Source organism: Oncorhynchus tshawytscha, linkage group LG13, assembly GCF_018296145.1.
Source record: "Oncorhynchus tshawytscha isolate Ot180627B linkage group LG13, Otsh_v2.0, whole genome shotgun sequence".
Classification (NCBI taxonomy): domain Eukaryota; kingdom Metazoa; phylum Chordata; class Actinopteri; order Salmoniformes; family Salmonidae; genus Oncorhynchus; species Oncorhynchus tshawytscha.
Genome location: NC_056441.1, coordinates 62277099 through 62349187, shown reverse-complemented (window position 1 = coordinate 62349187; position 72089 = coordinate 62277099). Strand labels below are relative to the sequence as shown.

General features: G+C 46.4%; 1 pseudogene; it reads left to right on the top strand.

Annotated features, from left to right (window-relative positions):
- Positions 1-19746: 19746 nt before the first annotated feature.
- On the top strand, positions 19747-66422 carry LOC112266120 (annotated as a pseudogene).
- Positions 66423-72089: the final 5667 nt, after the last annotated feature.

Genomic DNA, 72089 nt, shown 5'->3' with positions numbered 1-72089 from the left:
TGTGTGTGCGCGTCAGTATGCATGTGTGCACATCGTGTGTGTGTGTGTGTGTGTGTGTGTGTGTGTGTGTGTGTGTGTGTGTGTGTGTGTGTGTGTGTGGCGCGTCGGTATGCATGTGTGCACATCTTGTGTATGTGTGGCGTATGTAGTGTGTGTGTGTTTTGGGGTGTCAGTGTAAGTATGTGTGTGTGTGTGTGCAATGAGTCAGTGCAAGAGAGGGTCAACACAGGTAGTCTGGGTAGCCATTTGATTAGCTATTTAGCAGTTTAGTTTAGAAGTCTTAAGTCTCCGGGGTAGAAGCTGTTCAGGGTCCTGTTGGTTTCCGTCTTGGTGCATTGCTACCGCTTGCCGTGCGGTAGTCAGAGAGAGCAGTCTGTGGCTTGGGTGGCTGGAGTCTTAGAAATGTCTTTGGGCATTCCTCTGACAACGCCTGGTATAGAGTTCCTGGATGGCAGGGAGCTCAGCCCAAGTGATGTACTGGGTTGTACACACTACCCTCTGTATGCATTGGCTGTTCGGTAGGATGCCAAGCAGTTATACCAAGCGGTAATGCAGCCAGCCAATGGTTCAACTGTAGAACATTTTGAGGATCTGAGGGCTCAAGCCAAATCTTTCAGCCTCCTGAGGGGGAAGAGGCATTGTCATGCCCTCTTCACAAATGTGTTGGTGTGTTTGGACCATGATAGATCCTTAGTGATGAGAACACAGAGGAACTTGCAGCTCTCGACCCGCACCACTACAGCCCCGTTGATGTGAATGGGGGCGTGCTCGGCCCTCCATTTCCTGTAGTCCACCATCAGCTCCTTTGTCTTACTGACGTTGAGGGAGAGGTTGTTATCCTGTCACCACACTTCCAGGTCTCTGACCTACCACCATTGTGTCATCGGCAAACTTAATGATGGTGTTGGAGTCGTGGGTGAACAGGGAGTACTAAGCACGCTTCCCTGAGGGGCTCCCTTGTTAAGGGTCAGTGTGGCGGATGTGTTGTTACCAACCTTTACCACCTGGGGGCAGCCTTTCAGGATGTCCAGGATCCAGTTGCAGAGGGAAGTCCCAGGGACCGTAGCTTAGTGATGCGCTTCAAGGGGACTATAGTGTTGAACCTGAGCTGTAGTCAATGAACAGCATTCTCACATACAATAGGTGTTCCTTTTGTCCAAGTGAGAAAGGGCAATGTGGAGTGCGTCATTTGTGGATCTGTTGCAGCGGTATGCGAATTGGAGTGGGTCCAGGGTGTCTGGGAGGATAGTCTTGAAGTGAGCCATAACCAGACTTTCAATGCATTTCATGGCTACAAATGTGAATGCTATGGGGCGATAGTCATTTAGAGAGGCTACCTTGGTGTTGTTGGGAACAGGGACTATGGTGGTCTGCTTGAAATATGTAGTTATTACAGACTGGGCTGGGGACAGGTTGAAAATGTATGTAATGTACTCACATCAGCTACGGAGAGTGTGATCACACAGACTTCATGTATTTATAATGTTTCGGGTAAGACCCAAGTGCAGACGGTGTTGAAGTAACAATGTTTATTACATCAACAGGGGCAGGCAAATGACATGTCAAGGCATGCAGGTGTCGATAATCCAGAGTGGTAGAGCAAAGGTACAAGACGGCAGGCAGGCTCAGGGGCAGGTCAGGCAGAGGTCGGGAATCCAGAGTAGGGGCAACGGTACAGGAGAGCAGGTAGGCTCAGGGTCAGAGGCAAGCAGAGTTGTCAGGCAGGCTCAGAGTCAGGACAGGCAAGGGTCCAAACCAAGAGGACGAGAAAAAGAGAGACTGGGGAAAAGCAGGAGCTGAGAAAAACACTGGTTGACTTGACAATCAAGACAGAGAACACAGGTATAAATACACAGGGGATAATGGGGAAGATGGGCAGCATTGGTGGCTTTGCCTGTTTGTGACAGCATTGACGCTTTGCCTGTTTGATGGTTCGTCCCGCTCCTTGATAGCGGCAGCTCTAGCCTTTAGCTCAGTGTGGTTGTTGCCTGTAACCCATGGCTTCTGGTTGGGATATGTACGTATGGTCACTGTGGGGACGACGTTGTAAATTCACCTATTAATGAAGTCGGTATCTGATGTGGTGAACTCTTCAATGCCATCGGATGAATCCTGGAACATATTCCAGTCTGTGCTACAAAACAGTCCTGTAGCTTAGCATTTGCTTCATCAGCCCACTTCCGAATTGAGTGTGTCACTGGTACTTCCTGTTTGAGTTTTTGCTTTTAAGCAAGAATCAAGAGGATATAGTATGGTCAGATTTGCCAAATTGAGGACACATTTTTCCCTCCTCAGGACCCCTTCTTCCCCTTAAATGACTTGCTGCTTTAATCACTCCCAGATGGGGAAGCCACATGAAACACACACTGGCCGTTACAGAGAGAGGAGGATGACAGGAGAGAGAAGAGATAAGAGGAGAGAGCGAGAGGAGAAAGGAAGAGAGGAGAGAAAGATAAACCTTACCCTCCATCCCCTCTTTGCAGTCTGCCTCCACAGTCATTATACCCTGTCTTCCATAATAACTCTCCCCCTACATAGGCTGGGTTTACATAGACAGCCCAATTATTATATTTTCCCACTAATTGGTCTTTTGACCAGTCAAATCAGATATTTTTCAGAGCCGATCTGAATAGTCAACAGAAAAAATATCAGAATTGGGCTGCCTGTCCTAACGCAGCCATTGTGGACTAGACCTAGTCAAAAGTAGTGCACTATGTAGGGAATAGGGTCCAGCCCAGCCTCGGCAGGTTTATGTCAACACTATACAGTGGAAAATAAAAAGAGCAAGTTCATGAAACCACTGTTATTCTAGTAACCAATGCCTCAAGGTATCGCTACAGATAACTCAGACAACTCCATGGAATAAGACTGCAGAATCCATAGATACTCATGATACATTAGGGTCTTGGGTTTTTCCTAACCCTGGCTGAGTCCCAAATTGCACCCTATTCCCTTTATAGTGCACTTCTTTAGACCAGTACCCATTTGGGAGGTAGACCTTAAGATCCAACAACACTAACTCATCCAACCTTTAGTGATGTCAACACTGCATTTAGTAGTCTGGTCAGGCTGAGATAAAGTGTTATTGATCTATCATTGAAAGCTCACACAGCTCTGTCAGTCAGCCAGTCAGTCAGTCAGTCAGAGCCAGTCTGTCAGTATTGATAAATAGCGATCGCCTGGTTGTGTGCCCAGACCAGCAAGGACAGTTGGAAATAATTTAAATATTGAGAGGACAGAGCCTGATGATGATAATGTTTTGGCATGGCGGCAGTATGACAGTATACTTCTTGGAGGACACAGAGAGAGAGGTCAGTGCATGGGGGCTGAGTAAAGATGCTAACATATATATGATGTTTTACAGAGATGCCATAATACAGACAGATTCATTTTAATAGACATCTGGACAGACCAGAGCACTTCACAAAGCTGGGAGTGCGTCCCGAATGGACCCCTATTTCGTAGTGCACTACTTTTAGCCAGGGCCCATCTCCCTATTTCCTATATAGTGCACTACTTTTAGCCAGGGCCCATCCCCATGTTCCCTATATAGTGCACTACTTTTGGCCAGGGCCCTTATCCCTATGGTGCATGACCCCTGACCCTGGCTCTGTTCCCTATATAGTGCACTACTTTTAGCCAGGGCCCATCCCTCTATTCCCTATATAGTGTACAACTTTTGACCAGGGCCCATAGGGACTTATGAACCGTTAATTAGTAATCCACAGAACAACTCCCATCAGCCATTAGTTCTGTAATTATCAGGAATAAGTGAACAAGCCAGAGGTCCCAAAGGGGGAATCATTGCCCCTATTAGAAAAAACACTTAGATTAGACTATGTGATTTAAATATGAGGCATGGTGGGTGTGTGTGCAAGGCTCATTTTAGGGTATGTTATCTGATAAAGTGCAGTGGGAGAAATGTTTACTCAAAACACTATGTTGTTTCATCACATCTCCTGCCTATGTACTAGTCCTACTCGGTGGACAACTACAGTGGTCACGTCTCACTGAGACTTCCTTCCACCAGACTGATAGAGGGCCCGACCTGGGCCTCCGAGCCCCGGGTGATGCTCTGTTCCTGTGTGGGCACAGGGGGGCCATCCAGACCTTCAGTCAGAATGCAGAGCCAAAAAGAGTGGAAACCGCAGTCTGGCTTTCAAATCCTGCTTTTCTCTCTCTCTCTCTCTCTCTCTCTCTCTCTCTCTCTCTCTCTCTCTCTCTCTCTCTGTGTCTCTCTCTTTCACTCTCTCTCGTTCTCTCTCTCCCTTGCTCTCTCGCTCTTTCTCTCTCGCGCCCTCTCTCTCTCTCTCTGTCTGTCTGTCTCTGTCTGTCTGTCTGTCTGTCTCTCTCTCTGGGGAGCAGGAGTGAACAGCTGGGAACTCGTTTGAGCATCTTATCGTCAGTCTTTAATCCTCCTCCTCCTCAATACACAGATGCCCAGGGCTGCATTCAGACATGTACAGTAGTTAGATACATACAAACAATACAGTACTAACAATCCTGACCAGAAATGTGCATGATGTGGTTAGATGTATTGCAGTACCGTATACAGCAGTGGGATGGAGCCCAGGAGGTAGTTTTTCCAGTGTGGTGTTTATATTTCCATCAACAGTGTGTGGCCTGCCTCTCCTCATCCCTCTCTTCCTCCCAATCGTTCTCCCTCTTCCTCTGTGTTCATCTCTCTTACCACCAAGCTGGTGTGTGTGTGTGTGTGTGTGTGTGTGTGTGTGTGTGTGTGTGTGTGTGTGTGTGTGTGTGTGTGTGTGTGGGGGGGGGGGGCTGTTGAGGCCTCAGCTGTTGGGGAGGTGTATCATGGTGGGGAGCTGTGATTCTGCTGTGGGTTGTTGGACTGAGTACCTGCTGCTTTGGAGTGAAGGCTCAGTGAAAGAGGTTGAGAACTGGGGGAGGTTTCCCTCTCTCTTCTCCTCCTACACCCCTCCTCCCTTCATCCTCTCCCTCTCTCCTTGTCAGAAGTGATGCCAGGACAATACAGCTGGGAAAGCTCATAGGGTTTCACTGTCCACCATCCCCCTCTCTCTCTCTCTCTCTCTCTCTCTCTCTCACTCTGTTTCTCTCTCTCTGCTTCTCTCTCTCACCCTCTCTCTTTCTGTTTCTCCCTCCCTCTCTCTCTTTGTGTTTGTGCTTTCCTGTTTCTCTGTATGCTAACTGTCTCAATATCAATCCATCCATATATCACTAATGAATCTGTCTCGTTAACAACACATGGGATATTGACCATTTGTGGTGAGAAGAAACTAGTCTGGAGGGTCATTCTCAGAACAATATTGTGTGCTGTCATCCTAATGTGTATTGCATAATGCATGTGTCGTGTCTTTGTCTATGCTGGATTAAGTGATATGACATGCTATTCTATAAAATAATTTCTCCGTAATCAATATTACCTGATTGAGCTAATCATGTAAATGATATTAACTAGAGAGTCGGGCACCACAAAATAATATTTATAGAGCTGTTATCTTCCGAATAAACTCTTAAAGACCTAGTAATATTTTAAATCAATAGCAGTCAATATTAATCGTCATCTTAATTCAGTCTCATCTGAAGGTTGTAAATTCTTGGTTATCTGCACGAACCCTGGCTAACAAGTTGAATCAGCAATACAAAATTGGGTTTAATTATTTATTTACTAAATACCTATCTAATTACACATATTTAAATCATAACTTGATTACAAATGACGTCATAAAGGAAAACATCCCTAGCGGGCGGAACAGATATGACAGCTGGTTACACAAAAGAAAAGGGGCTGGGTTTGAGTGAAAGAGCGGGAAGACTGAGGAACAAAGGGAAGAAGCTGTTCTATCGTAAATACAGTATCTTATGCATTCTAAATTACCGCCCATTTGGAAAAGGAAAATGCAATAAATATTTACTCTGAGCTCCGCTTCGGTAGGTTGGTGGGATATGGAAGGCCATGTTGCCCAACCGAGTCCTTTGTCCTTTGAAGAATGTCGCTGCTGGTAAATTGAATACTTTGTAGTAACGTCGTTGTGTGGTAGACGGAATACTCTGTTCCTTCCTAACCCTCGTTTGCAGCGGCTGTTGCTAACTCAACAGCTAGGAGGTATCACTTCTGTAGTGAATAAGAGTTCAAAGTTCATACCATTCGCAACCAAAACTCAGGCTGATGTTGGCTTCATTCTGTAGTTATTATCTGAACCATTCTGACATCAGACCGTCGTCCTCACGTCCTCGTAACAGGAGGTTACATTGTCGTCAAGGCTTTATATAGGAAGGGAGAGGAGGGCGTGTTTGAAAAGTTTTATAGCCCATGTCCCTTCACAGGGGCGGGCCACTGATTGAGCAGAGCCCTACCTTATGAAAACCCAATTTTCACATTTTAGAAGCTAAAATCACATTTCATCCCGTCACAAATAATTTCATATTCAAACATTTAAATTGAACAACAATTCCATGTGAATCTGATAACTCTGATGTGTAGACTTTCCACTGTAGAGTTTATGTCATCTTATCGTTGATGAGAATGTCTCAGATGACAACCGAACTGACATCATATTCATTAAGTACCACCGCATATGTTCAATTGGTCGGATTACCAGAATATAGTTCATTTCCCCCCACCTTCTGATGTTCCCAGAATCTCTATGTTAACCAAAGGTTTTGCAAATGTAACATCAGTAGGGTAGAGGGAGGAAGAGGTATTTGACTGTCATAAACCTACCCCCAGGCCAACGTCATGACACAGGGATGGGCGACACGCGACCCCCCCCTTTTGAAGGCCGTTGAATCCATCCCCCCCAAAAATAGTTGTGTAAAAAAAAAATGTAGGAACTCAGTCAGGCTCTCAACTTACTATTGCAAGTTAGAATAGTACCATACAAAAGGTGCAATTTGTGAATTTTTCTCTTATGTCAGTCACTGATAGTCAGTCAATTAGCCCATTTCAGAAAAAATATGATTTTTTTGTTTAGCGGCCAGCTATCTAAGCTTGTTATTATGGTTGAATTACCGGCAAGGGGAACCCCTGCTGATTTTGTTACTCAGTTACTCGTATATCATATTAAAAACTGCAAAGAATTCTGTCCACCCTATGGCAAAATGTGGGTGTAGGATGGATGTGGCCCCTCTTGTCCATCCCTCGTATAATGCATTGTAGAATAATGGCTATCTGATGTGTATAGACTGCAATGTTTTAGACGCATGTGCACGCAACCACGCAGTCACAGATCCTGTACCTTGCCCTAACATAAAGTCCACTGTATCCCACTGGGCACACAGTGGTTGAATCAACATTGTTTCCACGTCATTTCAATGAGTAGATGTTGAATTGATGTCTCTTTATGTCCGTAACTCAGGGATAGATGTCGGTTCCTGTCGAACATTTACACTCAGGGTGCCACCCTATTCCAAATGTTGTGCACTCTCTCTCTCTGTCTCTCTGTCTCTCTGTCTCTCTCTCTCTCTGTCTCTCTGTCTCTCTCAAGAAGAAGAAAATATTACTCATGTAGCTTGTGGCAAAACCACCCAATCAGGGCCTCTGCTGCCAAACCAAACAGACCAATGATGGAGTAGGTGTGCAGCGGCATACCAACTGGCCAATTAACACACACATCAGCCAGAGGCTGCACCCACACAAACATACTAGCTAAAATATATTACCCAACGGGAGTCCAACATCAGTGGAGAGAGAGTGTGTGTTGCCTCTACTCCCAGACCTCTGCTCCAGACCTCTCCTCCAGATCTCTGTTTCAGCTCTGTTCACACTGGGGTCTGTTTCAGGACTATGTAATGGTAGTAGCAGGGTTATACGAGGTCACGCATACTGTACTAACAGTTTGTAGAACAAACATTATGTTAATTCTTAGTGAAGAACATTCATAGTTTACAACAGTCATAGTGTAGAGAGGGAAAACATAAGGGTGGTCGGTTCCAAGCTCTCGTTTAGTCAGTCAGTCTTCCCACCAGTAGTCAGTGTTCTGTTCTGTAGGGAAATGTATTTCTATAAATAGTTCCCACCCAGAGCTGGGACGTGTTCTCCTCAAGGCCAACATGGCTTCTTCTGGCTCCTTCTACAGGGACCAACCACAAAGTGAGAACCAGGGTGGGCCAGGACAGGACAGAACAGAACACAGACAGAGGATGCGTCCCAAACGGCAACCTATTTATAGTGCACTACACTATGTAGGGAATAGGGTGCCATTTGGGAAGCAGACAGAGCATCCAAACCCTTCAGGCACATTAGACTATAAGTGTAGAGCAGAAATTAACCATCTCCTCTTCTCTCTCCCATGACTCTCCAGCCAGAGAGAGATTGTGCGACAGCGTTGGCTGGAAAGTAGACTCCATACAGCAGGAATCTGATGGGTGAACTGAACCCAAACCGCACAGTGCCCCAGTTATCCTTGGATCCTCCTTCAGTATGTTTTACTGAGTCCCCAGTCCAAAAGTGAATGTCTCCCCAAACTCATTCTCTTCTCACTCTCTTTCCTTCTTTCCTTCTCCCTCTGGCCTGTGTCTCCTCACTCCGCAGCCTCTCTCTCAACCTGTCCCTTTTCTCCTCTCCTTCCTCGCTCTCTCTCTCTCCCACTCACTTTCCACCTCGCCCTCTCCAACCTCAGTCCTCCTATCTCCGCCTCGCTTCATAAGACATCTCCACCAGGCTCTACTGTACTCTCACACTGAGTAGAAAGAGAACTCTGCTGGCTTCCAACCATCATCTAACAACTCTCCTGCCTTTGAACTTCTATTCCAATAAAAAGGGAATGGTTGCACAACACAGCAGCACCACAGTGGGCAGAGCAGAGACCCAGCAGAAGAGGAGAGAAGCCTGAACAATATAAAACAGACTCAGAGGATCACAGTACCAGGCTATGAGGATACATAGGGCCCTGGTCAAATGTAGTTTACTATGTAGGGAATAGGGTACCATTTGGGATGCAGACAGAGTACAGCAGAGGTCACTGTAGAGTGGGTCAGAAGATGGTGATATCCGATACCTGTTAATTTTACAATTGTCTTCTAGCCTGGTTACCAGGTCTGTATGTAATTATCTTCTATCCTGGTTACCAGGTCAGTATGTAGTTCCCTTCTAGCCTGGTTACCAGGTCTGTGTAATGAGGTCTGTGTGTAGCTTGTGTAGAGGAGTCAGGCGCAGGACAACAGATATGAGTAAATAAATGTAATTTACTCAAAAATGGACAAATACAATACAATAAAGTGAGCCCACATAACGGATCGTATTACATACAAACAAGTACTCACAAATAAACATGGAGGAACAAAGGGTTAAATAATGAACACGTAATTGGGGGATTGAAATCAGGTGTGTAAGACAAAGGCAGAACAAATGGAAAATGAAAAGTGGATCGGCGATGGCTAGAAGGCCAGTGATGTCGACCGCCGAACGCCGCCCGAACAAGGAGAGGGACCAACTTCGGCGGAAGTCGTGACAGTCTGTATGTAATTCTTTATCCAACACCTGTGACTGACTCATTGTCAACGAAATTCAAGAACAAAAACAGTTGGATGAAGCACACAAATACCTAGCTGTTGTTTACAAGCGTTTGAACAAGACAGCAGCTGATTGGCTAATGTCTACAGTTTGTATTGGGTGAGAGTTCACTCACCCAGTGTAGAAGAGGTTAGAGTTCAGAGTTCAGCTTCACAGACACCTGGTTGTGTCCCAAATGTCATACCTGTACCCTATTCAGTACATTGTTTTGGATCAGCCCACTATATAGGGGCCCTGAGCCTTATTCCATTAGCTGGAGGAGACTGTAACTGTACTCTATGATGGAAACCATGGATTCAAGATGGAAATGTATAACACAAAACATATACAACCCTGCCAAGACTTGAACTGAGCTGCACTGTTGGTTAACGTAAGTACAGTATGTGTTCACCGCTGTGACTGTGGGTGTATCCCAAATGACACCCTATTCCCTATGTAATGCACTACTTTTGACCAGAGCCCTATGGGGGAATAAGGAATAGTGTGCCATTTGGGACGCACACTGTATAAAGGGAAGGAACGGTCTGGCTGTGGTTATAATTATACCAACACAACAGCAGATACCAGATTGACATTACGACATGGTGAGTGGACATCAATCTTCATCACATGGTTTTTATTAGTCTTAACACATTGTGAGTGATTTATACCTTCCCCTCATCTCTCTCTCTCCCCCCATCTCTGTTTCTCTATCTCTCTCACTATGTATGATATACAGCAGCTCCTTCCATCAGGACTTTACGAAGACTTTTTAATGAACGCCAGAGAGGTTATTTTATTGGGTTGATCCTCCTCGTCACTGCTGGTTGTCTGTCTGTCTGTGGTTTGGCTAATTATTCTGGCTGCGTCCCAAATGGACCCCTATTCCAATATTCCCTATAGTACACTACTGTGTCATTTAGGACAAAGACATTCTGTCTCCGTCCGAATGAGGCTGCATTATAAACCAAGCCTGTCCGGCTGTGTGGAGATGTGATATAATGTCTTCTGAAATGGCATCCTTTTTTCCTATGTAGTGTACTACTAATGACCAGGGCTCATAGGGCACTTTGTATGGAATGGGGTGCCATTTGGGACACACATCTCTAGACAGGCAGACCTAGTCCTCAGCCTCAGCTCCAGGGCTCCAGCCCCATGTCACTGATATGCTGTTATTAACCTAGAATGAGAGAAGAATAGAGATTCCTGGTCCCTGTAGAGTTGAGATCATTCTGATTGCTCTCCTCAGGCGTAGCATTGTGAACGTTTAGGGTTCTATATCAATTCCATTGTACCTTCATTATAGTACAAAAAACCCAACTCCTCTGCATTTGGAGCTAAATATATGGTTACGTTGAGGGGGTTGAGTTTAGAGCAGGGTTATTATAGTCTAACAGGATATCCACTGGATATGTTTGTCAATGTGTGTTTCCCTGAAATCAAGCGTGGAGAGATTGTAGATAACAGTTGAATCAGTACATCTGTCTCTATCATGTATAACAGACATCAGGCTGGTGAGAGCATGCTGAACTGGAGGTGAACCTGTCCACATGCCTCCTATTACTCCTGATATCTGTCTTCACAACATACTACAGCCTCAAAGCTCGCAATCCCTGGACTTTACCTCTCTCTCTCTCTCTCTCTCTCTCTCTCTCTCTCTCTCTCTCTCTCTCTCTCTCTCTCTCTCTCTCTCTCTCTCTCTCTCTCTCTCTCTCTCTGTGTGTGCGTGCGTGTAAGCTCGCACACACCTCTCTCTGGTCACCTCTCTGGTCACCCTATCCATCTCTCTGGTCCTCCTATCCATCTCTCTGGTCCTCCTATCCATGTCTCTGGTCCTCCTATCCATGTCTCTGGTCCTCCTATCCATCTCTCTGGTCCTCCTATCCATGTCTCTGGTCCTCCTATCCATCTCTCTGGTCCTCCTATCCATGTCTCTGGTCCTCCTATCCATCTCTCTGGTCATCCTATCCATCTCTCTGGTCCTCCTATCTATCTCGCTGGTTCTCCTATCCATCTCTCTGATCCTCCTATCTATCTCTCTGGTCCTCCTATCCATCTCTCTGGCCACCCTATCCATCTCTCTGGTCACCCTATCCATCTCTCTGGTCACCCTATCCATCTCTCTGGTCCTCCTATCCATCTCTCTGGTCCTCCTATCCATCTCTCTGGTCCTCCTATCCATCTCTCTGGTCCTCCTATCCATCTCTCTGGTCCTCCTATCCATCTCTCTGGTCCTCCTATCCATCTCTCTGGTCCTCCTATCCATCACTCTGGTCATCCTATCCATCTCTCTGGTCCTCCTATCTATCTCTCTGGTCCTCCTATCCATCTCTCTGGTCACCCTATCCATCTCTCTGGTCCTCCTATCCATCTCTCTGGTCACCCTATCCATCTCTCTGGTCATCCTATCCATCTCTCTGGTCCTCCTATCCTTCTGTCTACTTGAAGATATATTCTTCTCCTTGCTCAGCCTTTCATGTTATTCTTGGGGCCATGAGTTCTTCTCAACCACATGTCCTACCCAGGAATAACCCCAGGTCCTAGTAATACTGCTCCACCACTCTACTGTTCATCCCGTCTTTGCAGCCACAGGCTAACACTTCTCACTTCACTATTTGGGTTAGGAGACCTACACTGTTTCTGTGTCTGTCACACTTTTTAATGCTATGCTACAGGAGAGTATTTTCCCTCCCGCTTCAGTATTGCTGTTGTACTGTAATTGTGTTCATATGAGAGTAGCGAACTCTATAGCCTCTACCTCTGAATTCATAGTTCCATTCTTTCCCCTCAACTGTAAATCCCAGGTGCATTCTACCAGTTCATTTGTCAGCCTTCATATCATAAATATTTTATGTGAGTATTGTACAGGTGCCATTTTTTATGATGGTGGTATGGGCTAGGAAAATAAACATTCCTCCATGCCAGGTTGTGGCTGAAATGGAAAGTGACATTTGGGTCTCCTCATATAGCTCTCTCTCACTTTCGCATGCACACACACACACACACACACACACACACACACACACACACACACGCACACGCACGCACGCACGCACACACACACACACACAAATCAAGCCGTCTCCTACTGCCACGACTAGCTCTCAGTGTTTAACCTGTCCAGGTCCTGTCATGCTAATGTGTTGAGAACAAGAGCAGCAGTGCAGTAGTTATAAATACAGTGCCTCTTGCCAGATAATTTCATGTTGAAGTACAGCTACAGGTCCAGAGGGCTGCTGTGTTTTAACAGAGATACTCTTCTCTCCTCAACAAGCTCCCGGTCTCTGTGTCCTCCCGTGGTTTACTATCCATCTCTTTGGTGTGTCTCTCTCTCTGCCAACATCACAGGCTCTCTCACTAGCTCTCTCAATGTCCTTTGGCTGTCGTTAGGCCAAACACACACACACACACACGTGCGCATGCACAAATACACACGCACACGCACACACACTGCTCAGCACCGAGTCCCCCGACCACTATGTGCTACAGGATACATATAGAACAGAGATCCTGTTTCAGCTGAGAATCATCATCACTTCTAATGAATGGTTTCCATCCTCGTACACTCACAGGAGTTAGGGCCAGGACAGGACAGGAGTTAGGGCCAGGACAGGACAGGAGTTAGGGCCAGGACAGGACAAGAGTTAGGGCCAGGACAGGACAGGAGCCAGGACCAGGCCAAGACAGGAGCCAGGACCAGAACAGGACAGGAATTAGGGCCAGGACGGGACAAGAGTTAGGGCCAGGACAGGACAGGAGCCAGGACCAGGACAGGACAGGAGTTAGGGCCAGGTCAGGACAGGAGTTAGGGCCAGGACAGGACAGGAGTTAGGGCCAGGACAGGACAAGAGTTAGGGCCAGGACAGGACAAGAGTTAGGGCCAGGACAGGACAGGAGCCAGGACCAGGACAGGAGTTAGGGCCGGAACAGGAGCCAGGAACAGAACAGGACAGGAGTTAGGGCCAGGACAGGACAAGAGTTAGGGCCAGGACAGGACAAGAGTTAGGGCCAGGACAGGAAAGGAGCCAGGACCAGGACAGGACAGGAGCCAGGGCCGGAACAGGAGCCAGGAGTGTGTGCTTTTGATAAGCATGACTGGCTGTATTTTCCTTGGCCCAGTCCCTCATAGCTCTCTCCTAGCTGCCCTCTTAGACATAGAGCAGCCATACTGCACTACAAGTACACATTGGAGACTCTATTTCATTTCATCAACTTCTCCTTTCCTTCCCAGAGAGATCCCCCTTTTTTTGTAGAGATGGAAGGAAAGAGAGAACTCTAATCAACTTGTGAGGCTTAACCCCATCTGTAATCTCTTTCTAGCTGCGATCCCAAGCCAACACTTGCAAACGATTACCCTGCTAGTACCCAGGAGGCTCTCTGATTGGCTTGTTTGGTTAGTGTAATCCAGGGAGCTGCTACAGTCTCCTTTCCTCAGCTGGCTGGTGGCTGGCTGGGTGGGTGGGGAGTTGGGCTGAACTGAGTGGAGGCTGTCTTATGAACCCACCAGCTCTCTCTGTACTGTAGATGTGAGATGTATTAAAACCAGACGTTGAGGGGTAGAACGTTAGAGTTATAATGTGGTGAGGCAGGGAAGCAGTGAGGCGTGCTGTGGGGGATACCCTCCTGCTTCCCAGACCCCCCTCCCCCTGTCACTGGGCTGTTCAGACAGTCGCCACTCCACTCCTGGACCAGCCTGGCTGTCTCTACTGCTGGCATCTCTCCCGGCTAAACGCAGGCAGGGCTGGAGAAGTCATCCTCTCCTCATCTCCCTCCCTCCCTCACCCAGTGTCTCGCTCTACCAGAGGCAGTTTGGCTTGTGCTCTAACTCAGATAAACAACACAGATGAGAAGTAAAGACTCACTCCAACAGCACCTGGTGTCCTATACTATCCTGACCTGTCCTGTCCTGTTACTGTACTGTCCTGTTACTGTACTGTCCTGTTACTGTACTGTCCTGTTACTGTCCTGTACTGTCCTGTTACTGTACTGTCCTGTCCTGTTACTGTACTGTCCTGTAACTGTACTGTCCTGTACTGATACTGTACTGTACTGCTCTAACTCAGATAAACAACACAGATGAGAAGTAAAGACTCACTCCAACAGCACCTGGTGTCCTATACTATCCTGACCTGTCCTGTCCTGTTACTGTACTGTCCTGTTACTGTACTGTCCTGTTACTGTCCTGTACTGTTACTGTACTGTCCTGTTACTGTCCTGTTACTGTCCTGTACTGTTACTGTACTGTCCTGTACTGTTACTGTACTGTCCTGTAACTGTACTGTCCTGTACTGTTACTGTACTGTCCTGTTACTGTCCTGTACTGTTACTGTACTGTCCTGTTACTGTCCTGTCCTGTTACTGTCCTGTACTGTTACTGTCCTGTTACTGTACTGTCCTGTTACTGTACTTTACTGTCACTGTCCTGTTACTGTACTGTTACTGTCCTGTACTGGTACTGTTCTGTTACTGTCCTGTACTGTTACTGTCCTGTACTGTACTGTTACTGTACTGTTACTGTACTGTTACTGTCCTGTACTGTTACTGTCCTGTCCTCTACTGTTACTGTCCTGTACTGGTACTGTTCTGTTACTGTCCTGTACTCTTACTGTACTGTCCTGTTACTGTCCTGTCCTGTACTGGTACTGTCCTGTCCTGTACTGTTACTGTCCTGTACTGTTACTGTCCTGTACTGTTACTGTCCCGTACTGTTACTGTTACTGTCCTGTACTGTTACTGTCCTGTTACTGTCCTGTTACTGTCCTGTACTGTCCTGTCCTGTACTGTTACTGTACTGTTACTGTTACTGTCCTGTTACTGTCCTGTACTGTTACTGTTACTGTCCTGTTACTGTCCTGTTACTGTATTGTACTGTTACTGTCCTGTTACTGTCCTGTCCTGTACTGTTACTGTACTGTTACTGTTACTGTCCTGTTACTGTCCTGTACTGTTACTGTTACTGTCCTGTTACTGTCCTGTTACTGTATTGTACTGTTACTGTCCTGTTACTGTCCTGTCCTGTACTGTTACTGTACTGTTACTGTTACTGTCCTGTTACTGTACTGTACTGTTACTCTCCTGTACTGTTACTGTCCTGTTACTGTACTGTTACTGTCCTGTACTGTTATTGTCCTGTCCTTTACTGTTACTGTCCTGTACCATTACTGTCCTGTACTGTTACTGTCCTGTACTGTTACTGTACTGTTACTGTCCTGTACCATTACTGTACTGTTACTGTCCTGTACTGTTACTGTCCTGTACCATTACTGTCCTGTACTGTTACTGTCCTGTACTGTCACTGTCCTGTACCGTTACTGTACTGTCCTGTACTGTCCTGTACTGTTACTGTACTGTACTGTTACTGTCTTGTACTGGTACTGTTCTGTTACTGTCCTGTACTGTTACTGTCCTGTACTGATACTGTACTGTTACTGTCCTGTATTGTTACTGTCCTGTACTGTTACTGTCCTGTACTGTCCTGTACTTGTACTGGTACTGTCCTGTACTGTTACTGTCCTGTACTGTTACTGTCCTGTTACTGTCCTGTTACTGTACTGTTACTGTCCTGTACTGTCCTGTACTGTTACTGTCCTGTACTGTTACTCTACTGTTACTGTACTGTTACTGTCCTGTTACTGTCCTGTACTGTTACTGTCCTGTTACTGTCCTGTACTGTTACTGTTACTGTCCTGTTACTGTATTGTACTGTTACTGTCCTGTTACTGTCCTGTCCTGTACTGTTACTGTACTGTTACTGTTACTGTCCTGTTACTGTACTGTACTGTTACTCTCCTGTACTGTTACTGTCCTGTTACTGTACTGTTACTGTCCTGTCCTGTTATGTACTGTTACTGTCCTGTCCTGTACTGTTACTGTTACTGTCCTGTACCATTACTGTCCTGTACTGTTACTGTCCTGTACTGTTACTGTACTGTTACTGTCCTGTCCTGTTATGTACTGTTACTGTCCTGTCCTGTACTGTTACTGTCCTACTGTTACCTGTACTGTTACTGTCCTGTACTGTTACTGTTACTGTCCTGTACTGTTACTGTCCTGTTACTGTACTGTTACTGTCCTGTTACTGTTACTGTCCTGTACTGTTACTGTACTGTTACTGTCCTGTTACTGTCCTGTACTGTTACTGTTACTGTCCTGTTACTGTCCTGTTACTGTCCTGTACTGTTACTGTTACTGTCCTGTTACTGTCCTGTTACTGTATTGTACTGTTACTGTCCTGTTACTGTCCTGTCCTGTACTGTTACTGTACTGTTACTGTTACTGTCCTGTTACTGTACTGTACTGTTACTCTCCTCTGTACTGTTACTGTCCTGTCCTGTTATGTACTGTTACTGTCCTGTCCTGTCCTGTACTGTTACTGTTACTGTCCTGTACCATTACTGTCCTGTACTGTTACTGTCCTGTACTGTCCTGTACTGTTACTGTACTGTTACTGTCCTGTACCATTACTGTCCTGTACTGTTACTGTCCTGTCCTGTCCTGTTACTGTCCTGTCCTGTTACTGTCCTGTACTGTTACTGTCCTGTTACTGTCCTGTACTGTCCTGTCACTGTCCTGTCCTGTACTGTTACTGTCCTGTTCTGTCCTGTTACTGTCCTGTCCTGTACTGTACTGTTACTGTTACTGTCCTGTAACTGTCCTGTACTGTTACTGTACTGTTACTGTACTGCTACTGTTACTGTCCTGTACTGTTACTGTCCTGTCCTGTACTATTACTGTACTGTCCTGTACTGTACTGTCCTGATACTGTACTGAACTGTTACTGTACTGTACTGTTACTGTACTGTTACTGTCCTGTACTGTTACTGTCCTGTACTGTCACTGTCCTTTACTGTTACTGTCCTGTACTCTTACTCTTACTCTCCTCTCCTGTACTGTAACTGACCTGTACTGTTACTGTCAAATCAAATCAAATTTTATTTGTCACATACACATGGTTAGCAGATGTTAATGCGAGTGTAGCGAAATGCTTGTGCTTCTAGTTCCGACAATGCAGTAATAACCAACAAGTAATCTAACTAACAATTCCAAAACTACTGTCTTATACACAGTGTAAGGGGATAAAGAATATGTACATAAGGATATATGAATGAGTGATGGTACAGAGCAGCATAGGCAAGATACAGTAGATGGTATTGAGTACAGTATATACATATGAGATGAGTATGTAAACAAAGTGGCATAGTTAAAGTGGCTAGTGATACATGTATTACATAAGGATGCAGTCGATGATATAGAGTACAGTATATACATATGCATATGAGATGAATAATGTAGGGTAAGTAACATTATATAAGGTAGCATTGTTTAAAGTGGCTAGTGATATATTTACATCATTTCCCATCAATTCCCATTATTAAAGTGGCTGGAGTTGAGTCAGTGTCAGTGTCAGTGTGTTGGCAGCAGCCACTCAATGTTAGTGGTGGCTGTTTAACAGTCTGATGGCCTTGAGATAGAAGCTGTTTTTCAGTCTCTCGGTCCCAGCTTTGATGCACCTGTACTGACCTCGCCTTCTGGATGATAGCGGGGTGAACAGGCAGTGGCTCGGGTGGTTGATGTCCTTGATGATCTTTATGGCCTTCCTGTAACATCGGGTGGTGTAGGTGTCCTGGAGGGCAGGTAGTTTGCCCCCGGTGATGCGTTGTGCAGACCTCACTACCCTCTGGAGAGCCTTACGGTTGAGGGCGGAGCAGTTGCCGTACCAGGCGGTGATACAGCCCGCCAGGATGCTCTCGATTGTGCATCTGTAGAAGTTTGTGAGTGCTTTTGGTGACAAGCCGAATTTCTTCAGCCTCCTGAGGTTGAAGAGGCGCTGCTGCGCCTTCTTCACGATGCTGTCTGTGTGAGTGGACCAATTCAGTTTGTCTGTGATGTGTATGCCGAGGAACTTAAAACTTGCTACCCTCTCCACTACTGTTCCATCGATGTGGATACGGGGTGTTCCCTCTGCTGTTTCCTGAAGTCCACAATCATCTCCTTAGTTTTGTTGACGTTGAGTGTGAGGTTATTTTCCTGACACCACACTCCGAGGGCCCTCACCTCCTCCCTGTAGGCCGTCTCGTCGTTGTTGGTAATCAAGCCTACCACTGTTGTGTTGTCCGCAAACTTGATGATTGAGTTGGAGGCGTGCGTGGCCACGCAGTCGTGGGTGAACAGGGAGTACAGGAGAGGGCTCAGAACGCACCCTTGTGGGGCCCCAGTGTTGAGGATCAGCGGGGAGGAGATGTTGTTGCCTACCCTCACCACCTGGGGGCGGCCCGTCAGGAAGTCCAGTACCCAGTTGCACAGGGCGGGGTCGAGACCCAGGGTCTCGAGCTTGATGACGAGCTTGGAGGGTACTATGGTGTTGAATGCCGAGCTGTAGTCGATGAACATTCTCACATAGGTATTCCTCTCCTGTACTGTTACTCTCCTGTACTCTTACTCTCCTGTACTGTAACTGACCTGTACTGTTACTGTCCTGTCCTGTACTGTTACTGTACTGTGCTTTACTGTGTTTGTTCTCTGTTCATTCTAGTGGTACTATCCAAAAGGATCCTACAGGGTATATACTCAAATACATTGGTCTAGAAAAGGTCATTTTCCGAGGACAAATTGTGTGCTTTCTTCAGCTGTCCAAAAGTAGTTTATGGTAGTGGAATAATTGCATTTTTTAAAGTCAACATCCAGTGTCCTCCAAGAGTTGCAGAATATTTCCTTATCTGTCTAGTTCCTAGCTGAATACGTCCTTATCTGTCTAGTTCCTAGCTGAATACGTCCTTATCTGTCTAGTTCCTAGCTGAATACGTCCTTATCTGTCTAGTTCCTAGCTGAATACGTCCTTATCTGTCTAGTTCCTAGCTGAATATTTCCTTATCTGTCTAGTTCCTAGCTGAATATTTCCTTATCTGTCTAGTTCCTAGCTGAATATTTCCTTATCTGTCTAGTTCCTAGCTGAATACTTCCTTATCTGTATAGTTGCTAGCTGAATATTTCCTTATCTGTCTAGTTGCTAGCTGAATACTTCCTTATCTGTCTAGTTGCTAGCTGAATACTTCCTTATCTGTCTAGTTGCTAGCTGAATACTTCCTTATCTGTCTAGTTGCTAGCTGAATATTTCCTTATCTGTCTAGTTGCTAGCTGAATACTTCCTTATCTGTCTAGTTGCTAGCTGAATATTTCCTTATCTGTCTAGTTGCTAGCTGAATATTTCCTTATCTGTCTTGTTGCTAGCTGAATATTTCCTTATCTGTCTAGCTCCTACTGTGGGTGTATTCTTGTGTCTATCTCTGTAGGTGTAACAGTGAAAGTTCCCCTTAAGACAAACTGTCTAACCCATGAATCCTTTTCTTTTATCTCCCCTTTTCCAGGTGACAGCGACAGACGCGGACGGCGGCTCCTTCGGCTCCATCAGTTACTCTCTGGGGTCAGGCATCAACAGTGCTGTTCCCTCCCAGTTCTCTGTAGGGAAGGAGACAGGACAGATCTGTACCAACGTGGCTCTGGACAGGGATCAGGGACCAACCAGCTATGACTTTACCGTCACCGCCGTGGACGGGGTGAGTCACCTACTGTATCTCTTCATCCTCATCCAATGGCTACATCCCCAAATGGCACCGTATTCCCTACATAGTCAATTCCCATTGACCAGCGCCCTATGGAATAGAGTGCCATTTGGCACATAATCTCTCCCTGTGAGTACATTAAACCCCTGACCGTGATCTCTTAAAGCAGTGCTTTTCACAGTGTTTATCACAACAGGGCTAAAAGAAGAAAAACTCCAGCACCCTGGTATAATTGATGCTTCCAACAATTGACTGGGTCTTTTTAACCGATATTTCACAGCAGGGTTCACAGCAGACATATAGCTAGCAGTACCCTGGCTATTAGACGCAGCTATAGAGCCAGAGCCAGGATAGCTTGTAGAGAGGGGAGCAGCTCCCCAGTCAGGCAGAGCAGAACACAGCAGAGCAGAACGTTTTTCAGTAGTGTAGACAAATAAAAGAGTCTGAATGACTCTCCCTGACAGGACTGTGCTGTGAATGACTCTCCCTGGCAGGGCTGTGCTGTGAATGACTCTCCCTGGCAGGGCTGTGCTGTGAATGACTCTCCCTGACAGGGCTGTGCTGTGAATGACTCTCCCTGGCAGGGCTGTGCTGTGAATGACTCTCCCTGGCAGGGCTGTGCTGTGAATGACTCTCCCTGGCAGGGCTGTGCTGTGAATGACTCTCCCTGGCAGGGCTGTGCTGTGAATGACTCTCCCTGACAGGGCTGTGAATGACTCTCCCTGACAGGACTATGCTGTGAATGACTCTCCTGACAGGGCTGTGAATGACTCTCCCTGACAGGGCTGTGAATGACTCTCCCTGACAGGGCTGTGAATGACTCTCCCTGGCAGGGCTGTGCTGTGAATGACTCTCCCTGACAGGACTGTGAATGACTCTCCCTGACTGTGAATGACTCTCCTGACAGGGCTGTGAATGACTCTCCCTGACAGGGCTGTGAATGACTCTCCCTGACAGGGCTGTGCTGTGAATGACTCTCCCTGGCAGGGCTGTGCTGTGAATGACTCTCCCTGGCAGGGCTGTGCTGTGAATGACTCTCCCTGACAGGGCTGTGCTGTGAATGACTCTCCCTGGCAGGGTGCTGTGAATGACTCTCCCTGGCAGGGCTGTGCTGTGAATGAGTCTCCTGTGAATGACTGACAGGGCTGTGCTGTGAAGGACTTGAATGACTTTCCCTGACAGGGCTGTGCTGTGAATGACTCTCCCTGACAGGGCTGTGCTGTGAATGACTCTCCCTGACAGGGCTGTGAATGACTCTCCCTGACAGGGCTGTGCTGTGAATGACTCTCCCTGACAGGGCTGTGAATGACTCTCCTGACAGGGCTGTGCTGTGAATGACTCTCCCTGACAGGGCTGTGAATGACTCTCCCTGACAGGACTGTGCTGTGAATGACTCTCCCTGGCAGGGCTGTGCTGTGAATGACTCTCCCTGACAGGACTGTGCTGTGAATGAGTCTCCCTGGCAGGACTGTGCTGTGAATGAGTCTCCCTGGCAGGACTGTGCTGTGAATGAGTCTCCCTGGCAGGACTGTGCTGTGAATGAGTCTCCCTGGCAGGACTGTGCTGTGAATGAGTCTCCCTGGCAGGACTGTGCTGTGAATGAGTCTCCCTGGCAGGACTGTGCTGTGAATGAGTCTCCCTGGCAGGACTGTGCTGTGAATGAGTCTCCCTGGCAGGACTATGCTGTGAATGAGTATCCCTGACAGGACTGTGAATGAGTTTCCCTGACAGGACTGTGAATGAGTATCCCTGACAGGACTGTGAATGAGTATCCCTGACAGGACTGTGAATGAGTTTCCCTGACAGGACTGTGAATGAGTATCCCTGACAGGACTGTGAATGAGTTTCCCTGACAGGACTGTGAATGAGTTTCCCTGACAGGACTATGCTGTGAATGAGTCTCACTGACAGGACTATGCTGTGAATGAGTTTCCCTGACAGGACTGTGAATGAGTATCCCTGACAGGACTGTGAATGAGTTTCCCTGGCAGGACTATGCTGTGAATGACTCTCCCTGACAGGACTGTGCTGTGAATGAGTTTCCCTGGCAGGACTATGCTGTGAATGACTCTCCCTGACAGGACTATGCTGTGAATGAGTCTCACTGACAGGACTATGCTGTGAATGAGTCTCCCTGACAGGACTATGCTGTGAATGACTCTCCCTGACAGGACTATGCTGTGAATGAGTCTCCCTGACAGGACTATGCTGTGAAGGAGTCTCCCTGACAGGACTGTGAATGAGTCTCACTGACAGGACTATGCTGTGAATGAGTCTCCCTGACAGGACTATGCTGTGAATGAGTCTCCCTGACAGGACTATGCTGTGAATGACCCTCCCTGACAGGACTGTGCTGTGAATGAGTTTCCCTGACAGGACTGTGAATGAGTTTCCCTGACAGGACTGTGAATGAGTCTCCCTGGCAGGACTATGCTGTGAATGAGTCTCCCTGACAGGACTATGCTGTGAATGAGTATCCCTGACAGGACTGTGAATGAGTTTCCCTGACAGGACTGTGAATGAGTTTCCCTGACAGGACTGTGAATGAGTTTCCCTGACAGGACTATGCTGTGAATGACTCTCCCTGACAGGACTGTGCTGTGAATGAGTATCCCTGACAGGACTGTGAATGAGTTTCCCTGACAGGACTATGCTGTGAATGAGTCTCCCTGACAGGACTATGCTGTGAATGAGTCTCCCTGACAGGACTATGCTGTGAATGAGTCTCCCTGACAGGACTATGCTGTGAATGAGTCTCCATGACAGGACTATGCTGTGAATGAGTCTCCCTGACAGGACTATGCTGTGAATGAGTTTCCCTGACAGGACTATGCTGTGAATGACTCTCCCTGACAGGACTATGCTGTGAATGAGTCTCCCTGACAGGACTATGCTGTGAATGAGTCTCCCTGACAGGACTATGCTGTGAATGAGTCTCCCTGACAGGACTATGCTGTGAATGAGTCTCCCTGACAGGACTATGCTGTGAATGAGTCTCCCTGACAGGACTATGCTGTGAATGAGTCTCCCTGACAGGACTATGCTGTGAATCAGTTTCCCTGACAGGACTATGCTGTGAATGAGTCTCCCTGACAGGACTATGCTGTGAATGAGTCTCCCTGACAGGACTATGCTGTGAATGAGTCTCCCTGACAGGACTATGCTGTGAATGAGTCTCCCTGACAGGACTATGCAGTGAATGAGTCTCCCTGACAGGACTATGCTGTGAATGAGTTTCCCTGACAGGACTATGCTGTGAATGAGTCTCCCTGACAGGACTGTGCTGTGAATGAGTCTCCCTGACAGGACTATGCTGTGAATGAGTTTCCCTGACAGGACTATGCTGTGAATGAGTCTCCCTGACAGGACTATGCTGTGAATGAGTCTCCCTGACAGGACTATGCTGTTAATGAGTTTCCCTGACAGGACTGTGAATGAGTCTCCCTGACAGGACTATGCTGTGAATGAGTCTCCCTGACAGGACTGTGCTGTGAATGAGTCTCCCTGACAGGACTATGCTGTGAATGAGTCTCACTGACAGGACTATGCTGTGAATGAGTCTCCCTGACAGGACTATGCTGTGAATGAGTCTCCCTGACAGGACTATGCTGTGAATGAGTCTCACTGACAGGACTATGCTGTGAATGAGTCTCCCTGACAGGACTATGCTGTGAATGAGTCTCCCTGACAGGACTATGCTGTGAATGAGTCTCCCTGACAGGACTATGCTGTGAATGAGTCTCCCTGACAGGACTATGCTGTGAAGGAGTCTCCCTGACAGGACTATGCTGTAGCGCCACACGCCAAATCCTACTTGAAGGTAAAAGGGTAGAAATGAAAGGAAATCACTGCAGTCATGGTAAAATAATTGAGAGTGAGAGAGAGAGAGAGAGAGAGAGAAAAAAAAAAGCCTCCAACGTCAGGCAGACAGACATACAGTTAGGCAGGCAAGCAGATGGACAGATAGACAGACAGGCATGCAAGGAGACAGGCAGGCAGCAGTAATATTTAATAAGTTGAACCACTGCTCCCTCCTCCCTCTCACTAGTCCGGCCAAATGAAAAGCCTGCTCTGTATTCTGTTCAGAACAAGCCACCAGGGAAACAGAGCTCTATGCTCTGTGGCGGCGGTAGCGAGCCCTCTCACCCCACACAGATCCTGACAGATTGCTGTTTCCCTGGGGGAGCTATCAATCCGTATCCCTCCACCAACCTGCCAGGACTAGATTCTAGAGTCAGACGTTTTTAACAGGGTTCCTGCTGATTTTAACCTGTTCTATTAATGTGGTCTAACTCTTTTTTTCATTTTATTTTACCACTTTGTCCTGCTGATATACAACAGCATGTGAAGTCTAGTAGAACAGAGGGCTTTTTGTCCTTAGAAGTGGTGCAAACCCAACACCTAACTCACTTCAGCTGGGCTTTGATATAAAGGGGGAAAGGTGCTCAGCTTAACTGAGGCACATTGAAATCAAAAACATTTCTACCCCAGGACACTGTGGTGACCTTTCCAGAAAATTCACCAACATCAACAAACCAACACAGAATGGAACTGACACATCTAACACATTCCAATGAGCGTTGTCTTTTAGATTCATTGATAGATTTTCCTTTCTGTTTCCCTGCAGGGCGGTCTGAATTCCATGGCCTATGTCAGGGTTGACCTGCTGGACATCAACGACAACAGACCAGTCTTCTACCCTGTGAGCTATGCTGTCAGCCTCAGCTCCCAGAGTGCACCTGGCACCTCTGTCGTCAAGGTTACGGCCCTTGACCCCGACACTGGGGAGAACGGGAGGGTCATGTACCGAACCGTCCCCGGGGGCAACTCTCCCTTCTTCACCCTCAACAAAGACACAGGTTGGCGCTTTTACTGTAATACATCTTTAACTATGACCAAAAATAAACAGGTTGGAGTTTTACAGTAATACAGATTTAACTATGACCAAAAATAAACAGGTTGGCGTATTACTGTAATACAGATTTAACTATGACCAAAAATAAACAGGTTGGCGTATTACTGTAATACAGATTTAACTATGACCAAAAATAAACAGGTTGGCGTATTACTGTAATACAGATTTAACTATGACCAAAAATAAACAGGTTGGAGTTTTACTGTAATACAGATTTAACTATGACCAAAAATAAACAGGTTGGCGTATTACTGTAATACAGATTTAACTATGACCAAAAATAAACAGGTTGGCGTATTACTGTAATACAGATTTAACTATGACCAAAAATAAACAGGTTGGCGTATTACTGTAATACAGATTTAACTATGACCAAAAATAAACAGGTTGGAGTTTTACTGTAATACAGATTTAACTATGACCAAAAATAAACAGGTTGGCGTATTACTGTAATACAGATTTCACTATGACCAAAAATAAACAGGTTGGAGTTTTACAGTAATACAGATTTAACTATGACCAAAAATAAACAGGTTGGCGTATTACTGTAATACAGATTTAACTATGACCAAAAATAAACAGGTTGGCGTTTTACTGTAATACAGATTTAACTATGACCAAAAATAAACAGGTTGGCGTATTACTGTAATACAGATTTAACTATGACCAAAAATAAACAGGTTGGCGTTGTACTGTAATACAGATTTAACTATGACCAAAAATAAACAGGTTGGCGTATTACTGTAATACAGATTTAACTATGACCAAAAATAAACAGGTTGGCGTATTACTGTAATACAGATTTAACTATGACCAAAAATAAACAGGTTGGCGTATTACTGTAATACATCTTTAACTATGACCAAAAATAAACAGGTTGGCGTATTACTGTAATACAGATTTAACTATGACCAAAAATAAACAGGTTGGAGTTTTACTGTAATACATCTTTAACTATGACCAAAAATAAACAGGTTGGCGTATTACTGTAATACATCTTTAACTATGACCAAAAATAAACAGGTTGGAGTTTTACTGTAATACATCTTTAACTATGACCAAAAATAAACAGGTTGGAGTTTTACTGTAATACATCTTTAACTATGACCAAAAATAAACAGGTTTGTGCTTTTTTTTGTATTTTAGTTTTTTTTTCTTTACCCTTTTTCTCCTCAATTTCGTGGTAGTTTGGTGGTTACAGTAGTTACAGTCTTGTCTCATCGTTGCAACTCCCGTATGGACTCAGGAGAGGCAAAGGTCGAGAGCCGTGCATCCTCAGAAACACAACCCAACCAAGTCGCACTGCTTCTTGACACAATGCCCACTTAACCCGGTAGCCAGCCGCACCAATGTGTCGAAGGAAACACCGTGCACCTGGCGACCATGTCAGCGTGCACTGCGCCTGGCCCGCCACAGGAGTACGGCGACCGGGATGTCAGCAACCGGGACAGGACTAGATTCTAGAGTCAGCGTTTTTAACAGGGTTCCTGCTGATTTTAACCTGCTCTATTAATGTGGTGCTGTGTGTACAGTATGTGTGTGTCCGTCCTCATGTCTCTGTGTGTGTATTTGGAGCTGTGTCTGACCTTGACCACTGTGTTTTGTGTCCTTTCTCCACCAGGTGTGATCTCCCTGTCCCGGTCGCTGCACGGCAAGGCCAACACGGTGATCCCCATGGTGGTTTCAGCCCAGGACGGAGGGGGTCTGGCAGCACTGGTCAACGCCCGGGTCAACATCAGTGTGGTGGCAGGCCTGGTGGCGCCCCCTGTGTTCGAACACAGCCAGTACAGCTTCACTGTGTCTGAAGACGTACTGCGCGGGACTGAGGTTGGCATCGTACAGGCCATCAGTAAGAACGGTGGGTGTGACTTGGAATTCGAACTTATGATTGGTTAAGGACTGCTAACATCTGTTTAAAAGCATGCGTGTGTGTGGGGGTGTGTGTGTGTGTGCGGAGGGGGGTGGGTGGGTGGTGTGTGTGTGTTGGGGGGTAATGTGTGTGTGGGCAGTATGTGCTGAAAGGACTCACTGGGGTGTTCTGTGCTCCCTCTTTGCTACATGTACCAATTGTTCAAATAGGCAGTGAGCCACTGTACACACCTAGTTTAGAAATCACATTAATCACAAATTCCATCCCAGCACATTGTTTTTATAGTCATTACTTTGGATATTTAGGGCTCTGTCATAGTGTAAAAGACTTGACAAATGACTGAGGGGGAGTATATTGTAACTGAAGTGGTCTCTGCCTGGTCTGGTCCTGGTCTCCTCGTCTGGAGTGGCTCTGGATCTTGTCAACTCACTTCAAAAGATACAAATAAACTCCCACACACACAATTGCATCTGTATTCACTGTCACGAACCGGCTCAGAGTTTGTAACAAAAACAGAGACAACGTGGAGATTAGTTAATAAATATATTTATTAACTTAAGTAAATTAAATACAATTAACAATGGTGTGTGTAGTCAGTAGTGTAAGGGAGTGGTTGCGTGCATAAATGTGATAATGTGGGGTGTTGAAAGGTGCTGCCGACCCTCCCGGCTCCGCCCCCCAACATCCTATTAAGGAAAACAAGAGTAAGGAGAAAGAATTCGGCAGACAGAGTGGGAGGGTCGTCACCCACCCACCCCCCACCCTCCGTAAAACTGGGGACCAACAAGGACCCCGGAACACCATACCAGTCACACAAACAAATTGACCCAGCCTCTGCATCCCAAATTGACCCAGCCTCAAGGGGGTGCGTGTTCACACTTCCACTTGCCCCAGCCAACCTTGTCCTCCCCAGACCTCAGCAACATTTGTAGTGTTCAGTGATCTTCAACAGCTGTTCTTTAGTACATAATTCTAACAGTTCCTCTGATGGAAAGCGAATGAACTCATCTATATTAGATGTCATAGTCAGAAGTCAATAATAAAAAAAAAAAGAATATCGCTCTTCCCCTCTGCTGAACACACCAGGACAGACCACAAGAGAAATGACAATCACACTGGGCACCACAGGAGAGAGATGAGATATATATAGAGCTTCCCCCAAAACCTATAGTAACTCAACCCTAGTCTTTGTGCGGATTTGCGGTGGGTAATTACACACTGTAGCCTGCTGGCATGGAAACGTACCACCTAGCACGCTGGCAAATTCCCCCAAGCCATGGATGTGCCCCCGAGACAACTGCTCAGTCCAGACACCACACAAAAATAACAAACAAAATAACCATGCCCATTGTATTCTATAGTGAAACACGTTGCTAAGCCTAACAGGAGAAAAAGAAAGGCTATAGCTCCAGGTAGCAAGTGTCACTACCCTACCCAAATCTCCCACTGTGGTACACAGCCGATTGTACTCACCTCCTCAGACCGATGTCCCAACAGCGAGTAGAGCAAGAGTCTCCAGCCTGGGCAGAACCTGGAAACTAACCAATATACTCTCTCCAACGCAGCACACAACCAACTATCCACCGCAGTGGCAAGTTTACCAACCAAACAAAGGCAACCAACACTGGGCACCAAACATTACAACTCAAACAAGCTGTAACAAAAGATGCAAACAAAGCCCCTACAGATTTTAACATTAACTCCACGTTTTCTCCCAAACACTGACCTTCAAGATCCTGGACGAGCCCCCCTTGTCATGAACCGGCTCAGAGTTCGTAACAAAAACGGAGACAACGTGGAGATAAGGAATAACAAAATATATGTATTAACTTAAGTAAACTAAATACAATTAACAACGGTGTGTGTAGTCAGTAGTGTAAGGGAGTGGTTACGTGCATAAATGTGATAATGAGGGGTGTTGAAAGGTGCCAACGCAAATAAACAAAACAGCGAAAAACAAAATCTATCAGTGTGTCTGCATGGATAGAGTCTCCCCAATGAATGGGGAAGAGGTGTATTCATCCCGGGACACACCCGAGCCCAGGTGTGTCCCATTTCGCTGACGACCCTCCCGGCTCCGCCCCCCCAACATCCTATTTAAGGAAAACATGAGCAAAGAGAAAGAATTCGGCAGACAGAGTGGGAGGGTCGTCACATCACACACATACACTAACTCACGCACACACCCACACAGATATGCACTCATACACATACATTCATGCTACTATACACACACATCACAACTGCTACTACCAGACTCTTGTTATGATTGCTAAATACTGCACAAATTCAACACTTGCCCCCCAATCCCCCTTTCTGCAATACACGTGTAAATATTGGACTACAAATTGTGCCTTCCCGCATTATACTTTTATTATCTTTTTTTTAACCCCTTTTTCTCCCCAATTTCGTGGTATTCAATTGGTAGTTACAGTCTTGTCTCATCACTGCAACTCCCCAATGGACTCGGGAGAGGCGAAGGTTGAGTGCCGTGCGTCCTCCGAAACACAACCCAGCCAAGCCGCACTGCTTCTTGACACAATGCCCACTTGACCCGTAAGCCAGCCGCACCAATGTGTCGGAGGAAACACTGTACACCTGGCGACCGTGTCAGCTTGCACAGCGCCCGGCCCGCCACAGGTGTCACTAGTATGTGATGGGACAAGGACATCCCTGCCGGCCAAACCCTCCCCTAACCCAGACAACGCTGGGGCAATTGTGCACCGCCCCATGGGTCTCCCGGTCGCGCCCGGCTGCGACAGAGCCTGGACTTGAACCCAGAATCTCTGGTGGCACAGCTAGCACTGCGATGCAGTGCCTTAGAACACAGCAGCACTCAGGGGGCGTTGTAGCATTGTTGAGAAGGAACCTGCAAGTAAGCATTTCGTTGGACAGTGTATACCATGTGTATCCTGTACATAAAGGATAATAATAATACATTAAACTTGAAACTTCCCCTGTCTGTTCCCAGGCGTCCTCAATAAGGACATCCTGTACAGCATCTCCTCTGGAGACCCTGCTGGCTACTTCACCGTGGACCCAGAGAGCGGAGCCCTGCGGACCAGCCTTCCTCTGGACCACGAGGCCCAGCCTTCTCTAACCCTGGAGCTCCAGGCTCGTAGCGGCAGGCCCCCTGCCTTCGGTCAGACCCACGTCCACATCACAATCCAGGACATCAACGACAACACTCCTGTCTTCCTGCCCTCCTCTTCTGAGTCTCTCCTCCTCCCGGAGCACACAAAGATGGGGACAATGGTCTACCGCGTCCAGGCCCAAGACCGGGACTCCGGTATCAATGGCCAGGTGACCTTTGACATTTCCTCCACCGCAACCTCAAGCGGAGGTCAAAGAACCTTTTCCATGGAGCGCAGTACAGGGGAGATCCGGCTGGTCGGCGAGCTGTCGTACGATGTAACGCCGCGCTATGACCTGACGGTGACAGCTAAAGATGGTGGCGCTCCCCACCTGAGCTCTACCATGATGCTTGTGGTGCATGTCCAGGCAGAGAACGACCACGGTCCCGTGTTCGACACCCTGACCTATCGCGTGGAGCTGAGGGAGAACACCCCGCTCAGCACATGCTTCCTACAGGTATGTTCAGTAGATTGTTCAACTAACTGTCAACAACATTTCAACTAACTACTCCTAACTGTAACCTCACAAAGCTGTTATGTATCAACAGAGTTGCAGTCGATAGGTTGTTGATAGTTTGAGTATCTGTAGATCGTCTACCGGGGACTATCCAAATAATGTGCAAACCTTTATTGTCACCAAGAGGAAAACTGTCTTGGAAACAATTCTGCTGTATATAAGAAAATTATATTGAGGGCAGGTTTCCCAGACCCAGACTACAGTAATAATTTCCTGGAATAGAAACAATTACAATTTCCATTGAAATTGTTTTGTTGTCCAAAATAGGCTTCATCTGTATCCGCGAAACTGTACCAATATCAAATCAAATGTATTTATATAGCCCTTCATACATCAGCAGATATCTCAAAGTGCTGTACAGAAACCCAGCCTAAAACCCCAAACAGCAAGCAATGCAGGTGTAGAAGCATGGTGGCTCGGAAAAACTCCCTAGAAAAGCCAAAACCTAGGAAGAAACCTAGAGAAGAACCAGGCTATGAGGGGTGGCCAGTCCTCTTCTCACTATGCCGGGTGGAGATTATAACAGAACATGGCCGAGATGTTCAAATGTTCATAATGGTATGGTCATGGTCAAATAATAATAATAGTAGTTGTCGAGGGTGCAACAAGTCAGTACCTCAGGAGTTTTTAAAATTTATTTTACCTTTATTTAACTAGGGAAGTCAGTTAAGAACAAATTATTATTTTCAATGACGGCCTAGGAACAGTGGGTTAACTGCCTGTTCAGGGGCAGAAAAACAGATTTGTACCGTGTCAGCTCGGGGGTTTGAACAACACTCTAACCACTAGGCTACCCTGCCGCCCCAAAGGAGTAAATATCAGTTAGGCTTTTCACAGCCGATCATTGAGAGTATCTCTACCGCTCCTGCTGTCTTTAGAGAGTTGATAACAGCAGGTCTGGGACAGGTAGCACGTCCAGTGAACAAGTCAGGGTTCCATAGCCGCAGGCAGATAAGTTGAAACTGGAGCAGCAGCACAGCCAGGTGGACTGGGGACAGCAAGGAGTCATCATTCCAGGTAGTCCTGAGACATGGTCCTAGGGCTCAGCTCCTCTGAGAGAGAGAAAGAAAGAAAGAGAAAGAGAGAATTAGAAGGAGCATACTTAAATTCACACAGGACACTGGATAAGACAGGAGAAATACTCCAGATATACCAAACTGACCCTAGCCCCCCAACACATAAACTACTGCAGCATAAATATTGGATGCTGAGACAGGAGGGGTCAGGAGAAACTGTGACCCCATCCAACGTTGCCCCCGGACAGGGCCAAACAGGCAGGATATAACCCCACCCACTTTGCCAAAGCACAGCCCCCACACCACTAGAGGGATATCTTCAACCACCAACTTACCATCCTGAGACAAGGCCGAGTATAGCCCACAAAGATCTCCGCCACGGCACAACCCAAGGGGGGGGGGGCGCCAACCCAGACAGGAAGACCACGTCAGTGACTCAACCCACTCAAGTGACGCACCCCTCCTAGGGACGGCATGGAAGAGCACCAGTAAGCCAGTGACTCAGCCCCTGTCATAGGGTTAGAGGCAGAGAATCCCAGTGGAGAGAGGGGAACCGGCCAGGCAGAGACAATCAAGGGCGGTTCGTTGCTCCAGAGCCTTTCCGTTCACCTTCCCACTCCTGGGCCAGACGACACTCAATCATATGACCTACTGAAGAGATGAGTCTTCAGTAAAGACTTAAAGGTTGAGACCGAGTCTGCGTCTCTCACATGGGTAGGCAGACCATTCCATAAAAATGGAGCTCTATAGGAGAAAGCCAAGGACAATTAGGAGGCCTGCATCTTGTGACCGTAGCATACGTCTAGGTATGTATGGCAGGACTAAATCAGAAAGATAGGTAGGAGCAAGCCCATGTAATGCTTTGTAGGTTAGCAGTAAAACCTTGAAATCAGCCCTTGCTGACAGGAAGCCAGTGTAGGGAGTGTATGATCACATTTTTGGGTTCTAGTCAGGATTCTAGCAGCCATATTTAGCACTAACTGAAGTTTATTTAGTGCTTTATGTGGCTAGCCAGAAAGTAGAGAATTGCAGTAGTCTAACCTAGAAGGAACAAAAGCATGAATGAATTTTTCTGCATCATTTTTGGACAGAAAGTTTCTGATTTTTGCAATGTTACGTAGATGGAAAAAAGCTGTCCTTGAAACAGTCTTGATATGTTCGTAAAAGATGGGTCCAAAATGCCATCAAGATTTGAGACTGTACAACCATCAAGATTACTTGTCAGATTCAGCAGAAGATCTCTTTGTTTCTTGGGACCTAGAACAAGCATCTCTGTTTTGTCCAAGTTTAAAAGTATAAAGTTTGCAGCCATCCACTTCCTTATGTCTGAAACACAGGCTTTTAGCGAGGGCAATTTTGGGGCATCACTATGTTTCATTGAAATGTACAGCTGTGTGTCATCCGCATAGCAGTGAGTTAACATTATGTTTTCGAATGACATCCCCAAGAGGTAAAATATATATTGAAAATAATAGTGGTCCTAAAACGGAACCTTGAGGAACACCGAAATTTACAGTTGATTTGTCAGAGGACAAACCGTTCACAGAGACAAACTGATATCTTTCCGACAGATAAGATCTAAACCAATATCTGCTACACTTCATGTATACTGTTTTTCATCTACAGGTTGAAAGGGGAACATTGTGTTGGACATATTTTGCTGTATATAACAATAGACAATATTTCTGATTAAGGACTTAATTCATCCATCTACAGGTGCGAGCTCTGAGCCGGGACACCGCGGGTTCAGGGTCCTCCTCTCCACTGGCATTCCACCTGAGACCTGACGGAGACGCAGCAGGGTTTGGCATCGCAGTAGACAGCGGCTGGCTGTTTGTGAAGAGTGCCCTGGACAGAGAGGTGAAGGACATGTGACAGGAAGATATATAAACCTTTCCAGACCCGCACAATGAATGCTCCTTTAAAACTTCTAAGGGGTGAGATCCCGCTAACAGGATCGTGCAGGGCGCCAAATTCATAACAACAGAAATCCCATAATTAGAAATTCCTCAAACATGGAAGTATTTCACACCATTTTAAAGATACACTTCTTGTTAATCCCACCACAGTGTCCGATTTCAAAAAGAGCTTTACGGCGAAAGCACCACAAACGATTATGTTAGGTCAGAGCCAAGTCACAGAAAAACACAGCCATTTTTTCCAGGCAAAGAGAAGAGTCACAAAAATCAGAAAGAGAGATAAAATTAATCATTAACCTTTGATGATCTTCATCAGATGACACTCATAGGACTTAATGTTACATAATACATGTATGTTTTGTTTGATAAAGTTCATATTTACATAAAAAATTCTCAGTATACATTGGCGGGTTATGTTCAGTAGTTCCAAAAACATCCGGTGATTTTGCAGAGAGCCACATCAATTTACAGAAATTCTCATAATAAATGTTGATCAAAATACAAGTGTTATGCATGGAACTTTAGATACACTTCTCCTTAATGCAACCGCTGTGTCAGATTTCAAAAAAGATTTACGTTAAAGCAAACCATGCAATAGCTAAGTACGGCGCTCAGAGACCAAACAAGCCAAAAAAGATATCCGCCATACTGTGCAGTCAACAGAAGTCAGAAATAACATTATAAATATTGACTTACCTTTGATGATCTTCATCAGAATGCACTCCCAGGAATCCCAGTTCCACAATAAATGTTTTGTTCGATAATGTCCATCATTTATGTCCAAATAGCTACTTTTGTTAGCTCGTTTTGTAAACAATTCCAAACTCACGAAGCGTGTTCACTAGGAGCAGACAAAATGTCAAAAAGTTCCGTTACAGTCCGTAGAAACATGTCAAACGATGCATAGAATCAATCTTTAGGATGTTTTTAACATAAATCTTCAATAATGTTCCAACCGGAGAATTCCTTTGTCTGTAGAAAATCAATGGAACAGAGCTCCCTCTCACGTGAACGAGCGTCACAAGCTTGTGGCACTCTGCCAGACCACTGACTCAAAGAGCCCTTATGAGCCCCTCCTTTACAGTAGAAGCCTCATACAAGTTTCTAAAGACTGTTGACATCTAGTGGAAGCCTTAGGAAGTGCAACATTACCAATGTCACACTGTATCTTCAATAGGGAATGAGTTGAAAAACGACCAACCTCAGATTTCCCACTTCCTGGTTGGATTTTCTCTCAGGTTTTTGCCTGCCATATGAGTTATGTTATGCTCAGAGACATCATTCAAACAGTTTTAGAAACTTCAGAGTGTTTTCCATCCAAATATACTATTAATATGCATATATTAGCAACTGGGACTGAGTAGCAGGCAGTTTACTCTGGGCACCTCTGGTCACCTTATTCCTCCAAGCTACTCAATACTGCCCCCAGCCATATTAAGCCACTTTGATTGACATCGATCATGTAGATCTCATTCATGTTGACATTAGACCTCTTTAGAGACCTGAAAACATCTGACTAACTTTCATTTATAATGTAATGTCCCTTTAATGTGCGTCCATGACCTTTGCCCAGGTGAAGGACATGTACATGTTGATGGTTCTGGCCACGTCGGGCCACGGGCAGCTGAAGAAGACTGGCAGTGCCACAGTGAGGGTGTCGGTGACCGATGAGAACGACAACTCACCTCGTTTAACACAGGAGAGGGCTTTCCTGGCCGTGAGAGAGAACCTTCCGGCGGGTTCAGGGTTCGGACGGGTGTTGGCTACGGACCGCGACACGGGCCTCAACGGCAGGCTCAGTTACAGACTTCTACACCCAGACAGACACTTCCAGATCAACTCACACACAGGTAGTTCAAAGACTGCTAATGAATGGAATAAAAAAATATACACTGAGTGTGCAAAACATTAAGAACACCTTCCTAATATTGAGTTACACACCCCCCTCCCCCTTTTGCCCTCAGAACAGCCTCAATTCATCGGGGCATGGACTCTACAAGGTGTCAAAAGTGTTCCACAGGGATGCTGGCCCATGTTGACTCCAATGCTTCCCACTGTTGTGTCAAGTTGGGTGGATGTCCTTTGGGTGGTGGACTATTCTTGATGCACACGGGAAACTGTTGAGCATGAAAAACCCAGCAGCACTGCAGTTCTTGATAAAAACCAGTGCGTCTGGCACCTACAACCATACCCCATTCATGGGCACTTTCTTTTCCCCATTCACCCTCTGAATGGCACACATACACAATCCATGTTTCAATAATGTCAAGGCTTAACAATCCTTCTTTAACCTGCCTCCCCTTCATCTACACTGATTGAAGTGGATTTAACAAGTGACATCAATAAGGGATCATAGCCTGGATTCACTTGGTCAGTCTATGTCATGGAAAGAGCAGGTGCTCCTAATGTTTTGTACACTCAGTGTTTAACAACTTTATATTTACCCCAGGCACTTCAGATGTGGCATTCAGAATAGACACACAACACTACAGTTTACATGACCATTCATTCTCACTCCTTCTCCTACTGCAGACCCCTGGCCTGTCCCTGGCCTGTCTGTTCTCTGTGATAGTAAATCAGGTTATCTGCAGTGTTGAGGGTTCCTGCTGGGCCCTAATTGGCCTGCTGTGACTGTGGGACTGTGTGTAGTTGCTCGCCAGGGGCTGACCATTCTAACCTCCACTGCAGCTGTTCAGGTTCCTGCCATGCCTTTGTGTGTGTATGTGTGCGTGTGTGTATGTTTGTGGGTGCGTGTGTTTTTGTGTGATCAAAGACTACCGTCTCTCCCTTTAATTTCTCACCATTACTCCTCCCTCCTATCTCTCCCTCTCCCTCTCTCCCTCAGGTGAGATCAGTACCCGTGTAGGTCTGGACAGGGAGCAGCAGAGTAGTTACCAGGTGTTGTTGGTGGTCCAGGATGGAGGTACTCCCCCGCGCAGCGCTACAGGGACAGCCTTCATCACCATCCTGGATGAGAACGACAACACCCCCTCCTTCAGACACAGCCAGCCTGGCAGAGGACTGACCATGCAGGTGATACTGAGGCTGCCTCTCAAATGCCTCTCTATTCTATATATTATATATGACTTTTGACAAGGGTCCTTAGAGGATGGGATCTTACATGATATGTTAGTGGTTGAGAAGGAAACAAAGTCACCGTTTTACCTTGTGATGTCCTTCTGTAGGTGATGGAGGGCCAGGCATCAGGTCTACTGCTGGGGAAAGTGCAGACCAAGGATCCTGATGAGGGAGAGAACGGCACTGTGTACTACTCCATGTCAGGTGAGAGAGGGATGGAAGGAGGGAGAGAGAGGGAGGAATTGTGTGTGAGTTAATGATTGAAGATTACATTTAATGCTATTTTCTGCCGTTGAGTGATTATGTGAGGAATGCATTGTTTTCTTCTGGCATTGTTTCCAAAAAGACTCTGTAACAATTTATAGCTGCACTTCTTTCTCACTCTTTCTCTCTCTTTTTCTCCCTCCCTCCCTCCTCTACAGGTCCCAGAGCAGAGCGTTTCTCTCTGAACCCGACTACAGGTGAACTGCGTTCCTCCTCTCCTCTGAGTCGCTCTGACAGAGCTGAGTACAGCTTCACTGTGACCGCCACTGACCGAGGCCAGCCATCTCACAGCGCTACCTGTACACTACACATACAGGTAAGACCCCTACCTCCTAACCCCTAGCCCCTACCTCCTTCCCTCTTACAGCGCTACTTGTAAACTACACATACAGATGAGATCCCTACCTCAGATTGCTATCTCCTATGTCATACACCCTATCTCCTATGTCATACACCCTATCTCCTATGTCATATACCCTATACCCTATGTCATATACCCTATGTCATATACCCTATCTCCTATCCCCTACCACCTTCCTTCTCACTGATCTAGCTGTATCCTAATAATAAAGGTCAGAAAACTACTAGATCAACACCTATCAAATATCCCACATTAAACTAAAGTACAGAGAAAAGTACTAAGTCAAACTTGCTCTTGATGTCTCCTCACAACAATGTTGTTCCAAATAGGCATGTCAGAGTTCTGACAACCGTCCCTCCCTCCTTTTCTGCCCTCCTTTCTCCTCCTCTTTGACTTTTCAAAAGGGGAATTTCTCTATGAGTAAAAGATGGAAAACTAGGTATGAATCAAGTGCTCCCATCTGGCCCATGATGATCACCAGCTGTGATTGCTCTGATCAAGGCCATACTGAATGACTTCAACACTTTTAATACAGTAGTACAACACCACCTGGGATGTGCACCCACATAAAATACACCATTCAAGTTAATTTAATTAATATTTAATGTACAACTAAATAGTGACCGGCCAGGCCAGCACAATGGAAGGAACTCTGTAGCTGTAAATCCAATGTGCTTCCCAAATGACACCCTATTCCCTGTATGGTGCACTTCTTTTGACCAGTGCCCTGTGTAGGGAATGGGTGCCATTTGGAACGCAGACCCAGAATCTTTAAGGTTCCAGGAAAATAGAAAGGTCTTGTAATGGCTGCAGTAAAATAGCTTCTCTGGGTTACTTTTTTCCCCCAAAGATTCCTTCCCTCATTTCTCCTGTTCTTCTGACGTAAGAATGTGAGTAATAATTAGTGTGTAATAGGATTAAACAGGGTTGTGTTGTTCTTGTCTGTTGACGCGTTTCTATCACGTCATCATTTCAGACCCTCACACCGTCCAAGACAAGTACAGCAGTAGGGAAAGGATATGATCTCACTAATTCTAACGCTTGGTGACGCTCAATTTGCCGCCTAATGTGGAGTTAATTCACACTTTGTCATATTATGTTTCATAAAGAGCATGGGCTGTTTAGTGACTGCCAACATAGTGGTGCTGTATAGTGTAACTGGTTTATCGAGGTATTGTAGGCTGTAATGAATTAAGCATCAACAAGGATTTGTTGAGAAGAAAAATGGATAAGTGCACAAAACAATTTTATTTTCCTCTCTCTCTCTCTCTCTCTCTCTCTCTCTCTCTCTCTCTCTCTCTCTCTCTCTCTCTCTCTCTCTCTCTCTCTCTCTCTCTCTCTCTCTCTCTCTCTCTCTCTCTCTCTCTCTCTCTCTCTCTCTCTCTCTCTCTCTCTCTCTCTCTCTCTCTCTCTCTCTCTCTCTCTCTCTCTCTCTCTCTCTCTCTCTCTCTCTCTCTCTCAGATATTTAAACCCTGTGACTCTATCCCCTGCTTAGAGCTGAACTGAAAAACAGGATTATTAGAACAATATGTCATATGTGTAACTTCTGGTGCCTGTTTCCATACAAAGGGAGTGATGCGTCAAAGCCGCGGTCTTTCATGTTCTTCTGATTGGTCATCAAGGGAGGTGTAAAAACTCTGTACTGTAGATGACCAAGCCCTGCCTGCTGCAGCGAGATCTGAACGATCACTCAAATATCTTTTTCTGATTATTGTTACTTGTATCCTTTATTATTTTTCCTGGCAGTGGCATGCCTATCTGTTTAAATGTGATTAGCGCTAGCAGTTTATTTTTAGAAAAACCTCTTAAAACATTCAGTTTCTTTTATTCCTAATGAGGAAATAGTGGGTTAGTTGAAATCTGTTTCTGGTTCACAGCGTCCCGTTTAATATTTGGATTCTTTAGCGTTGTATTTGAAAATGTAGCACCAACTGCCACTAGGCATGTATAATGGTCATTATTAGGCACATACAGTGCATTCGGAAAGTATTCAGACCCCTTGAATTTTTCCACTTTGTTACGTTACAGCCTTATTCTAAAATAGATTCAATTATTTTTTTACCTCATCAATTTACACATAATGACAAAGCAAAACAGGTTTTTAGAAATGTTTGCAAAAATTAAATAAAAATACCTTATTTATATAAGAATTCAGACCCTTTGCTATGAGACTCGAAATTGAGCTCAGAGCTCAGCTGCATCCTGATTCCATTGATCATCCTTGAGATGTTTCTACAACTTGATTGGAGTCCACCTGTGGTAAATTCAATTGATTGGACATGATTTGGAAAGGCACACACCTGTCTCTATGAGCTCCCCCAGTTGACAGTGCATGTCAGAGTATAAACCAAGCCATGAGGTCGAAGGAGTTGTCCGTAGAGCTCCGAGACAGGATTGTGTCGAGGCACAGATCTCAAATCAAATCAAATCAAATCAAATTTTATTTGTCACATACACATGGTTAGCAGATGTTAATGCGAGTGTAGCGAAATGCTTGTGCTTCTAGTTCCGACAATGCAGTAATAACGAGCAAGTAATCTAACTAACAATTCCAAAAAAACTACTGTCATACACAGTGTAAGGGGATAAAGAATATGTACATAAGGATATATGAATGAGTGATGGTACAGAGCAGCATAGGCAAGATACAGTAGATGATATCGAGTACAGTATATACATATGAGATAAGTATGTAAACCAAGTGGCATAGTTAAAGTGGCTAGTGATACATGTATTACATAAGGATGCAGTCGATGATATAGAGTACAGTATCAACGTATGCATATGAGATGAACAATGTAGGGTACGTAACATTATATAAGGTAGCATTGTTTAAAGTGGCTAGTGATATATTTACATCATTTCCCATCGATTCCCATGATTAAAGTGGCTGGAGTAGAGTCAGTGTCATTGACAGTGTGTTGGCAGTAGCCACTCAATGTTAGTGGTGGCTGTTTAACAGTCTGATGGCCTTGAGATAGAAGCTGTTTTTCAGTCTCTCGGTCCCAGCTTTGATGCACCTGTACTGACCTCGCCTTCTGGATGGCAGCGGGGAGAACAGGCAGTGGCTCGGGTGGTTGATGTCCTTGATGATCTTTATGGCCTTCCTGTAGCATCGGGTGGTGTAGGTGTCCTGGAGGGCAGGTAGTTTGCCCCCGGTGATGCGTTGTGCAGACCTCACTACCCTCTGGAGAGCCTTACGGTTGAGGGCGGTGCAGTTGCCATACCAGGCGGTGATACAGCCCGCCAGGATGCTCTCGATTGTGCATCTGTAGAAGTTTGTGAGTGCTTTTGGTGACAAGCCGAATTTCTTCAGCCTCCTGAGGTTGAAGAGGCGCTGCTGCGCCTTCCTCACGATGCTGTCTGTGTGAGTGGACCAATTCAGTTTGTCTGGGGAAGGATCTGGGGAAGGATACCAAAAAAATTCTGCAGCATTGAAGGTCCCCAAGAACACAGTGGCCTCAATAATTCTTAAATGGAAGAAGTTTGGAACCAAGACTCAAGACTCTTCCTAGAGTTGGCCTCCTGGGCCAAACTGAACAATCGTGGGAGAAGGGCCTTAGTCAGGGAGTTGACCAAGAACCCGATGTTCACTCTGACAGTGCTTCAGAGTTCCTCTGTGGAGATGGGAGAACCTTCCAGAAGGACAACCATCTCTGAAGCAGTCCACCAATCAGGCCTTTATGGTAGAGTAGCCAGACTGAAGCCAGACGGAAGCCACTCTTCAGTAAAAGGCACATGACAGCCCGCTTGGAGTTTGCCAAAAGAGAGAAACATGAGAAACAAGATTCTCTGCTGTGATGAAACCCAAGGTTTAACTCTTTGGCCTGAATGCCAGCACGTCTGGAGGAAACCTGGCACCATCCCTACGGTGAAGCATGGTGGTGGCAGCATCATGCAGTGGGGATGTTTTTCAACAGGAAGGACTTGGAGACTTGTCAGGATAAAGGGAAAGATGAATGGAGCAAAGTACATAGAGATCCTTGATGAAAACCTGCTCCAGAGCGCTTAGGAGTGCAGACTCAGGCGTAGGTTCACATTCCAACAGGACAATGACCCTAAACACACAGCCAAGACAACGCAGGAGTGGCATTAGTCTCTGAATGTCCTTGAGTGGCCCAGCCAGAGCCCTGATTTGAACCCATCCAAATATCTCTGGGAAGACCTGAAAATAGCTATGCAGCGATGCTCCCCATCCAACCTGACAGAGCTTGAGAGGATCTGCAGAGAAGAATGGGAGAAACTCCGGTGTGCCAAGCTTGTAGCATCATACCCAAGAAGAATCAAGGCTGTAATCTCTGCCAAAGGTGCTTCAACAAAGTGCTGAGTAAAGGGTCTGAATACTTATGTAAAGGTGATATTTCAGTTTGATTTTATTTCTAAATCTGTAAAAAAAAATCTAAAAACCTGTTTTTTCTTTGCCATTATGGGTTATTGTGTGTAGATTGATGAGGGGGAATTTAAAAAAATGTAGATGAAGGCTGTAACGTAACAAAATGTGGAAAAAGTGAAGGGGTCTGAATACTTTCCGAATGCCCTGTAGCATGAGTCTGCTGACTGTTGATATTCAGCTATCTTGCTAAATGGATTATCATTAACTGTCAGGATATTCATAGTTGCTAATAATGTCCCTCAATAGTCAGTAGATTGTTTGGAGAAACATTGATTAGCTAGCTACTAATTTCATCCTCCAGCCGGCTCTCACAATTGAGCCTGGTGATGACGTTAGCTAGCTACAAACTTTTAACACCAATATATTGATGATATACAGTTTGCTAACCATATCCCTATCTGTCTGACCGTAGGTCCTGAGTGGTATTGAGGATATATGCTTACCAAATTCCAATCTCCCTGTCCACAGGTCCAGAGTGCGAGCAGAGCTCCTTCCAAAGCCAACTCCCTCTCCATGTCCTTTAACTCCGTCGAGGAGGCCAAACCAGGCTCTATGATTGGCTCTGTGAGGTCACATGATGGCTTTGAGCTCCCTGAGGCCGGTCAGGTGACCTACACGGTGGTGGGCGGGTCAGACCGAGATGGAACATTCATGGTGGACCGTCAGACAGGTGACGTGTACCTGGCGAGGGAGCTGGATTATGAGCGCTCCGCCCGCTACACACTACAGATAGAGGTGGATGACTTCTCCATGACGTTACCCAGCAGCCACCTGGTGCAGCTAGACATCGAGGTGGAGGACAGCAACGACCATGCACCCCGCTTCCCGGAGGACCCCGTTACCGTGGTGATACCTGAGAACATGGAGCCTGGGGCGTCCATCTACACCTTCCAGGCCTCGGATCAGGACGGATCAGGGCCCAATAGCCTGCTGACCTACTCCATCCTGCACCAGGTAGGGTTAGGAGTAGTGATGCACTGATATGACATTTTTGGCTGATACCGGTATCCAATATTTTCATTGCCCCCAAAAAATGTATACTGATATTTAACATTTTAGTGGCCTTTTAAGCATTCTAGTATAGTTACATAGTTAATAGACACACATGGACGCAGCTGTCTAAGGCATCTCATCTCAGTGCAAGAGGCGTTACTACAGTCCCTGGTTTGAATCCAGGCAATTGTCGTCATCCAGGTTTGGCCGGGGTAGGCCGTCATTGTAAATAAGAATTTGTTCTTAACTGACTTGCATAGTTAAATAAAGGTTACACACACACCACCCTGACCAAAAAGTTATTTTGTTGGCATTCTCATTATCAGTAAAACATAATCAAAATCTATTTATTTCACTTACTTGCTGTGTTGGTTCGTTCATTTGTTCAGTCTCAACCAGGATTTCATCATACATGTCAAGCAGTGAAGTTTCAGCTCTGTCTGTCCGTAGCCTCTCTTCCTCGGTGCGCACTGGTACTGTGTCTGTTTCCATCTTGTCCAGCTCCGTATGTAACATTTCATGTAAACCCTGTTTTTTGTCTACATCGAAGTAGCGGTTATTGTACCTAGCATCGAGCATGGTGGCGACACAGTAAAGAGAGAATACCACCGAATAGCTTGTTCACAGCCTGTGTCGGCAGTTTTGTTGAGCAGGCGTTTCATTGCCATGACAGAGGGTATCACATCTGCTGTAGGCGCAGTTGATGAGCTTTTTGTTCGATGAGTCACTTGTTCGATTGGAGCTAGCTAGTGTGTTCATGTTTCCAAGTTTCAAACATGTTCTCAAATGCCATTGAAATGGCAGCAGTGGTATGACAACCAGTATATTCATGAGCATGAAATAAATAAATAAATCCTCGACGACCCACTGTGCTGACAGACTCAGCATGCTCATGGGGCTGACATCGCTGGTCCAAATGTCAGTCGTGAATCTAATAGCAGTGACGCCCATAGCAAGTAGCTCATGGATGTGCGTTTCAAAAATACTGTGTAACTCCGGTAGGGCAACATCTGAAAAATAGCGCACTTGGTAACGTTTGTATGTACCGCTGCTCAACCAGTCAGCGAATGCCAACATCAACCACGACAGAGAATTATTGGTTGTCAAGGTGAATAAATTAGATTATCTTGGTGTTAATGGATTTTGCCTTTGAGTTTCTCGCTGACATTTTCTTACTCTTTCAAATGACTGCTGGACTTGTTGAGTGCTTGATCCACTCAGCAGACATTGTGGGCTAGGTTAGGAATTCTGTGTTGCACATATAGCACAACATTTTACGTGGCGTCATTACGTCATGTCCCTAAGTTATATAGGTATGCACGTCAGCTTTGACATCGCTTTTGCACATCGGGCCGATGTTGATATTGGCATTTTTAGCTAATATTGTCTGATTCCGATATCTTCACCAATATATTGTGCATCCCTAGTTAGGGGGTTAGTGTTAGGAGGTTAGGGTTAAGACCCACAGGTTAGAGAAGCAAATCAGTAACAGGAACGTTGCTGTTTCAAATTCCAGACCGGTCGTGAAAGTTGGAGATGAAATCACTGGCAAATAGACCATCTCCTGCCATTGTGCCCTTGAGCAAGGCACCTAACCCCATAAACTAGCTGTTTAGGGAGTAGAGCAGAAGAATGATTTATCTCTGCAAATGGATTAATAAAGTTATGTTCTCTTCTCCTCTGTTTCAGTACCCTGGACTAATAAAGTTATATTTATTCTAGTCTGTTTCAGTACCCTGGACTAATACAGTTATATTATATTATATTCTAGTCTGTTTCAGTACCCTGGACTAAAAACATTATATTTAATTCTACTACGTTCCAGTACCCTGACCTCACTGACCTCCTGGTGCTTGACCCTTCCACTGGCGTCCTGACCCTGGCACAGGAACTGGACCATGAGGTCACTTCCTCCCTTATCCTGGTCGTCCAGGCAACAGACTCCGCCCTGAATGCCAGCCAACGGCGCTGGGGCTCGGTGACGGTGAGGGTGTTTGTGACAGATGAGAATGACAACGCTCCAGTGTTCAGCTCGCCATCCGCGGTTAGCGTCATGGAGGACCAGCCTGTGGGTTTCGTGGTTCTCTACGTTGTGGCGCGAGATGCCGACCAGGGGGAGAACGGACGGGTCAGCTACTTCATCGAGACTGGCAACGCTGGAGGGACATTCAGCCTCAACCCTAATACTGGTGGGTCATTTAAACAACTCCTAGTATAATGAAAGTGGTTTGGAACCTCAAAGAAAAGGTAACCTAGTCTGAGACCTGAAGACTTTTGTTAGCTCCCCAAGCTAATGCCTAAGTTTTAGCTCAGCTGGATAACACAGCCTTGTGGCACACAGACAACCGGGTTAAAACCTGGTCGGTATCACTGGCATACATTATTGTTTTCTCACCAGAACAATCATGTAGTTACCATCTGTGTTGTAAACACATGGTGTGATGTCAGAAGGCCATTGGTACCACATTCCCAGCTTCCATGTGGTTGGGTCTGTGAGAGAGTCTCATAAGTTTCAACCTATAATCAGGCCCCAGCAAATTTAAAACAGTATAAACAGGGATGTGTGAAGAGATGTCGTGTGAGAGACGAATTACAGTTAATGAAGTTATCCCGGTACGTTGGTTAGGCCTGTCTACCTGAGCGCTAAGCTCTACCACCAACAACACTGCTGTAACAAATAACACCGCTGTAAGTAACGATCCAGCTATCTGGCCTGAGTTTAACAACTTTTTCCACAGCAGAAGGCCACAGCGAGGAGAGGCTGGCAGTAAACACACACTGCTAGACACGCAACGGACAGGGCTGCCGTGCTGTGCTGAGATTACACACACACAAACACCAGGCCTGCCGTGCTGTGCTGAGATTACACACATACACAAACACACACACACCAGGCCTGCCGTGCTGTGCTGAGATTACACACACACACCGGGGCTGCCGTGCTGTGCTGAGATTACACACACACACCGGGGCTGCCGTGCTGTGCTGAGATTACACACACACACCAGGGCTGCAAACTGTGCTGAGATTACACACACCAGGCCTGCCGTGCTGTGCTGAGATGTGCTGAGATTACACACACACACACACAAACACACACACACACCAGGCCTGCCGTGCTGTGCTGAGATTACACACACACACAAACACACACACACCAGGCCTGCCGTGCTGTGCTGAGATTACACACACACACAAACACCAGGCCTGCCGTGCTGTGCTGAGATTAGGGCTTCCCTCTCCTTCTCATTACCTGGCCCTGGGAGCAAAGGAGGAGAGAGGGCACAGCACTGACTCATTTCAGATTCATGCTTTAATGAGCCGCAACAGTCAAAGAGAGAGTGAGGTGGGAGAAGGAGGGAGGAGGGGGGTGTTGGTTCTGTTGTTGGGTTTGTTGTATTCTCTCTGGATCGTCGTACGCTCTGAGATAACTAGCCCCTGAGCCTTTAGTATGGTCAGAGTTAGTGGCTGGAATAGTTTCAGCCGCTGTGACACCTCAGTGATCCCATCCTAAACCTGGTCACTAACAGCACATGGGTAGGAGGAGGGGAGAGAGAGAGAGAGGGAGAGAGAGAAAAAAGAGAGAAAGAGAGAAACATGGAAAACCTATTTTGGATGTTTCCAATTGGTCTGTTTGGCTTACGTATATGCATGGTTGTATTAGAGTAGAACAGTCACAGTTCTGAAGATGGGGTGAACTAAGGTAAAAATGGTTTCCTTGCTCTCCTTGTTTTATCTCATGTTAGACACTCTATTAGTTCCTTCTATTAATCAAATGAGTCTAGGGAACAGAGTCGTCTTACACAAGTTGATAAAAAAGAACAATGAAAAAAATCATCCCACATAGAAAACTCAACACACATAGTTTGATTTAATATTTCCATTGAGCCCAGAGGAGGGGGAAAGAACCCCTAATAGAGTTAGGAGACACCCATCCTCCACCCAGAAGGATCCAAGGTTACCATGATCTGTAGTAGGCTTCTCCTACACAGCTCCCTGTAGTGCTGGTGTAATGGGAACATAACCAAAACAGAATGTGTAGCGATGGGACCGTTTCTCCTGTCATCGTAGACCCTGGCCTGGGCCGCTTGACAGGACAGGAGCAGACCAGGTGCTCAGAGGATTAACTCATGATATTAACTGTCATTATACTGTCATTATACTGTCATTATACTGTTTAACTACCTGCATGGCTGGAACCAGTTCAAGATGGGCACCACACACACACCCATGCCTGCACGCACGCACACACACATATACACACATATATATACACACACACACACACACACACACACACACACACCCACACACAACACACACACACACACACACACACACACACACACACACACACACACACACACACACACACACACACACACACACACACACACACACACACACACACACACATATATACTGAAACCATATTAAGATGGCCACGCTCTCTCTGTGACACACCTGATAGATCTTGACAGCTTCCTGTTTTTATCCCCTCGGTCGACCATGAGGCTCCTTGGTTCCTGATTGGTGGGGGAGGGGTGGAGCCGGGGTCAACGTGTCTCACACACCACAGGAAAGCCCAGAAGACCAAACGGCAAATAGTGTGTGCGTGTCGGTGTTATCAAAGTCTCAAAAGAGGGACTGAGTCACACACACATGCAGTTGTAATCGCTCCTTTAATGGTTCCCAGCAGTCTGCACGTTTTTTTGTTGTTGGTGTTTTGCTTCTGTCTAGGCTTTCATGGGGATAGGTCCACACACACACAGATGACTGGGTGGACTGGGTGGACAGGGTGGGTGGACAGGGTGGGTGGGTGTGTGTTGGTAAGTAAAGCCCTTGGCAAGGAGCAACGCTCGGCCTCCGACGGAGAGGGAGGAATGACTGGTGAAAGATGAAGCTAGCAGAGAAGTGAAGCTGGGGCGGCAGGGTAGCCTAGTGGTTAGAGCGTTGGACTAGTAACCGAAAGGTTGCTGGTTTGAATCCCCGAGCTGACAAGGTACAAATCTGTTGTTCTGCCCCTGAACAGGCAGTTAACCCACTGTTCCCAGGCTGTTATTGAAAATAAGAATTTGTTCTTAACTGACTTGCCTAGTAAAATAAAGGAAAAATAAATAAAATAGCAGGGAAAGCTGAACCTAGCAGAGTTGTGAAGCTTGCAGTGAAATTTTAAGCTCACAGTGAAAGTTAAGGTAGCGGAGTGTTGAAGCTAGCAGTAAAAGTTGAAGCTAGCAGAGAAGTGAAGCTAGCAGAGTTGTGCTGGACAGAGAGCATGGGGACCTTTAAAAGGGTAGGGAGAGGGACTGGCTGAGTCTGTGTCCCAAATAGCACCCTGCATCCCAGCTAAGTTCACTACTTTTGACCAGGGCTCATAAGGCCCTCTCCACTCCTTAGTCTCTCTTCATCCTGTAATCTGTATCATCTCCTCTCCTCCACCCCCAGGCTCCCTCTCTAAACTCTCTCCTCTCCTCCACCCCCAGGCTCCCTCTCTAACCCCTCTCCTCTCCTCCACCCCCAGGCTCCCTCTCTAAACTCTCTCCTCTCCTCCACCCCAGGCTCCCTCTCTAACCCCTCTCCTCCACCCCCAGGCTCTCTCTCTAACCCCTCTCCTCTCCTCCAGGTTCTCTGTCTATCCTGAAGGCCATCGACCGGGAGGATCAGGACCTGTTGAACCTGACCATCGTAGCCCAGGACCACGGGGTACCAGCACTCTCATCCAGCCAGCTGCTGTCTGTCCAGGTCATCGACGTGAACGACCAGGTGCCCTGGTTCCAGGAGAACCAGTACCAAGCCCAGATTACAGAGAACCAGCCTGCAGGAACCACTGTTCTGGTAGTGTCGGCCTCCGACCTGGACCAAGGTGAGAGTGGCTTGAGCTCAGTAGACTAACACAGGAGATCCCGTCGTTACATACATATAGTATACAGCACTGACAAGCACATATAGACACATATAGACAGACTACATATTTGCTGTACTGTTTCTTTAAAATAATAGAACTCAGTGTCAGCTAGCAGAGCCTCTTGTTCTAAGTGTTGATCCTCCATGTGTTCAATGCATGTTCACATCATCAGCACCGTCAGTAACAGTTGGTTTTAATTGAAGACCGTGCTGGGGGACGGTGAGTCTGTGTGTGTGTCTGTTTGTGTGTGTGTGTGTGTGTGTATGTTCACATTCCCCTGGAGTTAGTCAAGAGCACATAAACCAGAAGGATTTTAAAGTTTCTCTCCAGGGTGATTAGTGGGGTAAGGTGATGGTGCCAGAGTCTTTCTCTGTTAGCACGCTATCACACACACACAACACAACACACACACACAATCTACCAGCCTCCGCCCGGCCCGTGCAGCCCAGCCACCCGCTTACACAGCAAAACCAACTACGAACAAATAAAAAGAGGAATGCTGCTGTGTTTGCTCTTTTATGTGAGAAAAATACTTTTTTTTTCTTTTCGCAAACACTTATTTGCGAATGTTTTCAGTGCCCTGGGGTAGAGAGGGTTCAAAGTATAATATGACTGAATGGAATAGGACCCAGCACCCTCTGAAAAGTGTAGATTACGCTGTACTGCAGCGCCAGCTGTGCCACCAGAGACTCTGGGTTCGCACCCAGGATCTGCCGCGACCGGGAGGTCCGTGGGGCGACGCACAACTGGCCCAGCGTTGTCCGGGTTAGGGAGGGCTTGGCCGGTATGGATATCCTTGACTCATCACGCACCAGCGACTCCTGTGGCGGGTCGGGCGCAGTGCATGCTAACCAAGGTTGCCAGGTGCACAGTGTTTCCTCCGACACATTGGTGCGGCGGGCTTCCGGGTTGGATGCGCACTGTGTTAAGAAGCAGTGCGGCTTGGTTGGGTTGTGTATCGGAGGACGAATGACTTTCAACCTTCGTCTCTCCCGAGCCCGTACGGGAGTTATAGCGATGAGACAAGACATTAGCTACTAAACAATTGGATACCACGAAATTGGGGAGAAAAAGGGATAAAATTTAAATTAAATAAAAAAGTGTTGATTTGACTTGCACAACCGGCTCCAATCCTTCTCCCTGCCACATCCCCTTGGCCCTAACCCTTTTACGTTCGCAAACGGTATCTGTAAGATGGAAGCTCCACCCTACTACTGTGTTAATACCTATCCAGACCCTTCAGTTGAATGGTAAGGGCCAAGGGGATGGTGTAGGCTGCTGACAGATAGTATTAGGGTTAGACTTCATATACTCCTTCTCTCTCTCTCCAGGTACCAACGGCCAGGTGACATATGGAGGCATCTCTGACGAGGGTTTTAGCATCCACCCAGCTACAGGTGTTATAACCACCACTAAAGCCCTGGACAGAGAGGCACAGGAACAATACACCCTGACAGGTAACTGGCTCTGACCATAACATCTAACCCTGACCCTTAACCCGTAACCCCTCAGTCTAACTCCTAGCCCTAACCCTGATCCTTAATCCTAATCCTAACCGTTAAAGCCCTGGACAGAGAGGTCTAAAAACTGTACACTCTGACAGGTATCTGTCCCTTTATATGAGTAACCCACACTCTTAGAAAAAGAGGTTCCGGGGCCTCCCGGCTGGCGCAGTGGTTAAGGGCGCTGTACTGCAGCGCCAGCTGTGCCATCAGAGTCCCTGGGTTCGCGCCCAGGCTCTGTCATAACCGGCCGCGACTGGGAGGTCTGTGGGGCGAAGCACAATTGGCCTAGCGTCATCCGGGTTAGGGAGGGCCTGGCCAGTAGGGATGTCCTTGTCTCATCGCGCAGCAGCGACTCCTGTGGCGGGCCGGGCGCAGTGCGCGCCAACCAAGGTTGCCAGGTGCACGGTGTTTCCTCCGACACATTGGTGCGGAGAAGCAGTGGTTGGGTTGTGTATCGGAACCCTTTTTGGTTCCAGGAGAGGTACGATAGCCCTGCCACACTGCTTTACAATAGAGGTACGATAGCCCTGCCACACTGCTTTACAATAGATGTACGATAGCCCTGCCACACTGCTTTACAATAGAGGTACGATAGCCCTGCCACACTGCTTTACAATAGAGGTACGATAGCCCTGCCACACTGCTTTACAATAGAGGTACGATAGCCCGGCCACACTGCTTTACAATAGAGGTACGATAGCCCTGCCACACTGCTTTACAATAGAGATAAATGAACAAGCCAACATTCCAAACTGGCCATGTTTTTATAGTTCTGTTTTTATGGGATACATCAGTGGTGCAATGGTAATGTTGGTGTTATTTTCTCTCCAGCTCTCTCTGTTTGTCTACAATCTCCCTAAGAAACACAATATGATTTAGTTAATAAAAACATAACAAACTCTTTTAGACTGCTGAAGCCTTGTTTAATTCCTAATCTTCCCTTTTGTCCAGTGTATGCCCGAGACGGTGGCGTGCCTCCTAACTTTGCCCGGGCGGCAGTGAAGATCCAGGTGTTGGATGAGAATGACAACGCCCCAACATTCAGTAGACTGTACTACAGTCTGGAGGTGCCTGAGAACATGGAGGCTGTTGAGCTTTTCACCCTCAGAGCTATTGACCTGGACACTGGGGACAGCGGAGAGATGACCTACAAGATCACAAGTAAGAGCCAACTACTTGTACATCAGAGGAATCCAATTGAATTAATAACTGACTGATTGATCTATTGATCCATTGATCACAATGTTGTGAGATTGACCTTTCATATTGTGTATCCCTTTTGCCCCTCTTCCTCTTTCCTCCTCTGTTTTTCCCTTTGACTTCTAGCGGGCGACCCATCAGGTGACTTCCGTGTGGACAGGAAGTCAGGTGTTCTCTCCACCTCCAGACCGCTGGACAGGGAACATAGGGCCAGGTACAGTCTGACAGTGACAGCCCTTGACGGGGGCTCTCCGGCCCTGAGCAGCACGGCCACAGTAGAGGTCACTCTCCTGGACGTCAACGACCACAGCCCCCAGTTCACCAGCCCCAGCTACACCACTGACCTCTCTGAGGATGTTCCTATTGGCTCCCTGGTGCTGGAGGTCTCTGCTACTGACCTGGACCAAGGGTCTAACAGCCAGGTACACAGACTGAACTCATAGGTAGCGTCCCAAATGGCACCCTAGTCCCTACATGGTGTACCACCTTTGACTAGAGACCTATGTCTCCTGAGCCCCCTGAACATTTGCCAAATGTAGCATAACACTTTTGCCATTTTGTCAACAAATGGAAGCCATCTTTCTAGACATTCAAAGGGTTAATGAAGGCCTCACTAAGCCTTAAAAGTGATGTTACTTTTTGTAATCTAATCTACTGTAATCTGTTCTAATGCCAGGTGCTGTACTTCCTGTCGCGTGGCTCCCAGGGCATGTTCATCATCGACCAGCACACGGGACATGTCATCACCGCCGCGCCGCTCGACCGGGAACGAACCACGTTGTACACTTTCGATGTCTGCGCCATAGACTCATCCCCCGCCAGCCCTCGCAACTCCACCGCCACGGTCACCGTGCATGTACAGGACGTGAATGACAACGCTCCATTCTTCATCCAGGACCCCCTCGTCATCAACATCTCAGCCTCCAGGTAGGTAGCCAGGAGCTTAGCGGCAGGAAGTTTGCTGATTCAAATCCCATGTCCGACAGGGAAGAATCTGGGTTGGACTGGGCTGGCATCTGGAAGGTTTATCTGTACAGTTTTGTCTTTCACATGTCTTCTTTGTTGTGATTTAAATGAAACATTTATAAAAAGTGTTGCTGGCATGCCATCACTTGCTGTTGTGTGTCTTAGATGCCATCACTTGCTGTTGTGTGTCTTAGATGCCATCACTTGCTGTTGTGTGTCTTAGATGCCATCACTTGCTGTTGTGTGTCTTAGATGCCATCACTTGCTGTTGTGTGTCTTAGATGCCATCACTTGCTGTTGTGTGTCTTAGATGCCATCACTTGCTGTTGTGTGTCTTAGGTGCCATCACTTGCTGTTGTGTGTCTTAGGTGCCATCACTTGCTGTTGTGTGTCTTAGATGCCATCACTTGCTGTTGTGTGTCTTAGATGCCATCACTTGCTGTTGTGTGTCTTAGATGCCATCACTTGCTGTTGTGCGTCTTAGATGCCATCACTTGCTGATGTGTGTCTTAGATGCCATCACTTGCTGTTGTGTGTCTTAGATGCCATCACTTGCTGTTGTGCGTCTTAGATGCCATCACTTGCTGTTGTGCGTCTTAGATGCCATCACTTGCTGTTGTGCGTCTTAGATGCCATCACTTGCTGTTGTGCGTCTTAGATGCCATCACTTGCTGTTGTGCGTCTTAGATGCCATCACTTGCTGTTGTGCGTCTTAGATGCCATCACTTGCTGTTGTGTGTCTTAGATGCCATCACTTGCTGTTGTGCGTCTTAGATGCCATCACTTGCTGTTGTGCGTCTTAGGTGCCATCACTTGCTGTTGTGCGTCTTAGGTGCCATCACTTGCTGTTGTGTGTCTTAGGTGCCATCACTTGCTGTTGTGTGTCTTAGATGCCATCACTTGCTGTTGTGTGTCTTAGATGCCATCACTTGCTGTTGTGTGTCTTAGATGCCATCACTTGCTGTTGTGTGTCTCAGATGCCATCCCCTACTGTTGTGCCCTTGAACAAGGCACGTACCCCTAAACTGCTCAACTGGCATCGTAGTATGCCTGCCCTATGCTCCAAGCCTCCCTCTGCATGTGTCTTTCAGAGGGGTTTGAATAAAAGCAGAAGACAACTTTTAGTTGGACATCCATGTTCTTCTTCTTCTTCTCCAGTGTCTCCTCCCATCGCGTCCTGTCCACTATGCGGGCGGAGGACCGGGATTTTGGGGCCAACGGCTCACTGTTCTACCGCTTCGCCAGCCCTGTCCGGGGCTTCACCATCAACTCTCTGACCGGGGACATCCAGGTGTTGTTACGTTATTCATCAGGATATTTGTGTCAAATACCCACTTAAGGGATGGCTTGCTTAGGGAGACTTAAGACAAAAATCATTTTCATTAATTAATTAATTATTTCATCCCAGGCTACAGAGAAGCTGCAGGGTCTGACCCAGGGCCAGAGGACTCTGATTGTAGAGGCTATGGACCAGGGAAGCCCAGCTCAGTCCTCTCTAGGGGTGGTGGTCATCTACATCAGAGAACAGACCTACAGGGGGATCCGCTTCTCACGCCACGCTAGAGACGTCAGTCTGCAGGAGAACGCCGCCAAAGGTAGGAACAGGGGATTTTTCTTTGATTCAAAGAGTGTGATATTTAAGCAATAAGTTCCGAGGGGGTGTGGTATATGACCAATATACCACGGCTAATGTCTGTCTTTAAGCACAACACAACGCTGAGTGCCTGGATTCAGCCCTTAGCCGTGGTATATTGGCCATATATCACAAACCCCAGAGGCGCCTTATTGCTATTATAAACTGCTTACCAACGTAATTAGAGCAGTAAAAATAAATGTTTTGTCATACCCGTGGTATACGGTTTGATTTACCACGGCTGTCAGCCAATCAGCATTCAGGGTTCGAAACACCCAGTTTATAATAATATATATATATTTAGTTGTGAGTCTGAGGTGTGTATAATGTAAGTAATCAGTGTGCTAGTGAGGTGTGTGGGTTTAGAACACAGTGTGATAGTGAGGTGGGTGTTGTCCTCCTCCAGGTACTGCTGTGGTGCAGACTCAGGCCCAGTACCCTGATGGATCCCGTAGTGGGATCAGTTACAGCATCTTCAGCGGCAACACCCTACACTCCTTTGGAATCAGCTCCTCCACTGGTAAGCCACTGGGGTGGGGAATTACATAAAAACCCATGTTGACAAAAATTGCGTAAAACACTTTTTTTTAGATTCACTGTATGAAAAAGGTGTGTAAAAAACTCTTTATGTGTGTTTACACTCTACATCCCTGATGCATATCATGAATATCCATTGTCCAATTGGTTCTCAGACTCTTTGTTATTGTTCTAACCAGGTGAGATCTGTCCTTGTTATTGTTCTAACCAGGTGAGATCTGGGTACAGAGCTCCATGGGGCTGGACTATGAGGAGACCCCTAGACTCCGCCTAGTGGTGAAGGCTGAAACTGCATCCTCCAGTTCCTTCATGGCGGTCAACCTGATCCTTCAGGACGTCAATGACAACCTGCCACGCTTCCAGCTGCAGAACTATGTAGCCTACATACGAGAGGCACAGGGATATCATTTCCCTATCATACAGGTAGGTACACTAATGAGTGTGCACACACTGGTGCACGCAGACACTCACAAACACACCTGCATTATGCTTGGCTATAGGTGGTGTGAGATTGTGGGCTAGAAAACGCTCTAAGTTCAGACGGTAGAGATCTGGATAGTTTCAGTGCTCCTGAGGTAGTTCTGAGAGGTGACTGTTTGTTCCTATGCCTATACTGCAGTGTGTTTCCCAGTTGAGTATATAAAGGGAAAGGGAAAGGGGGATACCTAGTTAGTTGTACAACTGAATGCATTCAACTGAAATGTGTCTTCTGCATTTAACCCAACCCCTCTGAATCAGAGAGGTGCGGGGTGCTGCCATAATCGACATCCACGTCTTTGGTGCCCGGGGAACAGTGGGTTAACTGCCTTGCTCAGGGGCAGAATGACAGATTTTTACCTTGTCAGCTCTTGGATTCGATCCAGCAACCTTTCGGTTACTGGCCCAACACTCTAACCACTGTAGACTCAACTGTATGCTGTATGAAACCACGGCCATTTAGAACCTTCTTATAAACTCTCCAAGTCCAATATTCATCACCAGGTCCTGTTACTGTTCCACAGCTGTTGTAAATCTGTTCTTTGTTTTGATTCATTTCCTCTCTAACCTTTGACCTCTGGTCATGTGACTTCCTGTCTGTCCCCAGGTGTTGGCAGATTATTATTATTTTAAATATTTTTTCTATTGCTTTCAAAAACAAAACAAAACAACATTCAAAATAATGAACAGCAGGGGAAGGGTGAACAACAGCCAATGACAGCAAAATCAGTTTCCTACACAATAAAACGGATTGTAAATGGCTAACCATAAACACAAGTACACTTTGCTTTTAAGACAAAAGAAAACCAGTGATATCAGAAGACTTTTTTGCTTTTTTTGGTTTAGGATTTTCTTTCTGACCTCTGTCATGTGACTTCCTTTCTGTCCCATGCAGGTGGTGGCTGATGACCTGGACCAGGGCCAGAATGGTCAGGTGACCTACAGCCTGAGGTCGTCGTCTCTCAGCGGTCTGTTCAAGATCGACCCGCTGACTGGAAGCATCACCACCGCCGCTATCATGGACCGAGAGATCTGGACACAAACCAAGTGAGGGGCAGGGCCTTGTGAGAGTGTGTGTTTGTTCACAATCTGCCTGCCATGTGGTTTCCCTAAGCGGGCTAACCTTTGTTTTCAGTCTATAAATACTGTCTCTGTTCCTGTACTCTCTTTCTCTTTGTATTGGAAACTAAATATCTGTCATGCTCTGGGCTACAACAGGTTCTGATGTAAGACAGCAGGAGATGAAAGGTTATGAAACTTGAAACATAAAAGATAAGAACCAAACTCCAACTGACCGTTTCTTTTATCATTTCCATGGCACCAGGCTGGTTGTTACGGCAACGGACCGGGGCACACCACGATTGGCTGGCTCGGCGACCCTCACGGTGATAATCGTGGACCTCAATGACAATAGTCCTACAATCCCCTTGCCGCGCGAGATCAGAGTGCCAGAGAGTAAGTCAATGACCCACAGGTCTCAACTGCAGACCCGGGTTCAAATATGATTTGAATTCATTTTAAATACTTTAGCTGGGCTTCGCAAAAGTGCAAACCTCACCCAACTGGTACTTCAGGCAGGCTAAAGCAAACACAAAGTTTTTGAATGGTTTGAAATAGTATTTGAACCCAAGTGTGTTTAACTGACATCCTATTCACTATGTCGTGCTCTACCAGGGGGTGTATGTATCAAGTTTCTAAGACATTTGAGACACAGTCAATTAAACAGTGAACCTTTAGTCCACTGATCTTATCACTGATCCTCACTCCTCTCTCTGGCAGCACTCGGCAGTTCTCAGTGATAAAACTGACCCTTTTATGAGTCGTTCTGAAGCCAAGTTTCCCTCTATTCATATCCTTCTGTACATATGACGTCTACAGTTTCCTGTATAAAATATCCAATTCAGGAAAATAAATAAATCAGAAGTGTGCAATATATTCCTAAAAGCAACATGATGTAATAGGATATGTTATGTGCTGGGAGCTGCTTCTATGGCTATAGTGTTGTTCCCATATAACAATCTCCCAAACCCTGTTCTCTCGCTCTCTCTCACTCTCACTCTCTATCCCCCTGTACTATGCCCCTCCCCTTTTCTCTCCCTCCCTCCAGACACTCTGATTGGCTCGGTAATAACCCAGGTGACTGGAAACGACGTTGACTCAGGCCCAACCCTGTCCTACACCCTCCACCTGGACCCGTCCTCCCAGGGCGTGTTTGGGATCCACCGCTACGGGGGCGGGGTGTCTCTGACCGCCCCTCTGGACTACGAGGAGAGGACCTGGTACACGCTGACTGTCAGGGCTACTGACTCCAAACACCAGACTGAAGCTAACCTCACCATACTGGTAGAGGATGTCAATGATAACGTTCCTACGTTCACACAGGATCTTTACCAGGTAGTCTATCCTCTAACCGGCCTCCACTAGCCTTGGAAAATCTGTGTTTGTGTTGGCAGGATGCAATGATGCCATAAGAGACTATGAGAACTATTTAGCTGGATTTTTCTATGTACATACAGATCAATAATGATACTGTGTGTGTGTGTGTGTGTGTGTGTATGTATGTATTTTCCTCATTTAGTTTACTAACTCAGATTCCTGGTACCATTAACCATTAGCATGCCTGTCCAACATGCCTCAACTATTCTGAATACGTCCCTGCTGTGTTTCCCAGGTGATTCTGGCAGAGCACACCCCAGCTGGCAGTGCAGTTGTCACTGTGACAGCCACGGACCGGGACTCTGGAGAGAACGGCCGTGTCATGTACAGAGTGATGTCATCAACCCGGGACATCTTCTACATCGACCCCAGCAATGGTACCCTGTTCATCACCCAGCAGGCAGAGTTTGACTCTGAGAACCCTTCTATCCTGGTGGTAATAGAGTCCAGAGACATGGGAGCACCAGCCCTCTCCTCCACCGCTACTGTACAGGTCCAGGTGACTGACGTCAACGACAACGCGCCCGTCTTCCACCAATCAGAGTACAGAGCCACGGTGTCGGAGGACGGCCTCCCGGGCGCCACCATCCTGACCCTGGAGGCGGCCGACGGCGACACGTCACGCGACAACTGCGGCTTTGACTTCACCATAGCCAGTGGAAACGCAGGCAATGCCTTCCAGATTGAGAGCACGGTACGCTTCCTAGAAGGACGGGGCTTCCAGACGGTAGGCAGCCTGGTATTGACCGGTGAGGGGCTGGACTTTGAGGCGGTGTCCAGTTACAACCTGACCGTGGTCGTGTCGGACCGTGGCGTGCCCCAGAGGAGCTCGGCTGTCTCTGCGCTGATCAGTGTGATGGATACTAATGACAACCCTCCGGCGTTCAGCAGGGCAGAGTTCAGGTAATTTGGTACTTTGTTGTTTGTTAAATGTCCTTAATTACTCTATTACATGTGTTTGCACTGGGAAACCAAAAGTCAGGTTTTTTGTAAAAGTGACTAATAATAACCCCTTGAACCCTGCAGTGTGGTGGTGAGTGAAGGAGCAGCCACAGGGACTGAGGTCCTCAGCCTGTCTGCAACAGACCCAGACTCCCCGGCCGTAGGGAAGGTGCAGTACCTGATCAGCTCTGGGGATGAGACGGGTATGTTCCAGGTAGACCGCTGGACCGGAGCCCTGAAGCTGCAGAGACCACTGGACAGCGAGAGACAGGTACCAAGGCACTTCCTGTCTTGTCATGTGCCCCAAATGGCACCCTATTTCCCATATAGTGCACAACTTTTTAAAGAGCCCTATGGGCCCTGGTCAAAAGAAGTGTACTACATAGGAAATAGTTTGATACAGAAATAGACAAAGACTTGGTCAATAGTTATCAAATCAAACTTTATTTGTCACATGCGCCGAATACAACAAGTGTAGTAGACCTTACCTTGAAATGGTTACTTACAAGCCCTTAACCAACAGTAAGTTCAAGAAGATTTAAGAAAATATTTACCAAATAAACTAAAGTAAAAAATAATTAAAAAGTAACACAATTTCATAACAATAACGAGGCTATATACAGCAGGTACCGGTACCAAGTCAGTGTGCGGGGGTATGGGTTAAAGGTCATTTTTACATTTCTTTTTTTATTTTACCTTATTCTACCCGAGTCAGTGTGCGGGGGTATGGGTTAAAGGTCATTTTTACATTTATTTTTTTATTTTACCTTTATTTAACTAGGCAAGTCAGTTAAGAACAAATTCTTATTCACAATTACAGCCTAGGAACAGTGGGTTAACTGCCTTGTTCAGGGACAGAACAACAGATTTTTACCTTGTCAGCTTGGGGATTCGATCTAGCAACCTCTTGGTTACTGGCCCAACACTCGAACCACTAGGCTACCTGCCGCCCAAATGTAGGTAGGGGTGACTATGCAGAGATAATAAACAGTCAGTAGCGGCAGTGTACAAAACAAATGGAGGGGCCATTTGATTAATTGTTCAGCAGTCTTATGAATTGGGGGTAGAAGCTGTTAAGGAGCCTTTTGGTCCTACAGTTGGCGCTCCGGTACTGCTTGCCGTGCGGTAGCAGAGAGAACAGTCTATGACTTGGGTGACTGGAGTCTCTGACAATTTTATGGGCTTTGCTCAACATCGCCTAGTATATAGGTCCTTGTTTGCAGGAAGCTTGGCCCCAGTGATGTACTGGGTCATACGCACTACCCTCTGTAGCACCTTAAGGTCAGATGCCGAGCAGTTGCCATACCAGGCGGTGATGCAACTGGTCAGGATGCTCTCGATGGTGCAGCTGTAGAACCTTTTGAGGATATGGGGACCCATGCCAAATCAGTCTCCTGAAGGGTAAAACGTTTTGTCGTGCCCTCTTCACGACTGCCTTGGCATGTTTGGACCATGATAGTTCGTTGGTGATGTGGACACCAAGGAACTTGAAACTCTCGACCCGCTCCACTACAGCCCCGTTGATGCTAATGGGGGCCTGTTTGGCCCACCCTTTCCTGTAGTCCACGATCAGCTCCTTTGTCTTGCTCACATTGAGGGAAAGGTTGTTGTCCTGGCACCACACTGCCAGGTCTCTGACCTCCTCCCTATAAGCTGTCTCATCGTTGTCGGTGATCAGGCCTACCACTGTTGTGTCATCAGCAAACTTAATGATGGTGTTGGAGTCATGTTTGGCCACGCAGTCGTGGATGAACAGGGAGTACAGGAGGGAACTAAGTACAGACCCCTGAGGGGCCCCAGTGTTGAGGATCAGCGTGGCAGACATGTTGTTGCCTACCCTTACCACCTGGGGGCGGCCCGTCAGGAATTCCAGGATCCAGTTGCAGAGGGACGTGTTTAGTCCCAGGGTTCTTAGCTTAGTGATGAGCTTCGTGGACACTATGGTGTTGAAAGCTGAGCTGTAGTCAATGAACAGCATTCTCACGTAGCTGTTCCTTTTGTCCAGGTGGGAAAGGGCAGTGTGGAGTGCGATTGAGATTGCGTCATCTGTGGATCTGTTGGGGAGGTATGCAAATTGGAGTGAGTCTAGGGTGTCCAGGAGGATGCTTTTAATGTGAGCCATGACCTGCCTTTCAAAGCATTTCATGGCTACCGACGTGAGTGCTACGGGGCGGTAATTGTTTAGGCAGGTTACCTTCGCGTCCTTGTGCACAGGGATGTTGGTCGGCTTGAAACATGTAGGTATTATAGACACTTGCCAGTTGGTCCACACATTCTTTGAGTACACATCCTGGTAATCCATCTGTACCCTCAGGTTTGTGAATGTTGACATGTTTAAAGGTCTTGCTCACATCGGCTACCGAGAGCTTCATCACACAGTCATCCAGAACAGCTGGTGCTCTCGTGCATGCTTTAGTGTTGCTTGCCTCGAAGTGAGCATAAAGGGCATTTAGCTCACCTGGTAGGCTCGCGTCTGGGTTTCCCTTTGTAGTCCGTAATAGTTTTCAAGCCCTGCCACATCCGACGAGCGTCAGAGCCGGTGTAGTAGGTTTCAGAGACTTCTTTAATATTAGACATCCCACACCATCTGTTACTGACAAAAAGACACACACCTCCACCCCATATTTTGCCAGTGCATTGAATATCCCTCCAGCTCTATATTATCCGTGTCTTCGTTCAGCCACGACTCGGTGAAACATAAGATATTACAGTTCTTAATGTCCCGTTGGTGGGATAATCGTAATTGTAGATCATACATTTTATTTTCCAATGATTGCATGTTAGCAAGTAGAATTGATGGCAGTGGGAGTTTACTCGCTCGCCTACGGATTCTCAAAAGGCTTCACGCAAATGACAGGGATCCGGGCCTGTTCCCGGGAGATCAGTCCTTCTCATCAGACTCATTAAAGGAAAAAGCTTCTTCCCGTCCGTGGTGATTAATCCCAGTTCTGATGTCAAGAAGTTATTTTCGGTCATAAGAGATGGTAGCAGCAACATTATGTACAAAATAAGTTTGAAAAAAAACAAGTTACAAACACAAAAATAACGAACAAAATAGCACACTTGGTTACGGGCATGTAAAACATCCGCCATCCTCTTCGGCGTCATCGTAACATAGACTGTTTGTATATTCTGCTGCTGACAATTAATTTCCCTTCAGCGAGAAAGAAAGTATTAATCTCTCTCACCATCTATCTCTCTCTGTCACCCTCTTTCCCTCACTCTCTCTCCCCCTCTGACCCTCCTACTAGGCATCCCATGTGATCATTGTGCAGGCGACAGATGGACAGGGTCACTATGCGCTGGCTCCTGTCACTGTGGAGGTGAAGGACATTAATGACAACAGACCTTACTTCCCTCTCCCCATCCTCACCGCCAGCGTCAGAGAGAACCAGCCTCACAACACCCTTGTCACCATGCTGCACGCCATCGACCAGGACACGGGAGTCTTCGGAAAGCTGAGGTACTACATGTTGGACAAGACTGGAGAGGGGAAAGACTCCTTCCTGCTCAACCAGACGTCAGGCGAGGTCCGGACTCGCTCCACCTTTGACTTTGAGAAGGTCAACATGTTCAACTTTGTAGCTCTAGCCATGGACGCAGGGAACTTCTCTGCCACGGTGACCATCCAGGTGTACGTGATGGGGGAGGATGAGTACGACCCTGTGTTCTCCGACTTAGAGTTCTCCTTCCTGGTTCCTGAGGGGGCGAAGAAGGGCCAGAGCATCGGTCAGGTGACAGCCAGAGACGAGGACGAGGGAGTGGACGGGATTGTTCTGTACTCCCTAGCTGACCCCTCGCCCTACTTCCAGGTCAATGCATCGACAGGTGTGGTCTCCCTGAAGATGGACAGCCACGTTCGACACATGAGCAGGGCCAAGAGGGAGGTCCGTGTGATGACCCTTGAGCTGACGGCCCACAGCCCTCTGGAGACGTCCCGCGTGGCCACCGTCCGCCTCACTGTTGACGTGACAAACACGTCCTTCGGCCTGGTGTCTGACATGAACCTGCTGCTGGTCAGTGTGATCGCTGTGTCCCTGGGAGCCATCCTCATCCTCATCTTCATCGCCATGTCTCTGTTTTGTGTGAGACTGAGACGTCAGAGGAAGGAGCAGCAGAGTCGCTGCAGACCTCCAGCCTCTCCCGGCCATGGCACCATGCTACACAAACTAGAGGAGACTAAAGTTACCGACACTGACCGGAACGACCGCATCTACCATCAGGCCTTACCAGGGTACATTTCCGACCAAACAGGGAGTGGAGGAGGAGGGCCATACCCCCGCGGGGGCTCCCTGGATCCATCCCACTCCAGCGGCCGTGGCTCAGCTGAAGCGGCGGAGGACGATGAGATCCGGATGATCAATGAGTACCCCCGTGTCTCCTCCATCTCTTCGTCCATGCAGGAACACATCTCAGCCCGCGGGCCAGACTCTGGTATCCAGCAGGACGCTGACCAGCTGTCTGACATCTCGTGTGAGCCCAACATTGACGCCAACCAGTGGTTTAAGGCCAAGAAGCTGGCCAATCTCAGTGGGACTCTGCTGGCTGGGCAGGTGCCTGTCTACAGGGAGGATGGAGGAGGTTATCTGGGGGTAGGGAGGGGGCTGAACATCTCCCACCCTAAAGACTATGCCTTCCCAGTGGATGGTAAACCCGCTGTGGACGGCTCCCTCACAGCCATAGTGGCCAGTGACGAGGAGCTGAGGGGTAGTTATAACTGGGACTACCTGCTGAACTGGTGTCCCCAGTTCCAGCCATTAGCAAGCGTCTTCACGGAGATAGCGAGGTTAAAGGATGAGACGGCCACTCCTAACCCTCGCAGACCGCTCCAGCACAAAGCCAAGGTGGACCCCAAACCCCCTCGCATTGACCCCCCGCCCCTAATCACCTCCATAGCCCACCCCGGGGCGAAGACAGTCCCGGTCAAGCCTGCTCCTGTCAAGCCCTCTGTGGGAAGGTCCTCCTTCCCCCACCTGGCCTCCCTACGGAGGTCCCCATCAGTCACGAGGGCTCCCCCTCCTCAGTAGCCATGTCCCCCAGCTTTTCCCCCTCCCTGTCCCCCCTGGCCGCCCGCTCCCCGGCCATCATACCCTTCGGGGTCACCCAGGGCCCCTCAGCCTCCATGATCAGCACCACTGAACACAGCATGGAGCACATTGAAGAGGCCGAGATGAGGATATAGACTCTATCGACTCACAGGTGAGGATATAGAGTGTATCGACTCGCAGGTGAGGATATAGAGTGTATCGACTCGCAGGTGAGGATATAGACTATCGACTTACAGGTGAGGATATAGAGTGTATCGACTCACAGGTGAGGATATAGACTATCGACTTACAGGTGAGGATATAGAGTGTATCGACTCACAGGTGAGGATATAGACTCTATCGACTCACAGGTGAGGATATAGAGTGTATCGACTCACAGGTGAGGATATAGACTATCGACTTACAGGTGAGGATATAGACTATCGACTTACAGGTGAGGATATAGACTCTATCGACTCACAGGTGAGGATATAGAGTGTATCGACTCGCAGGTGAGGATATAGACTATCGACTTACAGGTGAGGATATAGACTGTATCGACTCACAGGTGAGGATATAGACTCTGTAGACTGAGATAAGGATATAGACTCTATAGACTCTGAGGTACTGGAGATTGGAAGACACTGAGTTATTGTTCCTCAAAAAACAGAAGTGTTGTCTCAATTGACACTCTATTTAGGTTGCAGGGTGGTACCCCTCCTATTGTGTAATGGTCACAGTATGTGGTGTCAATAGACTGGATCGTACAGTGTACCTTCCATTCTGGCCAGAACACAGAGTGTGATTAGCACTGTAGTTAAATAATGAAGTAACTCTCAAACCACCAAAGGTGGTAGATGCATCATAAACTAATGGGACTCTCAAACTGGACTAGAATCAAAACTGAGACCAAAATGGATGTTGCCTGTTCCTGAGGACTTCCTCTTCCCTCGATCCAATCAGTGTCAAGAGAACTAAACTACCCAGGATTTGCACATTCTAACGGGGAGCCATGATGTCAATATTTTGTAGAAGATACCTTTTTTTGTCTATATTTTTATACTGACTTTGGTTTCTGACTAGAAATGGCACTAATTCTGTGCCAGGGGGCTGTTATAGCCTCAGAATATATTTCCATGTGTGTATATTTGTAGCTATGTAACAGTATGTTTGAACTGTATGTTGGTTGTATCTCATGTACTTAACCATTAATGTGTTTTTGGAACAAAACAAAGCTCTTTATTTCTATTAGTGTGATTGATTGGGGGGGATATGCTGTCATTTCTTGTAAATATTTATTACAGAGGAGTGAAAAAGGAGCTTGTCTTGCTGGAAGAACAAAAATAATCTGGTAGCGTGTTGGATCCCTCTCATAATAATTCAGTGTGCCATATGTGTGTCCCAAATGGCACCTATTCCCTATACAATTCCCTACCTGGTCAAAAGTAGTGCACTATAAAGGGAATAGGGTACCATTTGGGATGCAAACGTAGTCTTTTGAGTCTTGTTTGAAGGGATCAGTCACACATGTTCTCATGTCCTATACACGTTCCTTTGTTTCTTCCCTCCAGTCTAGTTGAGGTGAACTTGACATCCATTAATCATGTCCTTCCTTTCAGGTGTCCTTAATCCCTTAATCACGATGAGCCTTACAGGTCTACTTGGTATTCTAGTGGCACAATAGACACAGACAAGGGCAGAACTACTCAGACATAGACAGACAGGGGAGGTCAGAAAGATTATAGAGACCAGCAGGAATAGAACTAAGAAAAAAAACAATGTCATGTAATTCAGCAGACCGGTCTAGTTGTTATTCTAGAGGCAGCTAAACTGCAGTTGCTGCTAAACACCTGCAACAATCTAGAACAAAACATTTCCTTAAGAGTTGATAAATAAAGTAAACATTTTTTTGGCACAGCCAGGACACAGGTTGGCGCAGCGCCCCTCATACATTCTTTGTGGAAAACCGAGGTTTGAGTAGGGGTTTTTGGTGTACCTCTGACAGATTAAATTAGGGTTGTGTTTACCTCTGACCGACTGAATAAGGGTTGTGTGTGTACCTCTGACAGACTGAATAAGGGTTGTGTGTGTGTACCTCTGACAGACTGTATAAGGGTTGTGTGTGTACCTCTGACAGACTGAATAAGGGTTGTGCGTGTACCTCTGACAGACTGCATAGGGGTTGTGTGTGTACCTCTGACAGACTGTAGCTCACTAAGCTCATCTCAGTATCGATGGGATTCTCTCCAGCATCCTGGACCAGGAGAAGCTTGTAGCAACAGATATTTTCATAATTTCTTTGCAGGGGATGTTCCACAAAGCCAGACGAATCTCTGAAATACTGCTTTTCAAATCACATGCAGGACTGAAACTAGAAAGAACACTAATCAAAACGGTGTTGTTGAGATTGCTTATCTGTTCTCTCTTAGTTCCTTCTCTGAACTACAGTAATGTAAGTTATCAATATTGTTAGTTTGCAGTATTGTTAGTTTTCACTACGCCTGGAGTTGGGTGTAACTAGCTACTAACTAGTGTCTGTTGAGATACCACTTCTTGGTATCAGAATGTAACACCAAACTGAGTCCCAAATGGCACCCTATTCCCTATATAGTACTTTTGACCAGGGCCCTATTGGGGTATTTTCCTCCGCAAAAAGAGTGCACTTCCCTATACAGTAGTGCACTAAGTTATTTGGGATGCAACCCATGTAGACCTGCATGACCTTCAGCTCGTAGCTTACTGTCTGTTGTCTGATAGAAAAACAAGTTCAATTTAAGTGGTTTTGGCAGCCTGTACAAAATACCCCTGTGTACGGTTGTATTTATGGTTAGCTAGCCTTCTGCCATGGACTAAATCGGGAGACTCCATTTTCCTTCATTCATCACGGTGGAGCTTCTTCCAGGCTGACAGTTTGAGTCTTTGTACCGTTTTTATTTGTTAACATGTTAAATGAAGAAACGTTACCTTTATTGGCTCTGAGAAACTACACTACATCCTTGAGACACAGAGGCTATGTTCCAAATTGCACCTCATTCCCTATAGAGTGTGCTGCAAAAGTAGTGCTCCACGTAGGGAATAGGGTGCCATTTGGAACACACTCAGTGATGGATGCTAATTAGTACTCAGCTCCACTCCAACTTAGAAATCTTTTAAAAGTGTTTGTTAAGTGATGTTAAACTGCCCCTAAAACACAAGGCTATTTACAGTTGAAGTCGGAAGTTTACATACCCTTAGGTTGGAGTCATTAAAACTCGTTTTTCAACCACTCCACAAATTTCTTGTTAATAAACCATAGTTTTGGCAAGTCGGTTAGGACATCTACTTTGTGCATGACACAAGTCATTTTTCCAACAATTGTTTACAGAAAGATTATTTCACTTAAAATTCACCATATCACAATTCCAGTGGGTCAGAAGTGTACATACACTAAGTTCACTGTGCCTTTAAACAGCTTGGAAAATGCCAGAAAATGATGTCATGGCTCTAGAAGCTTCTAGTAGGCTAACTGGCATCATTTGAGTCAATTGAAAGTGTACCTGTGGATCTATTTCAAGGCCTACCTTCAAACTCAGTGCCTCTTTGCTTGACATCATGGGGAAATCAAAAGAAATTAGCCAAGACCTCAGAAAAAATTGTAGACCTCCACAAGTCCGCTTCATCCTTGGGAGCAATTTCCAAACGCCTGAAGGTACCATGTTCATCTGTACATACAATAGTATGCAAGTGTAAACACCATGGAACCACGCAGCAGTCATAACGCTCAGGAAGGAGACTCGTTCTGTCTCCTAGAGATGAACGTACTTTGGTGTGAAAAGTGCAAATCAGCCCCAGAACAACAGCAAAGGGCCTTGTGAAGATGCTGGAGGAAACAGGTACAAAAGTATCTATATCCACAGTAAAACGAGTCCTATATTGACATAACCTGAAAGGCCGCTAAGCAAGGAGGAAGCCACTGCTCCAAAACCGCCATAAAAAATGCCAGACTACGGTTTGCAACTGTACATGGGGACAAATATCGTACTTTTTGGAGAAATGTCCTCTGGTCTGATGAAACAAAAATAGAACTGTTTGGCCATAATGACCATTATTATGTTTGGAGGAAAAAGGGGGATGCTTGCAAGCCGAAGAACACCATCCCGACCGTGAAGCACGGGGGTGGCAGCATCATGTTGTGTGGGTGCTTTGCTGCAGGAGGGACTGGTGCACTTCACAAAATTGATGGCATCATGAGGATGGAAAATTATGTGGATATATTGAAGCAATATCTCAAGACATCAGTCAGGAAGTTAAAGCTTGGTCGCAAATGGGTCTTCCAAATGGGCAATAACCCCAAGCATACTTCCAAAGTTGTGGCAAAATGGCTTAAGGACAACAAAGTCAAGGTATTGGAGTGGTCATCACAAGTCCCTGACCTCAATCCTAAATAAAATTTGTGGGCAGAACTGAAAAAGCGTGTGCGAGCAAGGAGGCCTAGAAACCTGACACAGTTACACCAGCTCTGTCAGGAGGAATGGGCCAAAATTCACCCAACTTGTTGTGGGAAGCTTGTGGAAGGCTACCTGAATTGTTTGACCCACATTAAACAATTTAAAGGCATTGCTACCAAATACTAATTGAGTGTAGTTTAACTTCTGACGCACTGAGAATGTGATGAATAAATAATTCTCTCTACTATTAATTCTCACATTTCACATTCTTAAAATAAAGTGGTGATCCTAACTGACCTAAGATAGGGAATTTTTACTAGGATTAAACATCAGGAATTGTGAAAAACTGAGTTTAAATGTATTTGGCTAAGGTGTATGTAAACTTCCGACTTCAACTCTATGTTTAAAATTAAGAAGCTTGGATATCATGTTGTTTTGAGCTCTTACTTTGTTCATTCATCAGTTTGTTATTTATACAATTGTACATCCTCTTTCTTCACGCACGTAGCCCATAATATACTTGTTCCCCACATATCATATATCTGCCCTGATGTGCTAGGTGTTTGTTCTTCTTGTCAAAGTGCCTGATTAAAGTACTTATGTGAACACAATACAGTGTACTGTCTCTATCTCTCTTGTTCTGATTAGCAAAGAGGAGTTGTTAAATATGAGTATCAACTACATTACTAGATGAGAATGAGGATCACTGAGAGCTCTAGTGAATGAAGACCAGATGGGATTGACATAGTCTTTAATGTATTGTTTATGACCAGGGCTGAATGTAAATGTGTTTCCCAAATGGCACCCTATCCCTTATATAGTGCCCTACATCTGACCAGGGCCCATCTTTTTCTGGTCTAGTTACACACTAACCTCATTGCTAGGAGCAGCCAGACATGGAAATGAAGTGGCAGGGTTCTCCTCCAAACTCCATTCAGACTGCTAGCTACCAGTTCCTGCTTTGTTAGAGGGTTTGTGCTCCTGGTAGGTTTAATGTATGTGGCTAGCTATATGGAAAGTCAATGGTAGGTATATAACTACCCAGCTAGGGGGTTCTATGAGTGAGACTGATTGAAGCATAAGGGTGGTTTCAATATCTCATGTGTTAGAGGCCAATAAAATATCGGATGCTTTTCACTTTGTGCATTATGCTGTTGAAAAACTTTGAGGGCCGGTTTCCCGGACAGGTACAGTATTAAGCCTAGTCCTGGACTAAAAATCTTGTTCAATAACAATTCTCCATTGAAATTATTCGTAGTCTGTGTCTAGGTAGTAATCTGTGTCTGGGAAATGGCCCTGGCTGAGAGTATAAAGTCACCATATAAAGTCAAGTGCAGTAGTCTCCAACAACAGTCCCCACTCTCTCCAACCCATCAAAACCATATATATACGCTGTCTGCCGCGACCGGGAGACACATGGGGCGGCACACAATTGGCCCAGCGTCATTTGGGTTAGGGAAGGGTTTGGCTGGCAGGGATGTCCTTGTCCCATTGCGCACTAGCGACTCCTGTGGCTGGCCAGGCGCAGTGCACACTGACACGGTTGCCAGGTGTACGGTGTTCCTCCGACACATTGGTGCGGCTGGTTTTCGGGTTAAGTGGGCATTGTGTCAGGAAGCAGTGCTGCTTGGTTGGGCCGTGTTTCGGCAGACGCACGGCTCTCGACCTTCGCCTCCCCCGAGTCCGTACAGGAGTTGCAGCGATGAAACAAGACTGTAACTACCATTTGGATACCACGAAGTTGGGGAGAAAACGGAGTAAAGAATATCAATATGGCCATCATGCCAATGTTCTCCTTCACTTGACTTAGTTTTCTAATCTATTTGCAGATCAGTAGCTTACACACGTCCCCCATTCTCTAATATTCCTTCTACACTACATGACCAAAAGTATGTGGACACCTGCTCGTCAAACATCTCATTCCAAAATCATAAGCATTAATATGGAGTTGGACCCCCCTTTGCATCTGTAACAGCCTCCACTCTTCTGGAAAGGCTTTACACTAGATGTTGGAACATTGCTGCGGGGACTTGCTTCCATTTAGCCACAAGAGCATTAGTGAGGTCGTCACTGATGTTGGGTGATTAGGCCTGGCTCGCAATCAGAGATCCAATTCATCCCAAAGGTGTCCGATGGGGTTGAGGTCAGGGCTCTGTGTAAGCCACTCAAGTTCATCCACTGACAAACCATTCTGTATGGACCTCGCTTTTTGCACAGGGGCATTGTCATTGTTTGGCCTTCCCCGAACTGTTGCCACAAAGTTGGAAGCACAGAATCGTCTAGAATGTCATTGTATGCTGTAGCGTAAGATTTCCCTTCACTGGAACTAAGGGGCCTAGCCCGAACCATGAAAAACAGCCCCAGACCATTATTCCTCCTCCACCAAACTTTAAAGTTGGCACTATGCATTGGGGGCATGTAACGTTCTCCTGGCATCTACCAAACCCAGATCCGTCCGTCGGACTGCCAGATGGTGAAGTGTGATTCATCACTTCAGAGAACACATTTCCTCTGCTCCAGAGCCCAATGGCGGCGAGCTTTACACAACTCCAGCCGATGCTTGGCATTGCGCATGGTGATCTTAGGCTTGTGTGCGGCTGATCGGGCCATGGAAACCCATTTCATGAAGCTCCCAACAAACAGTTCTTGAGCTGACGTTGCTTTCAGAGGCAGTTTGGATCTCTAGTGAGTTGCAACCGAGGACAGATGATTTTTATGTGCTACGTGACGGTCCTGTTCTGTGAGCTTGTGTGGCTTATCACTTTATGGTTGAGCCATTTTTGCTTCTAGACACTTACAATTGACCGGGGCCGCTCTAGCAGGGCATAAATTTGGCAAACTGACTTGTTGGAAAGGTGGCATCCTATGAAGGTGTCACTGAGCTCTTCAGTAAAGCCATTCTACTGCCAATGTTTCCTATGGAGATTGCATGGCTGTGTGCTCGATTTTATACACCTGTCAGCAACGGGTGTGGCTGAAATAGCTGAATACACTCATTTGAAGGGGTGTTTACAAACCTTCATGTATATAGTGTATGTTATTAGATCATAGCTGTGTCCCAAATGGCACCCTATACCCTGTGCTGGTCAAAAGCAGTGCACTAAATAGGGAATAGGGTGCCATTGGGAATGCAAGCATACTCATGAAGATAATGGAAGGTCAGTTGAGGAGATGTTAATTTTCTATGCCTGGCCTGTGGGTTCACATTGCTTCACTCTGCGAGACGGCCTGGTGCTGGCTAACGTTCCTCTAGCCAGGCGCTGGCAGGAGAACACTCCCTTATTCAGGATGATGAAACAAGGCTGAAACAGGACTGGGGCTAGGCTGCACTCCAGGGATCTGCTCTGCTACACTCCTGGAGATGTAACCCAAACCTTGGCCTGCAGCACTGTATTACACACATACACACACACGAGCACACACATACACACACAGGCACACACACACACAGGCACACACACACAGACACAGCTGGACTCCCGTCATGATGCTATAGATGAGTCATAAGTCAGGAGTGTAGTCATCACACACAGTTTAAATGAGAGACTCTGAGCAGAACCAAATGAAACGTATCATCTTTACTTCAACAGCACAGTCACTAGAGATGGTACTTCATATTGGCCGCTCCGCTCACGTGCAAATGCAGCCTACATTTTTCTGACGGACATCTTGACTTGAAGTGAAATATTGCTTTCATCCTTGAATGCATCACAAATGGCACACTATTAAGTGCACTACATTTGACCAGGGCCCATGGGACCTTATTCCTAAATATATTGCGCAATGGGTCCTGGTCAAATGTGTCCTACACTACTGTAAATAGGGTATAAGGTGCCATTTGGCTGCAAACCCTAGTTTCGTTCAAATAGACTCAAACCACAGTCTCTTATTTTCTTATCTTTGCTTTCAAGCACACAGACATTAGCAAGTCAGTGTGAGTCTCATGTTGTAATTACTCTGATCTTATCGTTCCTCTCCTCCTGAGAGGTGAAACTCTTTATATATATATAATATATATATATATATATATATTGTACGTCTATAGATTCCCACTGAGTTGTTTGAAGCTGTTAGTTTACAACTGGGAAAAAAGCTTTTGAAATGCTGAAACTTGGAGAACAATATGCCAATATTCCTTTTGATCAGCCCCACGGCTTTGATCATAGACGTTAAGGTTCAAAGTATTTTTCTTGTTCTTGAAACATGTTAACACACCCAGCATGGAATAAAAGGTGCTTAACAAGGCAAACAGTATAGTACAAACCCCTAGGGTGAGAAATGTTTCCAAACAAACAGTATAGTACAAACCCCTAGGGTGAGAAATGTTTCCAAACAAACATTATAGTACCAAACCCCTAGGGTGAGAAATGTTTCCAAACAAACAGTATAGTACCAAACCCCTAGGGTGAGAAATGTTTCCAAACAAACAGTATAGTACCAAACCCCTAGGGTGAGAAATGTTTCCAAACAAACAGTATAGTACAAACCCCTAGGGTGAGAAATGTTTCCAAACAAACAGTATAGTACAAACCCCTAGGG